Source organism: Phoenix dactylifera, unplaced genomic scaffold (genome assembly GCF_009389715.1).
Source record: "Phoenix dactylifera cultivar Barhee BC4 unplaced genomic scaffold, palm_55x_up_171113_PBpolish2nd_filt_p 000274F, whole genome shotgun sequence".
NCBI lineage: Eukaryota > Viridiplantae > Streptophyta > Magnoliopsida > Arecales > Arecaceae > Phoenix > Phoenix dactylifera.
This window is the reverse complement of record NW_024067759.1, coordinates 477,397-528,637: the sequence shown is the minus strand read 5'-3', so window position 1 is coordinate 528,637 and position 51,241 is coordinate 477,397. Positions and strand designations below refer to the sequence as shown.

At 42.6% G+C, this 51,241-nt stretch overlaps 3 protein-coding genes across 6 annotated transcripts; all 3 read right to left on the bottom strand.

Moving 5' to 3' along the window:
* Positions 1-346: 346 nt before the first annotated feature.
* LOC103699396 (putative disease resistance protein RGA3) lies at positions 347-4,622 on the bottom strand. 4 transcript variants are annotated; one of them, XR_003384079.2, is made up of 3 exons: positions 1,216-4,622; positions 733-808; positions 347-632 (listed from the first exon to the last, which is right to left on the bottom strand). XR_003384079.2 is itself a non-coding variant. In XM_026801845.2 (3 exons), exons 1-2 carry the CDS (start codon positions 3,608-3,610, stop codon positions 789-791), a joined length of 2,415 nt encoding a protein of 804 aa, XP_026657646.2. In that variant the 5' UTR covers positions 3,611-4,622; the 3' UTR covers positions 347-632; positions 751-788. The 4 variants fall into 4 exon arrangements, 2 of the variants coding, with proteins under 2 accessions (XP_026657646.2, XP_026657647.2); XR_003384080.2 differs by having other exon boundaries at positions 347-628; XM_026801845.2 differs by having other exon boundaries at positions 751-808.
* A 14,273-nt stretch (positions 4,623-18,895) lies between these two features.
* LOC120105385 (putative disease resistance protein RGA3) lies at positions 18,896-19,865 on the bottom strand. The gene has a single exon (XM_039117762.1). The coding sequence runs from the start codon at positions 19,857-19,859 to the stop codon at positions 19,014-19,016; it is 846 nt and encodes a 281-aa protein (XP_038973690.1). The 5' UTR covers positions 19,860-19,865; the 3' UTR covers positions 18,896-19,013.
* A 3,990-nt stretch (positions 19,866-23,855) lies between these two features.
* On the bottom strand, positions 23,856-35,305 carry LOC103718074 (putative disease resistance protein RGA3). Its single transcript, XM_039117761.1, has 3 exons — positions 32,328-35,305; positions 24,184-24,573; positions 23,856-23,920 (listed from the first exon to the last, which is right to left on the bottom strand). The coding sequence occupies exons 1-2, from the start codon at positions 34,705-34,707 to the stop codon at positions 24,308-24,310; spliced, it is 2,646 nt and encodes an 881-aa protein (XP_038973689.1). The 5' UTR covers positions 34,708-35,305; the 3' UTR covers positions 23,856-23,920; positions 24,184-24,307.
* Positions 35,306-51,241: the final 15,936 nt, after the last annotated feature.

Genomic DNA, 51,241 nt, shown 5'->3' with positions numbered 1-51,241 from the left:
AAGAAAGGAGCAATGCTAATGTAACATGTAAAGCTATTTAAAAAATGCTTTAAGAATGAATCAGAACAGTATAAGGTACTGCAGCGATTAAATGGGAGTCTACTTTCCAGTAATGGTTGTTGAACATTTTGGAGAAGCTTTGGTTCATGAACAGCAGTATTGTTCACATCCATCTGTCCATCTGTCCATCTGTCATATGTGGTAGAAATGTTGTACCTAGGGCTATCATTTGGTATGACTTATCTATTTTGGATTCTCTCAAAAACCTTATCCTTCACTCTTTTGAGGCAATTACTCTGGGTTTTGAGCCACAAGTACATAAAGAAGTTTTGAAACTGATCATGGGTTCATGACAAATCAAAGTACAGAGTATGGAACTTAGAATGTAACTGCATCAAAGTCCTCACAAGGAATACTGCAAGCACCAAAAGCCATGCTCCTGACACTTCCAAGATCTTGACTTATAAAGCGCGCGCGCGCGCGCGCACACACACACACAGAGAGAGAGAGAGAGAGAGAGAGCATCTGAAGCTATGCTCCTCATCATATGATACCCATCCGTGAGACTTTGCTGCTCCACATCACGATAGAAACATCAAACTATGAAATGAATTCATTGCCTTGATACCTGCCTTCATAACAAACCAATATGAAAAAAATACGTCAATCTAATGTAGCAAAGTAAAACATATGTTGTTTAATTGGCCTCAATAAGTATAACTTATTTGTTACCTTTATAGGATAGCATACCATGATAGAGGTGATGGCACCTTTGCAATCATTCCGATTTATTGCCCTGAGCTTTGCCCTGTAAAAAACCATGCGATATCATCAATTTTTTCCCCCTTTTTTTTGGGTGATGATGCGGTTTCGTCGATTTGGAACTAATTGAAAAAATATATATTGAATGAATCATTTAGAAATAAATTCGATATCAAGGAAGATATCATATATGGATTTCTAAAGGGGGAATCAATGGAGATATAACAAAATTTTCAGACTTTCGACTCTTACTATAAAACATATGAGAAATAAATTTTTTTGTGTAATTGTTCTTCTAAATTTAGAATCTCAAGCTTAACACTTGAAGATCAAATGTTGTATGGTATAGCTCAGAGAAATACAATCACAGAGTAACTAATTTTCGAAGCGGCTACGAGGCATATACCAAAACAAAAGAAGCGCGCTAGAAGAGCAACTAATTTGAGCTCGTACCTTCATACAGTGGGCGCGTGCTCTGATCTTCGTATTGAGGCTGAACTAGATGACCCACTAGTTGCTTATCAATCCATACCGAGAAGATGTGCTCAATCTTGGGCCAGTCTTCACCTTCCTCAACTTTGCACCGTCGCCCGAGCTCCGGACAGTTGTTGATGCTCAAGAACTGAAGTTTAGTTGGCAGACCATCATTTGGCAAGCATAAAAGCTGAGGACAGTCTGAAATCTCGAAACGCATGAGTGATGTCAGGTTCTTGAGCCCATCTGGTAGGTACTCTAGCTGCCCACAGTTCTGGATTTCCAAGTCTTCCAGCTTCCTTAGGTTCTGCAGTCCCCTTGGTAGTGCACGGATTTGAGAACAATGTTTGATCGCAAAATAGGTAAGGTCAGTGGGGAGCCAATTGTCTGGCAATGATACCAAGTGGTCACAGTAACTGATTTCCAAGCAGCGTATAGAAGCACGGCCAAGCTGGAGTTCTGAAGGCAAGCTTATTGTTGGCAACCCGCTGAGGGTCAGGGAGGAAAGAGAAGCGAGACTGGACCATGAGTCGAAAACCCAGTCGCCGCTGGCCTTCACCTCTAAAGATTGGAGCGATGGGAAGCTTCGCAAGCCAACTAATTTTGGGGATCCCTCAATCTCCAATTTTGACAGGGAAGGAAGATTATGAGTAAGTTGTCGAAGACCAGTGCAGTTCTTAAAAACCAGCTCTCGAAGCAAAGGAAGCAGGCAATTATCATATCCACACCAAACCTGCAAGCTGTGCATGCTCTCAAAATGTAGCTTTTGCAATGATGGGAAATTTCTTCTGTCATGACCACAAAATGAGCAATCCACAGTCTTCACTGAATCTATTCCTTTTACATAGAGTTCCTTCAGAAGTGGCAACTGTCCAAGCGGTGGGAGTTTTTCACATTTACCACAGTCGGAGAGCGACAAGATTACTAGATTGGAGAAGGAAGAATGCCATATCCAATCCGGAAATGAAGCACCTCCATAGCCTACTATCCTTAGCTCTTTGAGGTTAGTGTGAGGTTGGAGGCTATCCAGAACTTTCTCCTCATCCACACCGAGTGCATAGCTCCATCGTAGCTCTAACCTGTGAATGTATCGCTTTCCAGCTAAATTCGCCTCCTTGGCTTCTGCTGCTTTTGAAACAAAATGAAGGTTTGAAATTTGAAGCTCTCCATGGAGATTGTTCAAATCCTTCAGCTCTCTTAACCCACATCTATGCTGTGTACCTACAACAAATCTTGATAATGTTTGGAGATCAGTTAAAAGTCCAATTTTTGGTGGCATGGACCTCAGACTATTCCCTCTGGACATGGCAGCCTGTGCCATCACTGAATTTTCATCAAGATGCAGATCGAGATGGCGCAGTTTTCGGAGATTTCTTGTGCTCCAAGGCAACTCCAGAATATCACAATTTCTAAGACCCAATATCTGAAGATTGTAAAGGCAACCCACTGATTCAGGCAGCCTTCTAATATTTGTGTTGCGAAGCTGGAGGCACCGAAGGTGCTTCAAATCACCTATTGATTCAGGCAGCGTACTTATGCCACAGTTGCTCAGATCCAAGGTCCGTAGTCTTTCCAATCTCTTTGCAAGATTGCTGGGGACCCTTATCTCATGTGTTGTGGATCCACCAGCCAGCAGGAGCGTGTACAAGCCACTGTATCCATATAATGTCTTAAAAATATTCTTCCTTTGATTAGACAGAGGGGATTGCGTCGAGTTATCCCGCAGAAACCGGTCACAGATCAACGACAGATGCCGAGTCTTTGCAGAGAGATTGCATGGTTTGCCAAGCTCCGCTATACAACATTCCTCCCTTGATACATGTTGAGCAAAGTCATGAATAAGATTATGCATTTTGTACCTAGGTCGGCTGCTTTTATAGTCAAAGTGTGAGAACTGGAAGAATGACTTCTGCACAAGCGAATCAAAGTAGTAGCTGCCTATGTCTTCGATTCGTTCTCCCCCACTTGGCTGAATGAAATTTTGTGCTATCCACAGTTGGACTACGAACTCCTTCTCGAACTCGTAGCCTTTCGGAATTAAGGAACAATATGCAAAGCATGGCTTAAGATGTGCAGGCAATTGCTGGTAGCTCGAGCTAACCGCACGAGAGATGTCGCTGCTCCCACCAGAGAATTCCCACTTCTCGTCTTGGAGAATTGCTTCCCACTTGCTTCTGTCAGCTACCCTGCGCATCCTATGGCCCAAAGCAATCGCTGCCAGAGGCAAGCCCTTGCACTTGTTCACAATCCGTCTTCCGATATCATCTAGATCAGAAAATGCATTTGGATCTCGGGCAAATGCATACTGGCAGAACAAAGACCAGCAGTCATCATCTAATAAACCCTGCAAATAGTACGTAGTCGAGGTTCTCATAATATGCGCAGCTTCCTCACTCCTAGTGGTCACTAGTATCTTGCTCCCTTTGGCTCCATATAGCAAGGGGACTCTAAGCCTCTCCCATTCTTCCGTATCCTCATTCCATACATCATCTAAGACGAGCAAGTATTGTTGGAACAAGGTGTGAAGTTGATGGGATAGGATTAGGAATGAAGCAAGAGATATTTTTCATTCATAGTTTTTTTCTGCATCTTACAATCTTGCTAAAGCCATTCTTATATAGAATGACAATTTAAGTAACATTTAATGCCCTTGGAGTACTAAAATGACTCTTTGAAATACAAGTACTTCTGAGATTTCCAAGGTGACACTTTGGATTACAAAATGACTCTTTGGATTACAAAATGACTCTTTGGATTACAAAATAACTCTTTGGAATGCTAAGTTGTATCAACACCGAAGAGTCATGTGCATTGATTGCAAATTACTTCCTAATACTCCTCCTTAATTTGCAATTGATTCTTAACCTTTCTGAATTGTTCTATGGTGACAGCTTTGGTAAGAAAATCTGCAGCTTGCTCATTTGTGCCAACATACTTCAAAATGATTTCTTCTTTGTTTACCAAATTCCGAATGAAATGATGTCGAAGTTCAATATGCTTGGACCTTGCATGGAAGACTGGATTTTTAGACAAAGCAATTGCTGACATGCTGTCACAATAAATGATAGTTGGTTGAACTTGAGTTTGTTGTAGATCCAAGAGAACTCTTCTTAACCAAACTGCTTCACATGCAGCATCTGTAGCTGCGATGTACTCTGCTTCTGCTGAAGATAAAGCAATTGATTTTTGTTTCTTTGAACTCCATGAAATCATCTTTGAACCAAGACAAAAAATATAGCCAGACGTGCTTTTTCTATCATCAATTGAACCAGCCCAGTCACTATCGGAATAACCAACAAGATTGTTATTTTCTTCTTTAATATATTTTATGCCTTGCCTTTGACTTCCTTGAAGATATCTCAGAATGCGTTTTGCAGCAGCATAATGCAGTTTGCTTGGTTCTTGCATAAATCTTGAAACAACATTCACGGTGTGGAGTGATTGATTAAAACCCCGTTTGATTTTGATGAGCTCAAAGCATTTGAGTATATCGTGTGATTACTAATGAATTCAATTGAGTGTTTCAGTGAAAATCCTGCTCAAGTGTTTCTAGACATGGTTTACAGTATTTTGGATAAGTTAAGAAGTCTGCTGAACCAATGTCTGAGACTCGAGTCGACTCCCGAGTTTCACGAGTCGACTCCAAGCGTATCAAGGTCACTGGCACGAGCTCGAGTCGACTCCTAATCAGTATGAGTCGACTCCGACTGAAAACAGACAGAAGGATAGAAGAGCAGTCTTTCAGATCTGAGATTCGAGTCGACTCCAGTGGAACGCGAGTCGCCTCCCAGCGGTGCACAAAGAAAAAGTCAGAGAGTGTTTTATGGACTCTGAGATTCGAGTCGACTCCAGTGGAACGCGAGTCGACTCCCAGCGGTACACAAAGAAAGAGTCAGAGAGTATTTTATGGACTCTGAGATTCGAGTCGACTCCAGTGGAACGCGAGTCGACTCCCACCGGTGCACAAAGAAAAAGTCAGAGAGTGTTTTATGGACTCTGAGATTCGAGTCGACTCCCGCATTACGCGAGTCGACTCCAAGATTGTGCGACCATCAACAGAGAAAACCATGTTACTGCCACTGAGATTCGAGTCGACTCCCAGACAGCTCGAGTCGACACCAAGACAAGCTTCACGTCAAAAGGCAGAAGACCAACTTTCGGAAACTGAGAGCCGAGTCGACTCCAAGGAAGTTCGAGTCGACTCCAAGACTGGATGAGCCAAAAGACAGAGAATCGGGAGTTCGGGCTCTGAGATTCGAGTCGACTCCCAGGACAGTCGAGTCGACTCGAGAGGGCAAAATTCAAATTTGTATCCACGGTCTACAGAGGAAAAGCCGACTCCAAAATTGCCAGGTCAGCGCCAGAAGTTGGCGAGTCGACTCCGGGCCAAGACGAGTCGACTCCCAGTCGTGACGGCAACTTTAATTCAAACTTGGAACAGTTGCCGAGTCGACTCCTGAAAAGCTTGAGTCGACTCCCGCTACAGCCGAGTCGACTCCTGATCGCGCGAGTCGACTCCAACCCACCAACGGTCACATTGTCAGGCTGCGCAGAGTGTGCAGAACGGCCAGAAAAAGTGGAGTAACGGCTAGTTTCCGTGGGGGTTGGCTTAAATAGCCACAGAAGACTGTAGCAAAATAGAGAACATACATTCCACTCCAAGCATTCAAGTCTTCAAGCTTTGCAAGTGCTCTTCAACGAGAAAAAGGGGAGATCAGCATTTACTGCGCCACCAACTTCTCCCCAGCATTCAAAGCTTCCTCCTCCTACATTCAAGTCGATCACTCATCCAAGAGGAGACCAGAGTCAAGAAGCCATTCCTCTACTTAAGCTTAAAAGCGTTTGAGGGCTTCTAAACTCATCCTTGAATATATTGTTTCATACCTGCTTTTGAGAAGCTTATTTTCTGTTTTCTTTCTACTACGTGTATTTACTTGGTTCAATCGGGGGATTGAATCAAGGGGATAAAGGTTAGTTGGTGAGCCAGTTTTAAAACCAACGTGTGAAAGGGTTTGATTGTGAGCCCGGGAAAACAATCGGGGTTGGTTCTAGTCGGTGAGCCTGGGAAAACCGACCGAGTTCGTTGTTAGCTCGTAAAACAACAAGTTTGGTTGTGAGCTTGCAAAACAACCGGCTGTAATCCAAGGGGGTTATAGTGTATTCCCAAGAGAAACTTGGGGAGTGGACGTAGGAGCAAGGGATAGCTCCGAACCACTATAAAACTTGTGTTTGTGATTGATTGTCTCTTCCTCTTCTCATTTCATATTGCTCACAGCACATAGTAATTAATTAAATAACTTGGCATAGTTTTTAATTAATCATCCATAACGTTTTAAATTATCCAAATTGTTTTAAAACCCAATTCACCCCCCCCTCTTGGGTTGTCTATCTGGGCAACAGGTGGTATCAGAGCCAAAAACTCTTCCACTCAAGAGTTAAAAGATCAAAATGACAACCCCATTTGGATCTTCTCACATTGAGGGTCAGTCCACCCAAAGACCCCCTTTCTTCAATGGATCCGACTACTCATACTGGAAGGCTAGGATGAAAATATTCATCCAAGCCCAAGACTATGAGATGTGGACCATTGTTGTAAATGGCCCATACATCCCATCCATATATATAGATGGTGTCAAGGTACCCAAACTAGAAACGGATTGGGATGAACATGACATGAGGAAGGCACAATTAAACTCTAAAGCAATGAATGTCTTCTATTGTGCCTTAGACCGTAATGAATTCAATAGGATTTCAACTTGTAATTCAGCAAAAGAAATTTGGGACAGACTTGAAGTGACCCATGAGGGCACGAATCAAGTCAAGGAATCCAAAATAAACATCTTGGTTCATAAATATGAACTATTTAAAATGGATTCAAATGAAACTATCACATCCATGTTCACTAGGTTTACTGATATTGTCAATGGCCTAAAAAGCCTTGGCAAGAACTATACTAACAGTGAGCTTGTCAGGAAAATCCTTCGATGTCTACCGAGGTTGTGGGAAGCTAAAGTGACAGCGATCCAAGAAGCTAAAGACTTGAACAAGCTTCCACTTGAGGAGCTCCTTGGATCCCTGATGACTCACGAACTCACCATGAAACAACACGAGGAAGAGTCTTCCCATAAGAAAAAGGTAATAGCTTTAAAATCTACTTCTTCTAACAAGGACTTATCTTGCAGCAGCAGCAGTGAAGAAGAAGAAGATGAGGAAGATGGTGGTGAGGCTCTTCTTGTGCGCAAATTCAAGAAATTCATCAACCACAAGAAGTCCTATCATCAAAGGAGAGGGCCCTCAAATTTCTACCGGAAGGACAAAGGTAAGGAAAGAGAAAACGAGGGGATTGGATGTTACGAGTGCAAGAAGCCGGGTCACATAAGAGCTGAATGCCCCTTACTGAAGAAGGGGAGTAAGTACAAGAAGAAGAAAGCTCTTGTCACTACACTATCCGACTCCGACTCATCATCCTCCTCTTCTGACGAGGAACAAGAAGAAAAGGCCAATTTCTGCTTCATGGCCAACGAAGACGAGGTAACTTCCGATACGCATCCTGATTTTTCTTTTGATGAACTTTATGATGCGTTCAATGAATTAATGATTGAGTATAAGAATATAAATGTTAAAAACAGAGAACTAAAAGTAACTAATCAAACTTATATTCATAAGCATGATTCATTAATTAAGGATAAAGATAATCTTACCAAAGAAAATCTAGAACTTAAGACAAGCAATCAACTTTTAATTAAGAAGACTAACACCTTAACTAAAGATAATGAAAAACTAACTAAGGAACTTTCAAACCATAAACAAGTCTTAAACAAGGATCTAACAAAAGAACTAAATGATTTAAAAACAGAAAATCAAACATTAACTAAAGAACTTAACAAATACAAACCCTTAGTTGAAAAATTTACATATAGTTCAGAAAAGTTAAACATGATACTAAATAGTCAACGTGCAGTATTTAATAAAGCAGGCTTAGGGTACAAACCAAGGAATAAGCAAAAACTTCTTAGTAATTTCTTTGTTAAAGCTGGGGAAACAAAAACTAAGAAAATCACCTGTTTCTGTTGTGGAAATATAGGACATAAAGCAAATACATGTGACTATAGGAAAAGGAAAACTAAAAGAAAAATTAAAAGGGTATGGGTTCCAAAAGGAACCAACTTGACTAACCATGAAGGACCCAAGAAAACTTGGGTACCTAAGATGACATGATTTGCTTGTGTAGGAGTGTCTTGCAGCCAAGGTCAACAAAAATTGCTGGTATTTGGATAGTGGCTGCTCAAGGCACATGACGGGTGATAAAGACCAATTTTTCACCCTTGAAGCTAAGAAGGGAGGTGTTGTGACGTTTGGAGACAACAACCAAGGTCACATCATTGGCATTGGTAAAGTTCAAATCACCCCTTCTACTTTTATAGATAATGTTAGATATGTTGATGGTCTTAAACATAACTTGTTAAGCATTAGTCAATTATGTGATAAAGGATATGATGTTATGTTTAAACCATCACTATGTATTGTAACAAATCCTAATGATAATAGTTTGGTCTTTAAAGGGATTAGACGTGGAAATGTATATGTTGTAGACCTAGAAGATCTTGCAAAACATAACCAATGTCTAGTTGTAAATGAAACCAAAGAAAATGATGCTAGTTGGTTATGGCACCGTAAGTTAGGTCATGCAAGCATGGACACAATAACTAAACTAGTTAAAAGAGACTCCGTGATAGGTTTGCCAAAATTAAAATTTGAAAAGAACAAAATCTGTGAAGCATGTCAATTTGGCAAACAATCTAGGAATTCTTTTAAATCCATAAAATGTGTCTCTACCTCTAGGCCTCTAGAATTATTACATATGGACTTATTTGGTCCTACTAGAACAACAAGCCTAGGTGGAAATAAATATGGTCTAGTTATAGTAGATGATTACTCTAGGTACACATGGGTCATGTTTCTAGCGCATAAGGATCAAGCATTTTCTATGTTTAAGAAGTTCCACAAGGAAGTAACAAATGCTAGAGAATCCTCAGTTATAGCTATTAGAAGTGACCATGGTACCGAATTCGAAAATCAATTATTTGATGAATTTTGTAGCAAAAAGGGGATAACCCATAATTTCTCAGCACCTAGGACACCACAGCAAAATGGAGTTGTTGAAAGGAAAAATAGAACACTAGAGGAAATGGCTAGAACGATGTTATGTGAAAGTAACCTCCCTAAGTATTTTTGGGGAGAAGCCATTAATACTTCTTGCCATATATTAAATAGAGTTCTATTAAGACCCATCATAAAGAAAACACCATATGAACTGTGGAAAAACAGAAAACCAAAGGTTAACTATTTTCATGTTTTTGGATGTAGGTGTTTTGTACATAATAATGGGAAAGATAATCTAGGGAAATTTGACCCTAAATCTGATGAAGGAATATTCCTAGGTTATTCTACAACTAGTAAAGCCTATAGAATCTTTAATAAAAGAACTCTAGTTATAGAAGAATCCATACATGTTGTTTTTGATGACTCTAGTGACATCTCATCTAGTAAGAAGGTTAATTTTGATGATGATATTGAAATACTTGAAGAAAAGATAGATGAGATGGGATTACGAGATGATAATCAAAAGTTGATTGAAGGAGAATCATCAAACCAAGAGCCTATAGTGGATCATGGGCTAACTAAAGCTTGGAGGTATGCTCACGGGCATCCTAAGGAACTAATTCTAGATGATCCATCACAACCGGTTAGGACTAGAGCATCCCTTAGGAATATGAATAATCATCTAGCCTTTGTTTCACACTTTGAGCCCAAACATATAGAAGAAGCCGAAAATGATGTAAATTGGATAAATGCAATGCAAGAAGAACTAAACACATTGAGATAAGACATCACTTCATAAGAGATCATGTATTGAATGGTGATGTGTCACTCCACTTTGTGTATACTGATAATCAATTAGCAGATATTTTCACAAAACCCCTAAGTGAAGAGAGATTTAGTGTGCTTAGAAGGGGATTAGGAGTGATTGATCCATCCTAGTGGGAGTTACCACTAGATTAATTGATTTTGATGATGAGAATGAGGTTAAAAGAGAGTTTCTATTCAATGATCATCATATCAGTCCTTAATTAGGTGATTTTCCCTCATTTGGCGCGATTATAGCAAGAGTTTTAAGTGCGTGCCAAGGTTAGAGACGACTCGAGTAAGTTTCAGAGCCGGCTCCTAAGGGGGAGTCGACTCGCGCATTTGCGGGAGTCGACTCGCAAAGCTGGCAGCAAAAGGGGAGTCGACTCGCGCATATTCTGGAGTCGACTCGAGGTCGAGTCGACTCGCGACTCAGGGGAGTCGACTCGCAGTCGGGATCCGACTTTTTAACCCTAGGTTTGTCGTTTCGCAAACACTTTTCCTCAAGCCGCCACTGTTCACAAAGCCCTAGAGCCGACTCCTAGGTCATCCCCGATCGTCTCCAAGCCTTTTTCCCGTCGATTCTTCGCCGGACATTGAGTTTCCATCCGTTCCTAGGTCATTTCCGGTCCGTCCCGAGCTTCCTCTGTCCGTCCTTCATCGTCCTCAAGGTATTTTTATTCCCGTTTAGGTCAAGATGCCTCGTAAGGCCGTCGTTAGGAAGAGGTCCCGTCCCGCGGCCGTTCCCGAGCGGCGCTCCAAGGCGCGGCATGATCCCGCGAGGCAACCACCTCCGGATCGTTCCCCGCCTAGGGAGGTTCATGTTAGGCCATTGGCCGGGAAGGCCGTCTCCACCGGGAGGTATGTCGATTTTGACTTCCTCTCCCGGGAAGGGTTCACCATAGGCGATAGGCTTAGAGCCCAGGGTCTAGAGTACTTCCTCACCTTGGACCTTCCCACCTATCCTGGCCTAGTTCAAGAGTTCTATAGTACCGTCCATCGGGGAGATGGAGGTATTGAGGGCACGGTATTAGGTGTCCCATTACGTGTCACGGAGGATCTCGTTGCCCATATCCTCCACCTCCCACTGGTAGGGGTAGCTCCTGCACATCCTGAGGATAGATTTGAGGCCCTTACGATCGTCTTAGGGCAGCCACCTCAGTCCCCCCTAGATGAGGTATCTGCTAGCTCACTTCCTATTGAAGTGAGAATCCTCTTGAGCATTCTATCCAGGTCCATCTTCCCTAAGACAGGAAGATTTGATTTTGTGAATGAGAGGGACCTAGCTATTATGTCTTACATTCTTCAGGACACCCCGGTCAACTTCCCCAAGCTGATTTATAGGTATATGTGTGAGCCTTTAGATAGACCTAGGCTCTCCCTCCCATACGGGATGATATTCACTCTCCTGTTTAGGCAGTACGAAATTTCCATTCCTGAGAGGGAACCCTCTCGTGCCTTGCGATGGACTGATCGCTTGGGTACGGGGACCATGCACAGGATGGAATTTCGGAAGAAAGACGGGATCTGGGTTAGGAAGTCCACTCTCACTGCTCAGACCACCAGACCATCACCCAGTCCTGAGCCAGACTCTGATTACCCAGACTCTCCACATCATCCAGACCTTCCATCCACTCCTCCTGCTCCTACCACCTCTGCCGGACCTTCCTCCTCAGCTCCACCATCTATGGAGGTCCGTATTGATCCAGAGCAGCTCCGAGAGCTGCGGCAGGAGATCGTCCGAGATTTGAGGGACGAGCTGCTCCGGGAGCTCCGAGGTTCCGTGCCAGCTGCCACTCCTGCACCCACTCCTGCACCCACTCCATCCTCCGCATTGGTGCCATCCTTGACAGCCGTGACAGACATGACGGCTAAAGTGCGGGAAGAGATATATAATATCAGGGATTTGATGCAGGCCCAGTTCCGCAACATGAGGGAGATCAAGAGCACCACTCGACAGTTTCGAGAGGAGATAGGCCGTGACATGCACACCACTACCGAGGGGGCCGAGCGCTTGTCGAATGTGATTGTCGGCAAGCTGGACGCACTTCAGACCTCAGTGACTGGGCTTCAGACGTCGGTGACTGAGCTCTCCACTATGCACAGCAGAGCCACCTCGTCTATCATCACACAGCTTAGCCATGTCACAGAGGCAGTCGCCCTCCTCATGGAGCGGAGCAGATTGGGAGGAGGAGCCACATCCTCCAGAGGAGGAGACGCATCCTCGAGAGGAGGAGCTACATCCTCGAGAGGAGGAGCTACATCCTCGAGAGGGGGAGCTACATCCTCGAGGAGGACATAGATGATTTTGAGTTGTGTTTTATCTTCTTTTGTATTGTTTTTGCCTTACTTATAGTATGCTCAAATGTATTCACCTTCATATCAATACAATGAGTAGACATCTTATCTTTATTTCTGTGCCAATTGACTGTGCCATTTGATGTTTGATTGTGCCATTTGTGCCATTGATTGTGTGTGTGATTACCTCCTTTTTGATATGATGACAAAAAGGGGGAGAAATATGTATAAAATATGTAATAAGGGGAGAAATATGGTTAAAATATGTAAAAGAACTCTTAAAAACACACACAAATTTGTTCTAAGTGGATTCGGTACCTCGAGGCTCATTATCTCTCTTTTGGGGCTCCTAATGGAGTAATCTCCAGAATCTATTCAAGGGATATTCGGAGATTAGCTTAATCGTACTCAAGAACAAATTGACAGATTTTCCCTCTAAAAACAAAAAAATTCAGTTCAAAAATTTCAAAGCATTAAAAGGAAATTCAGAAAACTAAAACTAGTTGAATGCATATGTTGAGGGGGAGAATCTGAATTTTAATCAAGATAAATCATTGATAACATATAAGCCAAACAATTGATTGCATAATATGGAGGCTTATATAATTCCAAATGAAAGGGGGAGCTTTAACTCCGAAATTTAAATGTTTCACACCTTTCAAACTTGGATAAATTAAATTTTCAGACATTTGAATTCACTTGTGAATTTTATTTCATTATTTATTGAGCAATTCATTTTACGTATACTCAAAGTTTTGTCATCATCAAAAAGGGGGAGATTGTGGAGTGATTGATTAAAACCCCGTTTGATTTTGATGAGCTCAAAGCATTTGAGTATATCGTGTGATTACTAATGAATTCAATTGAGTGTTTCAGTGAAAATCCTGCTCAAGTGTTTCTAGACATGGTTTACAGTATTTTGGATAAGTTAAGAAGTCTGCTGAACCAATGTCTGAGACTCGAGTCGACTCCCGAGTTTCACGAGTCGACTCCAAGCGTATCAAGGTCACTGGCACGAGCTCGAGTCGACTCCTAATCAGTATGAGTCGACTCCGACTGAAAACAGACAGAAGGATAGAAGAGCAGTCTTTCAGATCTGAGATTCGAGTCGACTCCAGTGGAACGCGAGTCGACTCCCAGCGGTGCACAAAGAAAAAGTCAGAGAGTGTTTTATGGACTCTGAGATTCGAGTCGACTCCAGTGGAACGCGAGTCGACTCCCAGCGGTACACAAAGAAAGAGTCAGAGAGTATTTTATGGACTCTGAGATTCGAGTCGACTCCAGTGGAACGCGAGTCGACTCCCACCGGTGCACAAAGAAAAAGTCAGAGAGTGTTTTATGGACTCTGAGATTCGAGTCGACTCCCGCATTACGCGAGTCGACTCCAAGATTGTGCGACCATCAACAGAGAAAACCATGTTACTGCCACTGAGATTCGAGTCGACTCCCAGACAGCTCGAGTCGACACCAAGACAAGCTTCACGTCAAAAGGCAGAAGACCAACTTTCGGAAACTGAGAGCCGAGTCGACTCCAAGGAAGTTCGAGTCGACTCCAAGACTGGATGAGCCAAAAGACAGAGAATCGGGAGTTCGGGCTCTGAGATTCGAGTCGACTCCCAGGACAGTCGAGTCGACTCGAGAGGGCAAAATTCAAATTTGTATCCACGGTCTACAGAGGAAAAGCCGACTCCAAAATTGCCAGGTCAGCGCCAGAAGTTGGCGAGTCGACTCCGGGCCAAGACGAGTCGACTCCCAGTCGTGACGGCAACTTTAATTCAAACTTGGAACAGTTGCCGAGTCGACTCCTGAAAAGCTTGAGTCGACTCCCGCTACAGCCGAGTCGACTCCTGATCGCGCGAGTCGACTCCAACCCACCAACGGTCACATTGTCAGGCTGCGCAGAGTGTGCAGAACGGCCAGAAAAAGTGGAGTAACGGCTAGTTTCCGTGGGGGTTGGCTTAAATAGCCACAGAAGACTGTAGCAAAATAGAGAACATACATTCCACTCCAAGCATTCAAGTCTTCAAGCTTTGCAAGTGCTCTTCAACGAGAAAAAGGGGAGATCAGCATTTACTGCGCCACCAACTTCTCCCCAGCATTCAAAGCTTCCTCCTCCTACATTCAAGTCGATCACTCATCCAAGAGGAGACCAGAGTCAAGAAGCCATTCCTCTACTTAAGCTTAAAAGCGTTTGAGGGCTTCTAAACTCATCCTTGAATATATTGTTTCATACCTGCTTTTGAGAAGCTTATTTTCTGTTTTCTTTCTACTACGTGTATTTACTTGGTTCAATCGGGGGATTGAATCAAGGGGATAAAGGTTAGTTGGTGAGCCAGTTTTAAAACCAACGTGTGAAAGGGTTTGATTGTGAGCCCGGGAAAACAATCGGGGTTGGTTCTAGTCGGTGAGCCTGGGAAAACCGACCGAGTTCGTTGTTAGCTCGTAAAACAACAAGTTTGGTTGTGAGCTTGCAAAACAACCGGCTGTAATCCAAGGGGGTTATAGTGTATTCCCAAGAGAAACTTGGGGAGTGGACGTAGGAGCAAGGGATAGCTCCGAACCACTATAAAACTTGTGTTTGTGATTGATTGTCTCTTCCTCTTCTCATTTCATATTGCTCACAGCACATAGTAATTAATTAAATAACTTGGCATAGTTTTTAATTAATCATCCATAACGTTTTAAATTATCCAAATTGTTTTAAAACCCAATTCACCCCCCCCTCTTGGGTTGTCTATCTGGGCAACACACGGCATAAATAATGTCAGGCCGTGTGTTGGCTAGATATATTAATGAACCAACTAGACTTCGATAGAGCTGTGCATCAGCTTTTTCAGCATCATCATCTTGTTTTAACTTTTCATTCAATGCCATTGGAGTTGAAACTGGTTTGCTCTTGTCCATTTGAAATTTCCGTAACATGTCTTTAATGTATTTCTCCTGTGAGATAAAAATTTCTCCTTTGGCTTGCTTTACTTGGATTCCAAGAAAATACTTCATTAATCCGAGATCCGTCATCTCGAATTCCTTCATCATGCTTTGCTTGAATTCATCTACAACTTGCATGTTAGTACCCATGTAGATAAGATCATCAACATAGATACATGCAACAAGAAAGTTAGTAGCATCACATATCTTTACATAAAGAGATGGTTCACTTGGGCTTCTTTGGAATCCATTTGAACAAAAATATTTATCAATCCTGCTGTTCCAAGCTCGTGGAGCTTGCTTCAAGCCATATAGAGCTTTATGAAGTTTATAGACTTTGTGTTCCATACCTGCCACTTCATAGCCTTGAGGTTGTTTGACGTATACCTCCTCCTTCAGTTCGCCATTGAGGAAAGCAGATTTGACGTCAAGTTGGAGGACTTGAAGCTCAAGTTGTGCAGCAAGAGCAAGAACAATACGGATTGTCTCCATTCTTGCAACTGGTGCAAATGTTTCGGTAAAATCAATGCCAGGCTGCTGTGAGTATCCCTTGGCGACAAGTCGAGCTTTATGCTTTTGAATAGATCCATCTTCTTTATACTTGATTTTGTAGATCCATTTTAGCCCGATCACATCCTTCTCTTTTGGCAGGTTGACTAGCTCCCAAGTTTTATTCCTTTGAATTGTTGCAATCTCATCATCCATTGCCTTTTTCCATTCTTCCTTTACAACAGCTTCCTCAAAATTCTGAGGTTCATAACCAAAGAAAGCAAGGTGAGAAGTGTTATAAATATCTTGCATAGATCGAACTTTCTTTGGTAAAGAATCTGTATCCATGGTTTCTAAAAAAGAGGGAGAATGGATTGAACTTGATGAAGAAGAGGGAGTTTGTGACATAGATGGTGAAGTTTGTATTGGTGATGAAGGAGAAGAATGAATTGAACTTGGTGAAGAAATTGATGTTGGTGTAGAAGGAGTTTGTTGATGCTCTTCTTGTCTAGCTTGTGGCTCCATGAATTCATATGCGTTTGACATTTGAGATGAGTTCTGTGTCCAATTCCAGTTAGATGCTTCATCAAAAATTACATCTCTTGAGACGACAAGCTTCTTGGTTTTTGGATTGAACAACCTGTAACCTTTGGATTCATCACTGTAACCAATAAATATTAGTTTTTCTCCTTTTTCATCAAATTTCTCCCGGTATTGTGATGGAATGTGAGAATAGGCAATACAACCAAATACTTTAAGATGATGTACTGTTGGTTTTCTTTTGTGCCATGCTTCAAATGGAGTTTTGTTAAACACTGCTTTTGTAGGAGATATATTAAGAATGTAAATAGCAGTATGCACACCTTCAGCCCAAAAATTATTTGGTAAGCCTTTTCCTTTCAACATGCTTCGGGCCATTTCAACAATGGTGCGATTCCTTCTTTCAGCAACTCCGTTTTGTTGAGGACTCATACGAACTGTGAGTTGTCTTTGGATACCATTATGTTTGCAGTACTCCATAAATGGTTTGTAGATAAACTCTCCTCCTCGATCAGTTCGAAGAGTCTTGATTTGGAATCCACTTTGTTTCTCAACTAGTGCTTTGAATTGTAGAAACATAGAGAAGGCTTCGGACTTGGCATGCAAGAAGTAAACCCACATCATTCTAGTATAATCATCAACAAATAGAATGAAGTACCTTCGGTTGTTGTGTGATGGAGTTGCTGTGGGTCCACATATATCAGCATGAACAAGTTCAAGAGGTGCTTTGGATCTCCATGAAGACTTTGGAAATGGTAGCTTGTGCATTTTTCCATATATGCAGCCTTCACATACTTGACTTCTTCCTTCGATGAGAGGGAGACCAATCACCATATTTTTTTGCTTGAGTAGATGCAACCCCTTCATATTCAAATGTCCATATCGAAGATGCCATAAAGTTGACATATTAATAGCTTCACTTTTGAATACGACATCTTGTGATAACATGGTTAGAGGAAACACCTTGTTTGTGCTCATAGGAACAATAGCAACTAGACAGTTATTCTTTTTATCAAAAATTTTGCAGCTACTGTTATTGAAGTTGATAGCATATCCTTTTTGAGTAAGTTGCCCAACGCTTAGGAGGTTATGAGATAAATTTGGCACATAAAGAACATCATTAATAAGCCTTTTGTTACCTCCTTTGGTGAGAACTTCAATAGATCCTTTGCCTTCAATAGTTTGGAGTTTGCCGTCTCCGAGCATGACTTGAGAAGAATAATTTTTGTCAAGTTGGATGAAGATCTTTTGGTTCCCCGTCATGTGGTTGCTACACCCACTATCCAAATACCATACATTTTGAGAATCTTCTTGAACATTCATGCAAGAGAAGAGTTGTTGAGTTTCTGCTTCATTTTTAGTGAAGTTGGCTTCTTCATTTCCATTCTTCTTTTGGTACCAACAGTCCCTTTGTGAATGGTTGGGAATCTTGCACTTATTGCATCTGTATCGACAATCTTTTGAGTCATGGTTGTTCCTCTTGCAAACTCGGCATCGAGGATTGAAACCACCTGATTGTTGTTGGTTTGCTCCTCCTTGATAGTTGCCTCTTTCCTTCTTTTGGAATAGTCCTCCTTTGTATTTCTGTTTAAAATTCTTTTTCTCTGAGGTGTTGAGCTTAGTTTGAAAAGCTTGCTCAAGAGGTTGAGTAGAAAACCTATTCATTCTTTCCTCATGAACTTGTAAAGAACTCATTAGTTCATTAAAACTGTAGGTAAAGAGATCTTTTGATTCTTCTATTGCAGTGACAACATGATCATAATTTGTAGGAAGACTTCTAAGAACCTTTTGAACAACTTTTCTATCTTCAATAGTATCTCCAAGACTTCTAATTTGATTAACAACTTCAGTAACTTTGGTCAGAAAACTTTGCATACCTTGGCCTTCTTTCATTTGCATGTTGTCAAAATCTCTCCACAGTGATTGTAACTTTAATGAGATAACTTTCTCATTACCTTGGAAACCTTCTTTGAGTATTTCCCATGCTTGCTTTGCTTTTCTTGCTCCAAAAATTCTGGGATAGATGGTTTTGCTTATTCCTTGTTGAATGTATCGAAGAGCACATGCATCTTTCTTCACATTCTCCTTGTACTCTCCTTGTTGTTCTGCTGTCCAATTTTTTGTAACTTCTTGTGGTTGAGGTGGCTCTGCATATGAACCTTCGACTATGTCCCAAAGGTCTTGGGATATGAATATGGTTTGCATTTGACTACTCCAATAGTCATAATGCTCACCATCAAAGATGGGAACTTGGTTTGAAGTGTAGGAGAACATGGTAGTTGATGAAGATGCCATCTTGACAAGTATTTTTTTCCAGGCTCTGATACCAAATTTGTTGGAACAAGGTGTGAAGTTGATGGGATAGGATTAGGAATGAAGCAAGAGATATTTTTCATTCATAGTTTTTTTTCTGCATCTTACAATCTTGCTAAAGCCATTCTTATATAGAATGACAATTTAAGTAACATTTAATGCTCTTGGAGTACTAAAATGACTCTTTGAAATACAAGTACTTCTGAGATTTCCAAGGTGACACTTTGGATTACAAAATGACTCTTTGGATTACAAAATGACTCTTTGGATTACAAAATAACTCTTTGGAATGCTAAGTTGTATCAACACCGAAGAGTCATGTGCATTGATTGCAAATTACTTCCTAATAAGTATCTCTTTCCAGCCAGCTTCTCCTTGAGGTGTTTCTGAAGATTGTCGAGATTGCTGAGGTCATATGCACAGCTATCTACGGATTCTATCATGGCTCTCGTGAGTCTTTTTACATTGAAATCATAGGATACATGAACCCACAGCTTGAGCTCAAAATATCTCTCTACCGCGGCCTCATCGTTATAGACTACCTGAGCAACGGTGGTCTTTCCAATTCCACACATTCCATGAATGGAAACAACAGAAATGTTTCCACTGTCCTCCATCTGCGATGATACCAAGAGTTCTACTATCCTTTGCTTATCGCTTTCCCTGCCAAGAGGTGATGAAGGATTAAGTGAGCTGGTCTGACGAAGGTCGCCGCGCTCTTCTTGATTTCTCATTCCATTCCCCACTCTCAAGCCAAAGGAATTCCTTCTCCTTCCGATGGCATCTAGTTTATCGGCTATCTCTTTCATTCTATGGGACATTTTGAACCAGAACAAGCCACGCTTAGGATTGATGACAGACAAGGAGTTGCGTACCTGTGCGTATGGGATCAGACGCCGGCGTTGAGCTTCGGTAGCACACTCATCCAACACGTCGTTTGCATCATAGGCGACGACCCTGAGCTCGTTAAGCCACAATCCCACTGCGTGGTCAGTGCGCTGCCTCTCCTCTGCATCACGAAGGACAGCTTGAATCATGGAGAGATTGTCCCTGAGATTTCTCAGTTCGTCCTCCGCTCCCAAGACCAATCTCCACTCCTCTGATAGAAGAGTGAACAAGTTCTCAAACAAGACCTGCAGAAAAGCCATGTGCTTCGTTGCTTGCTTCTCAGAGCCCCTGCGTCCACAAAAAGAGACGAAGAGGTAGCGAAAGAGGTAGGGAGAGATCTGGGGAGAGAGATTGTCTGAGAACGCTCGTGTCCACAGAAAAGAGACGAATGGGGAAGCCCAAGGAGTCGTCCTGGTCATTTTGCAGAATGTAGATGACCACGTGATTGGGGAACGACATGTTGGAGTCATCTAGAACTCCAACACAGTTCTCTCTCTGTTTTTATGCGATGATACAAATTAGCTTAGAATGAGCCTCAGGCTCAATAAATCCGACTGGTTTATCCTGACCCACCCATTTGCATCCCCAAGTCAACGGGATGTAAGAAAGCATGGATAGAGTACATGAGGGTTGGGTTTCAACTTTAACAAAATTACCTCTACTTTTTCATTCATTTTATATTTATATATTATTTTACTTTAACTGTACTATTAAATTCACTATTTTTTCAGTTAACTATTTATATAAAATTAATTAATAATTTAAATTAAATTATAAATTATATAATTAATATATATATAAATTTATATGCAATTAATTTAAAAATATTTATTAAATTAAGTTAAATTTAAATTAAATATTTATTTAATTTTTTATATTATCATAAATTATAAAGATTATAAGTTTATATTGCCTTCTTTTTTTTAATATAAATAAGTGTTTTAAATTCATAATAGTAATATTTTAATGAAAGAATGGTTTAGTTTAAAATATTATATAAATATCATCCATCCTCCATTTTATTCCTCTTATATCCAATAGAAGAGGGAATCATTCTTATCTATCAATCCATATTTCACCAAATACATGGGAGGATAGATGGACAATCCATCCATCATTCCTCTCATCCATTCTTCCTTCTCTATTCATCGTTCCTCCAATCCATCGTTCATACGAAACAGAGTGGGAGTTATAAGAAAAGATAGAGGAGCGTGACATGAGGCATTTTTGGGCATACCATGATAGAGAGAGAAAGAGAGAGAGAGAGAGTTTTGTTTATTTATGAGAGAGCGGGTTTCAATCTGGGCTTATAATTCTTTTTAAAATAAAAATTTTTCTCCTCTCTTTTAGACTTTTTCTTCCAACATCTCTTCATTATTATTTGTTTTTTTTGGTATTTTTTCTGAAACCTAAAGTTGTACAGTCGATCTACTCCGAATAGTATGCCGCTATAAAGACATAAAAGGTATAACTATTGAACCAAACAGAAATTTTCTTTTAAATCTAATAGAGCCAGGCAGGGATTGTTGCCGATGAAGACCAGAAAGCTTTTCCTAAAGTTTATCTGCAGGCCAGACACAAACTGATATCCAAGAAGGAGCAACTTGAGAAGTTAATTTGAGCGGGACGCAAAGATTATAGTATTACTAGCAAACTAATAATATCATGTTCTTTTTGGGTGCCTTAGGGCCAGTCAGATATGGAGACGTGCTTCAGCTCAGTTTGACCAGAGGCAGATGTGGGCGTCCACTGAGGAGTTCCTACGACATTTGGAGGCCTCCATCCGGGGGTCTGTATGACAGGAGAGGGGGACTCGTGATGCCTACCTGGCCTATCACTGCTGGCTGGAGAGGAATACACGGGTTTTCGACGGCGAGAGCCGCCATCCGAGGATGGTGGTGGACCGAGCTCTACGGCATGCGGCGGAGATCACCGACATTATTGAGGCTTCACCTACTGGGTTGGTCAGGGACATCTGGGGCCCCCATTCTACTCTTGCAGCGTCCAGGACGATACTAGTATCCTGGGTGCCCCCATCCCCTGGCTTTCTCAAGGTGAACTTTGATGGTAGCGTATTTGCGGACGGGAGCTACGGAGGTGTGGGATTTATTATTAGGGATCATGATGCCAGACTTGTGGCGGTAGGTGAATGGCGGATGTTTGACTCATCGGTGGTGACCGCGGAGCTTCGGGCGGCCTGGAAGGGTGTCTCCTATGCGAGGCAGGTTCTAGGTGCGGGTCGCATCCTTCTCGAGGGGGACTCGACCACGGTGATCGGGTGGATCCGGAAAGGGGGGTGCTTAGTTGAGGACCGGCCGCTGCTCCACGATATCCGCAGAGCTCTGGAGGAAGTTGTCTCCTACCAAGCCTCGCACGTATATCGGGAGGCGAACGATGCGGCAGATTGGGTTGCTTCCTTCGCGGCTCATCACTCGGGAGGCTTTTTTTGGATAGACCACGAGGCTGTGCCTACGCCTCTGCGCAGCATTTTGTTTTCTGATTTTGTTGGCCATCTTCACACTCGTCATGTGTGAGTCGCCGATGTACCAAAAAAAAAAAAATAATATCATTTGACCGCAGGATCTTTTGTGCTATTTGAACCATCTTATTAGGCTAACTTAAGTCTCCTTTATTCTTTTTCATCTTTTACTTCTTAGTGTGTTACCATCTTTTTTTTGTTTTCGTGACTACTGATCTATAATTTTTACTGGATCTCCCCCTTTCTTCTTTCTCTTGTATATTTTCTCTTCGGCCATTCTGGATGTATATGAAATTTTTCTTCCTTCTTAATAAAAGCTCCAGTGACTAATGCCCATTAGTCTCATTTATTCTCAAAAACAAAAACAAAAAAAGTAGTATTATCAGCAAACTGCAAGAAGAAGAACACCATATGAAGAACGACCAAGTCCTAGACCCTTTAGAATCCCTGTTTGTCTGACCAGTTGAGGTTATCACACACTATATTGAGTAGAATAAAAAAAGGAGATATGCGGTCTCTTTGGTTCAGCCTTATTTTATATTGTATCCAATTTCCCAGCTTCCAGAGTAGAGAGTGTTTGAAATCCGGATAGATATACATTGCCAAAAGATAAAAAAAAAAAAAGCAGTGGGAATTTCAGTCTCTACTCATGAGGGAATCAGCAGAACTTCCATGCAGTGGTTGAACATTTCGGTGAAGCGTTGCATCATGGGAAGCAGTAATACTTTCTGCTGCCATCTTGTTATTCCTTGTTGGAATGCTGTAATTAGTACAATCGTTCGAAAATAGGTTAAGAATTTTGTTTGCTGGAGGCTGCTACTTTGTTGCTTTCAGATGTAATCGGATAGTATTCAAAATGCAGCCGATCATGAGCCAAACTTGAGCCAAACTTGGGCACAGAAAAAGCCAAATTTTAAGTAGGCCCGGTCCGAAACCCGATTAAAAATGAATAGAGTGTAGCCCCGAGGCCCGGCCTTGATCAGCTCTAATTCAAAGGTACTTTAAAAATTAGAGCAAGTGCATCAAAATCCTCCTAAGGAATTCTACAAGCACCAAATTCTAGGCTCCCGACTCATCAGAAGCAATTTTAACCAATACAGTATGCCAAACCTTATTTTTCTCATCACGAAGGAAAAACGATATTGCTGTGTATCACGATACAAGCATCAACACTATGATGCATATCTCGATACAAACATCAACATTACGAAGTTAATAACTCATCTCTTTGTTTGTGTGTGTTCAGAAGCAAGATGTAGAGGCCCATCAGATTCACTTCATAATTGCATGAAATGAAGAAGAGCAAATTTCACATACAAATACGAATCAAGACTAGAATTGGAAGCTAGTAAGATCTTGAAGAGAATTTGAAGTTTTGGTCCAATCTCCTTGAAGCTAGTAAGGTCCAAAACGTCAAATGCTGCTCAACTTCCATTTAAAGGGTGACCTCTGTCAACCAGAAATTCGAAAACCCCTTTCTCTTCGACCGGATACTCCACCATATGGCCATGAATAATAGATCCCAATGAGATCTAAGCTCCTCCTTAGGTCTCTTCTATGTCCAAAATCCCACAAAGGAGCCAAGGAATTCTGATCATACCATAATCCAGTTGACAATAATACACTGAAGTTGCAATACTTTCTCCAGATACGTGGCTTTTAACAAGTGGAGAAAAGCACATAGACAGGAGTTATCAACCCTATGTAGAGAACAGAACACACTTGGGCTGATGGAACTCAAAAAATAATACTCATTTTTGTAATTTACAGGATAGCTGCTTACCATAATAAAGTGAAGGGGTGCTTCTGTAATCATTTGCATCTACTTCCCTGAGCTTTCCCCTGCAAAAACCATATGACATAAGCAGTTTGGAACTCACAAAATGAAAAACGTTAATCTGATCTTCTAAAAAATGAGTTTAAAGTCAAGGAACTTGTAGCAAATCCTTCGAACTTGAATCTTTTGTGCAACATATTAAGTGAAACTCATTTGTTTTAAAGCTCGGTGAGACAAACACATAGTGATTCCAATGATCATGATTCCCATGGAGTATCTCTAACAAGTAACAACAGAACAGAAGTGAGCTACACCAGCAGTGGCATACCTTGGTGTAGTGGCTGTGAGCCATGGCTGCTGTATTGGGCTGAATGGAAGAAACTAATAGTTCCTTATCAATCCATACGGAGAAGATGTGCTCAATCTTGGGCCGGTCTTCACCTGCCTCAACTTCACACCGTCGCCTGAGCTCTGGACAATTGTTGATGCTCAAGAACTGTAAGTTTAGTTGGCAGACCATCATTTGGCAAGCATAAAAGCTGAGGACAGTCTGAAATCTCAAAACGCATGAGTGATGTCAGGTTCTTGAGCCCATCTGGTAGGTACTCTAGATGCCCACAACTCTGGATTTCCAAGTCTTCCAGCTTCCTTAGGTTCTGCAGTCCCCTTGGTAGTGCCCGGAGTTGAGAACAATGTTTGATTGCAAAATAGGTAAGGCCAGAGTGTCACGCCCCGAGCCCGAGGCGCAGCAGACGCCGCACGCCCGCACGGCGGGCCGCACGCCCGCACGGCGGGCCGCACAGGCGTGCAAGGCATCGGATCATATCAAAGCAAATACAGATATTCAAAACTGACATAATTATTTAAATTTATTCAAAAGCAGTCTTACAAAATTTCAAATAACATATGCTTACGTAAGTCAAATACTTTAATCAATCTAACTAAAGGACCAATAACTGAAGGAATCGTCGGAAAATCTAACGCACTCCTCAATCCCGTGAGATCAAGCCTCTGGATCTGAAAAAATGGAGAAAATAGAATAATGAGCTACACTAGCCCAGTAAGCAACAAAATACCCCAGAGTGGGGTCAGAGCATATCAGATCAAAATACAGGATAATGTCTGGAATAAATCATAAATAACATCGTTTTGTTGTTTTCAAAACTTATTATCATTTTTCCAAAAACTCTTATACCAGAATCTCAACATAATAGGCTACGGCCACGTAACCCAGTGGCATGGGTTGCACAAGGTGCCAAACACCACTATTATTAAGCACCGGTGGTACGGTGTCCAAATACCACTATTCTAATCACCGGTGGTACGGTGTCGAAACCGGTTCCTCACAGATTACAAGTCGACAGGGCCAACGTATAATCCCCATTGGCGGGGCCAGAACAGAACAGATCATAGCCATGCTGAGAATACATATATATAAAAACAGATTTCATAAATTTTCCAATCATAGTTTACGGATTTCAAAGCATAATTTTCAGAAATTTAACATGCCAGACCCATTTTACTAAATACAAAACATATTTCAGAATTTAATCTATTTATCAAATAATTTAGAAATCACACTCGAAGTATTAAGTTACTTACCTCTTCTCGCTTGATTCCTATTTCAGGTAGACGGATCAGGTTCACCTGTTAAAGTTTAATTAATTTCTTGTTAATTTCAGACTAAGCAAAATTCAAAAATAATACTATTGGACATGGCCCAACAGAGCCCAAAGTTGGCCCATAATGGGCACGGCCTGATAGGGCCCATATCGGACTCGGCCCAATGGGCCCGCATAGACTCGGCTAAATAGGGCCCCCAAGGTTGGCTTCTAATTTGTTCATTTATACAATAAGATTTTTTTGCAGGGACTAATACTTAATTACAGGGTACTATTCTATAATAAAACTTGAGTGAGGGGACTAAATAAATATAGTTGGGGGTCTTTATGTAATAAATCTTTCCTATAGGGATCAAATACAAATTACAGGAGTCCCTATTTCTGAAATAGCATACTGCCAAGGGCTTAACTGCAAAAAATCTGTTTATTGGTCAAATGGGTTTGGGTTTCGGATCCCGGGTTTCGGGATCGGGTTCCAGTTCAGGTTCAGGTTCAGGTTTGGGTTCGGGTTCGGGTTCGGGTTCGGATTCTCGGGTTTGATCTGGATCCAAGTTGGGCCCATGGGGGTATTGCCCAACTGGGCCCAACCGGACTGGACTGGGCCCAAGTTGGGACTGCAATGGACTGGGCCCAACGGCCCAATTTGGCCCGTGATGGGCCTCCTCCTTCCCCAAACTCCCCCCCACGAATAGGGGGAGAAGAAGAGACGGAGGAGAGAGGGAGGTGGCCGGCGGGGGTGGCCGGCTTGGGTGGCCAGGGGCCACCCCTCGATCGACTGCCAGCCAGCCGCCATGGCGGCCGGCGGCGTTGCAGGGACTGACGGGGAGGAGAAGCAACCAAGATGATGATCTCGGCTGCTTGGGCTGAAACAGAGGAGAGGAGGATCTCGACGGAGGAGGGCTTACCGGCGGTCGACGGAGGTGGCAAATCCCGGCCGAGGGAGGCTCGGTCCGGCGTCAAGCGACGGCGGCGATGTTTGAAGCCGAGGGGTTGGATCTCGGAGCAGTGGAAGCTCGCGGAGGGGATCCGGGCGGCGCTCGGTCGGGAAGACACACCGATCGGAGAGGAGGAGGAGGGAAGGAGGAAAGAGAAGGAGGAAGAGGGCTCGGTTTGCCCTAGGGAGGAGGATTTGGGGGGTTTTTATCACCCCCCTCGTGATGGCTCTCCGCCGCGAAGATCGCGGCGGCCGAGCGAGATCCGCGGCCGCGGTTCGGCCGCGGATGAGCTGGAGGGGGGGGGGGTGCCGCGGGACTAGCGACATCCCCGCCCCGATCATCCCCGGAAGAGCCGGAGAGGATCGCAAATCGCGATCCTCTGTTCCGGCCTTCCAAAAAGAGAACGGGACTGAAGTCGGCAAGGGCTGCCGACTTCAGCCCGTGTCTCACATTCTCTCCCCCTTAGAAAAATTTCGTCCTCGAAATTTAACATACCTTAGCTTGCAAAAAGGTCCGGATATTTTTCCTTCATCTTGTCCTCCAGCTCCCACGTGGCTTCACGTTCTGAGTGATTGCTCCACTGGATCTTAACATAAGGAATCGTGTGCCTCCTCAATACTTGCTCTTTTCTATCAACCACACGTACAGGCTGCTCAGGATATGTCAAATCTTCTCTAAGCTGCAAAGGAGCCACTTCTACCACATGGCTCATATCTGGAATATACTTTCTTAACATAGAAACATGAAAAACGTTGTGGACTCCAGACAGTGAAGGTGGGAGTGTCAATTTGTATGCCACAGCTCCTACTCTTTCCAGAATCTCAAAAGGGGCCCACATAGCGTGGACTAAGTTTTCCGCGTATTCTAAATCGCATCACCCCTTTAACTGATCAAATAAGTCATCAATTTTTGGTAGAGGATACTTGTTCTTTATTGTTACTTTATTTATCTCTCGATAATCAATACATAATCTCATACTACCATCCTTCTTCTTTACAAATAAGACTGGGGCTCCCCAAGGTGAAACACTAGGTCTGATGAAACCCTTATCAAGAAGATCCTGCAACTGCTCCTTTAATTCTTTCATTTCAACTGGAGCCATTTTATAGGGGGTCTTAGAGATTGGTGTGGTACCAGGAATCAAATCAATTGCAAAATCAATTTCTCTATCTGGTGGCAAGCTAGGGAGGTCTTCCGGAAAGACATCGGGGTATTCATTTACTACTGGGATATCTTCAAATCTTTGATCTGACTGTCTAGTGTCAACCACTGTGGCAATATATGCCATACTCCCCTTTCTAAGTAGTCGCTTAATTTGCATAGCAGAAATAATTCGAGGGGAGGTATATGCACCACTGTCAATGAAGCTGAATTCAGTATCTCGAGGGATCTAAAATTTTATCCGCTTTTCATGACAGTTAATGGTAGCAAAGTGTGATGCTAAGTAGCCCATACCGAGAATTATGCCAAAGTCATGCGTATCTATAACTATCAAATCAGCAGGCAAGTCTTTACCTACTATCTGAACCGGACAAGTCTTGCAGACCTGATTACCCATCATCCCACTTCCAGCAGGGGTGTTAACATGCAAATCATACTCTAACAGCATGCAAGGTAGATCATGTTTTCGCACAAATATCGATGACATAATGAATGTGCAGCACCAGTATCAAATAGTATATAAGCATAAACAGAAGCAACCGGTAGTGTGCTGATCCCTCAAAGGATAATGACTAACCTTAGAGTCAAATTATTATGTTGCTAAGAATATGATTCACAAAATGAACATGTACTGATAATCATTAGATAGCAACGATTTATCTCAAAAATGATTTGTATCAAATCGCAAAAGTAGGTCTAAGAAGGCAAAGTATTGATACCATGATTCAATATGCCACAAAGCCTTTAACTTAAACTTATAAATCATAAGATGAGAGCAAATAATGCATGGTTTATTCAGATATTTAACAAATTAGACCATATTTGGTCATCAATCAACTAACCCGAGTCATGATACGTTCAAATTATCATTATTATTATTATTTTCTTAGCATACCCAAAAATAGCAAAGTCTATCCAAGAAATAACATAATCATATCAGGATTGACCTGAGAATCAATAGTGTTCACCTTCCCTTATTAACAAAATCTTTCATTATTGAATAACATAGTCTTTCATCATAACATGTTACCAAAACACAGTCAATATTTTTGACCAGTTTAAATTTACTCAGTTAATCAAATTTCTGCTGCACAACTCAGATCAATATTTTCCAAACTTTCTTATTAATCCCACATCATCAGCAAATTTTTTTTTTTTTAATATCCAAACAAAATTTTATCCTTGCTTCCCAAGTACACTAGATCATGATTAACCCTTGAGATAGTTATCGTATTTGTACCATCATATAATCAAGCAATCATATTCTAGATCCAAATTTGAACTAAGCCAATTCTAGTTTTCCTTAACAATTCTATTATACAAGTTGATATTTATTCGAAGCTTCGATAATTAAAAGATTCTCGATCGATTAACTTACTCAGGAGCTTATTTAATCATCCCGAATCTTTTCTTTTAGGCTAAACTTATTTTGGCCTCTCATGAAATCCCCCTTGCATTTCTCATACGGTGATACAAAATCCATAATCAACTCATAGCCTTGATTTATAAATATTTAACTAACAAGAATCTAATAATCTGGTTCAAAGATTTACAAGAAATTCCACAAAGATATAAACTCTATGATTTTACATTGAGATCAACTCCTCAAATAAGTAAAATATTTTTATTTGTAATACTGCAAACATTTCAGGATCTTGTAAATCTACTGGACTTTAGAGAATTTACTAATAACACAATGATATCCATATCGATCAAAATCAAAAATACTATACTTTTCAATGATTTTTATTTTTATTTTTATTTTTTATTTTCTTTCAAGCATCAAGAACTTTTCTAAATCAAGCAAGTCCTATTTTCGACCAACCCAAAAAAAATATTTAAATCCACCAATATTCTCAAGATTACTAATTGACTTTCCATCAAAATATCAATCTTAATTGTTTTAAGTCTCAAGTAGAGCCAAATAAGAATTATTAAGTCTCATCCCAGAGTGTATTTTCCTTCTATATACGAGCTCCATGCATGATCCACATACAGATTTCAATAAATATTTTCTAGTCCAAGCTTTAAACATCTTTTTATAGATGAATCTTAAATTGCTACCAAAATAATTAACTTCAACTAGAAGCAATATTCACAGTGCCTGATATCAAGTTAAACTTCCCAAATAATTACATTGCACGATAATAACTCATGATTAATATTCCTTCACTTAATTTAGTCAAAATCTAATTAATCATAACTTGAAATACAAGTTGCTCTACCAAGAAAACTCTTAGAGTAGCTCATTCACACTTTGGTTACGACCATAATTAGGTTGCAGTCTAATTTTAGCATTTCAAAATTATGATAAAATAACTCAAATTTATCAATAACAAAAGCAAATAAATGCCTTCATCTAATGGCCTAATGTCTACCCATCTCTCAAACTTTCTGACGAATCCTAAAGATCCTAAAACTTAAGCTCCATCTGACTATTTCAAATACAATCCCTAGGAATCTGAAACCTGGCTCTGATACCACCAAATCTGTCACGCCCCGAGCCCGAGGCGCAGCAGACGCCGCACGCCCGCACGGCGGGCCGCACAGGCGTGCAAGGCATCGGATCATATCAAAGCAAATACAGATATTCAAAACTGACATAATTATTTAAATTTATTCAAAAGCAGTCTTACAAAATTTCAAATAACATATGCTTACGTAAGTCAAATACTTTAATCAATCTAACTAAAGGACCAATAACTGAAGGAATCGTCGGAAAATCTAACGCACTCCTCAATTCCGTGAGATCAAGCCTCTGGATCTGAAAAAATGGAGAAAATAGAATAATGAGCTACACTAGCCCAGTAAGCAACAAAATACCCCAGAGTGGGGTCAGAGCATATCAGATCAAAATACAGGATAATGTCTGGAATAAATCATAAATAACATCGTTTTGTTGTTTTCAAAACTTATTATCATTTTTCCAAAAACTCTTATACCAGAATCTCAACATAATAGGCTACGGCCACGTAACCCAGTGGCATGGGTTGCACAAGGTGCCAAACACCACTATTATTAAGCACCGGTGGTACGGTGTCCAAATACCACTATTCTAATCACCGGTGGTACGGTGTCGAAACCGGTTCCTCACAGATTACAAGTCGACAGGGCCAACGTATAATCCCCATTGGCGGGGCCAGAACAGAACAGAACAGATCATAGCCATGCTGAGAATACATATATATAAAAACAGATTTCATAAATTTTCCAATCATAGTTTACGGATTTCAAAGCATAATTTTCAGAAATTTAACATGCCAGACCCATTTTACTAAATACAAAACATATTTCAGAATTTAATCTATTTATCAAATAATTTAGAAATCACACTCGAAGTATTAAGTTACTTACCTCTTCTCGCTTGATTCCTATTTCAGGTAGACGGATCAGGTTCACCTGTTAAAGTTTAATTAATTTCTTGTTAATTTCAGACTAAGCAAAATTCAAAAATAATACTATTGGACATGGCCCAACAGAGCCCAAAGTTGGCCCATAATGGGCACGGCCTGATAGGGCCCATATCGGACTCGGCCCAATGGGCCCGCATAGACTCGGCTAAATAGGGCCCCCAAGGTTGGCTTCTAATTTGTTCATTTATACAATAAGATTTTTTTGCAGGGACTAATACTTAATTACAGGGTACTATTCTATAATAAAACTTGAGTGAGGGGACTAAATAAATATAGTTGGGGGTCTTTATGTAATAAATCTTTCCTATAGGGATCAAATACAAATTACAGGAGTCCCTATTTCTGAAATAGCATACTGCCAAGGGCTTAACTGCAAAAAATCTGTTTATTGGTCAAATGGGTTTGGGTTTCGGATCCCGGGTTTCGGGTTCGGGTTCCAGTTCAGGTTCAGGTTCAGGTTTGGGTTCGGGTTCGGGTTCGGGTTCGGATTCTCGGGTTTGATCTGGATCCAAGTTGGGCCCATGGGGGTATTGCCCAACTGGGCCCAACCGGACTGGACTGGGCCCAAGTTGGGCCTGCAATGGACTGGGCCCAACGGCCCAATTTGGCCCGTGATGGGCCTCCTCCTTCCCCAAACTCCCCCCCACGAATAGGGGGAGAAGAAGAGACGGAGGAGAGAGGGAGGTGGCCGGCGGGGGTGGCCAGGGGCCACCCCTCGATCGACTGCCAGCCAGCCGCCATGGCGGCCGGCGGCGTTGCAGGGACCGACGGGGAGGAGAAGCAACCAAGATGATGATCTCGGCTGCTTGGGCTGAAACAGAGGAGAGGAGGATCTCGACGGAGGAGGGCTTACCGGCGGTCGACGGAGGTGGCAAATCCCGGCCGAGGGAGGCTCGGTCCGGCGTCAAGCGACGGCGGCGATGTTTGAAGCCGAGGGGTTGGATCTCGGAGCAGGGGAAGCTCGCGGAGGGGATCCGGGCGGCGCTCGGTCGGGAAGACACACCGATCGGAGAGGAGGAGGAGGGAAGGAGGAAAGAGAAGGAGGAAGAGGGCTCGGTTTGCCCTAGGGAGGAGGATTTGGGGGGTTTTTATCACCCCCCTCGTGATGGCTCTCCGCCGCGAAGATCGCGGCGGCCGAGCGAGATCCGCGGCCGCGGTTCGGCCGCGGATGAGCTGGAGGGGGGGGGGGGGGGGGGTGCCGCGGGACTAGCGACATCCCCGCCCCGATCATCCCCGGAAGAGCCGGAGAGGATCGCAAATCGCGATCCTCTGTTCCGGCCTTCCAAAAAGAGAACGGGACTGAAGTCGGCAAGGGCTGCCGACTTCAGCCCGTGTCTCACACAGAGGGGAGCCAATTGTCAGGCAATGATATCAAGTGGTCGCAGTGACTGATTTCCAAGCAGCGTATAGAGGCATGGCCAAGTTGGAGTTTTGAAGGCAAGCTTATTGTTGGCAACCGGCTGAGGGTCAGGGAGGAAAGAGAAGTGAGACTGGACCATGAGTCGAAAACCCACTCACCGCTGGCCTTCACCTCTAAAGATTGGAGCGATGGGAAGCTTCGCAAGCCGACTAATTTTGGGGATCCCTCAATCTCCAACTTTGTCAGGGAAGGAAGATTATGAGTAAGTTGTCGAAGACCACTGCAGTTCTTAAAAACCAGCTCTCGAAGCGAAGGAAGCAGGCAATTATCTTTTCCACACCAAACCTGCAAGCTGTGCATGCTCTCAAAATGTAGCTTTTGCAATGATGGGAAATTTCTTGCGTCATGACCACAAAATGAGCAATCCACAATCTTGACACCATCGATTTCTTTTATGTAGAGATCTTTCAGTGCAGGCAACTGTCCGAGCGGAGGGAGGATCTCACATTTCTTACAATTGGAGAGCGACAGGGCTACTAGTTTGGAGAAGGAAGAATGACCTATCCAAGATGGAAATGTTGCACCTTCATAGCCTACTACAATGAGCTCTTTGAGATTGGTGTGAGGTTGGAGGTTTGCTAGAACTTTCTCTTCAAGTTCCTGGACATGTCTACTTGATGCAAATTTATGATGGTGGCTCCACTGCAGCTCTAATCTATGAATGTATTGTTTTCTGGATAAATTTGCCTCCGAAGCTTCTGCTGCTTTTGAAACAAAATGAAGGTTTGAAATTTGAAGCTCTCCATGGAGATTGTTCAACTCCTTCAGCTCTCTTAACCCACATCTATGCTTTGTACCTACAACAAATCTTGATAATGTTTGGAGATCAGTTAAAAGTCCAATTTCTGGAGGCATGGACCTCAGACTATGCCCTCTAGACTTGGCACCCTGTGCCATCACTGAAATTTCGTCAAGATGCAGATCGAGATGATGCAGTCTTTGGAGACTTCTTGTGTTCCAGGGCAACTCCTGAATATCACAATTTCTAAGACCCAATATCTGAAGATTATAAAGGCAACCCACTGATTCAGGCAGCCTTCTAATAGTTGTGTTTGGAAGCTGGAGGCACCGTAGGTGCTTCAAATCACCTATCGATTCAGGCAGCATACTTATGCCACAGTTGCTCAGATCCAAGGTCCGTAGGCTTCCCAATCTCTCTGCAAGATTGTTAGGGACCCTTATCTCATATGTTGTGGATCCACCGGCCAGCAGGAATGTGTACAAGCCTCCGTATGCATAAAATGTCTTAAATATGTTCTTCCTTCGGTTAGACAAAGGTGATTGCGTCGGGTTATCCTGCACAAACTGGTCACAGATCAACGACAAATGCCGTGTCTTTGCGGAGAGATTGCATGGTTTGCCAAGCTCCACTATACGACATTCCTCCATTGATACATGTTGAGCATAGTCATGAATAAGATCATGCATTTTGTACCTAGGTTGGCTGCGTTTATAGTCAAAGTGTGAGATCTGGAAGAATGACTTCTGCACAAGCGAATCAAAGTAGTAGCTACCGATGTCTTCGATACGTTCTCCCCCACCAGGCTGAATGAAATTTTGTGCTATCCACAGTTGGACTATGAACTCCTTCTCAAACTCGTAGCCTTTCGGAATTAAGGAACAATATGCAAAACATGGCTTAAGATGTGCAGGCAATTGCTGGTAGCTCAAGCTAACCGCACGAGAAATATCGCCGTCCCCACCGGAGAATTCCCAGCTCTCGTCTTGGAGAATTGCTTCCCACTTGCTTCTGTCAGCTACCCTGCGCAGCCTATGGCCCAAAGCAATCGCTGCCAGAGGCAAGCCCTTGCACTTGTTCACAATCTGTCTTCCGATATCATCTAGATCAGAAAATGCATCTGGATCTCGGGAAAATGCATACTGGCAGAACAAAGACCAGCAATCATCATCTAATAAACCCCCCAAACTGTATGGTGATGAGGTGCTCATAATGTTTGCGACTTCCTCGCTCCTGGTAGTCACCAATATCTTACTCCCTCTGGCTCCACACAGCAAGGGGACTCTAAGCCTCTCCCACTGTTCTGTTTCCTCATTCCATACGTCATCCAAGACGAGCAAGTATCTCTTTCCAGCCAACTTCTTCTTGAGGTGTTTCTGAAGATTGTCGAGGTTGATGGGTTCGTACACATGACTATCTATGGATTCTATGATCGCTCTCGTGAGCCCGTAGACATTAAAATCATAGGACACGTGGACCCAAAGCCTGAGCTCGAAATGCTTCTCCACAGTTTCATCATTGTAGACTAGTTGAGCGAGGGTCGTCTTCCCCAGTCCACCCATCCCGAGGATGGAAATCACAGAAATGTTGTGCTCGACCTCACCATGCAACGGTACCAACAGTTCTACGATCCTCCGCTTATCGCTCTCCGGCCAAGAGCTGACGAAGGATTCAGCGAGGTGCTCTGATGATGATTCTCACGGCGCCTTTCTCGACTCCTTGATTCATCCCCCAATCTCAAGCTAAAAGCATGATGTCTGTTTCCGATGAGAGCGAGTCTATCGGCTATCTCTTCCATTCTATGGGACATTTTGAGCCAGAACAAGGCACGCTTAGGATTGAGGAAGGACAGGGAGCTGCGTACCCGTGCATATGGGATCAGACGCCGGCGTTAAGCTTCGGTAGCACACTCATCCAACACGTCGTTTGCATCATAGGCGACGACCCTGAGCTCGTTGAGCCACAGCCTCACCGCATTCTCGGCGCACTGCCTCTCCTCTGCGTCATGAAGCACAGATTGAATCATGGAGAGACTGTCCCTGAGATTTCTCAGCTGGTCCTCCGCTCCCAAGACCAACCTAAGCTCGTCCAGCAGCAGAGTCGCCAAATTCTCAAACAGGACCTGTAGAAAGGCAGAGGAAACCTCTCCAACCATGTCTATTTGTGTGTGCGTGTGTGAGAGAGAGATTAATCCTAGGCTGGAGTTAGCCGGAAAAAGACGGAAGAGGTAGGGGAGATCATGGGGTTCATATCTAGTGCGGAGATTGCCAATGCGTTGATTAGCGATCATTCATTACAAAGACAGTTATCGGACAGACGTTGAATTTCTGGTTTGTTTAATTGTTTTCAGTTCACTTGCGTCTGTCATACGCCTCCAAAGTTTGCTTTCTAGTTTTTGTGTCATTCTCAACCAAAATTTCGTTTGTTATAAAGCCAATCTTAGGTAAAGTATTCTGGCAACTCACTGCAAATCAAAGCAAAATAAGAAACGCTAGCTTGATCTCTTATGGAAGTCTAGGTCTTCATCCTCCGCCCGCCAGCCTACCTAGGCTGTAGAAAATTCCCCACACAATTTGACCAGCCCCAGGCGACGCAATTGTGTGTTAATGGTCCAGTATAGAAAGTCATGTTTGATAAAGAAGGGATTGCCAAATTTCTTGCAGCTGGTCCTTCTCTTCTTATTATTCTTCTATGACTTGAATTTACCAAAAAAAAAAAAAAAAGACAAAAGAAAAAGAGTACTTATGTTGACGAAGAAACAGAGTAATAATATAAAATACAGGATTTGACCAATCTTCACCAAGAATCTTCAATAACGCAGAGGAAATCAGGGTGCTAGCCTGCTGTAATTCAAACGTTTCAATTGCAGACCTCAATATCAGTGATACGAATTTGTAGAATTGCATGTAAGAACAATATTGTTCATGGAAAAAAAAAGGTAAATTTTACTAATCTCCTACGGGGTTTGGAAACACTACAGATTTCCATTCAGCATTTTAGAAATATGCAATGTCCTCCCTAAACCCGTTAAAGCAGACGACGATGTTATCTTTTTCATTTGCCTGAGAGTGTTTCCGTTTGCCTTGGGACTTCAATTCTCATTAACAATAAAAATACAACAAATAATATGAAGGAAATACAAAATGAAAATTAGTACTTTATTTTTGTTGTTCAAAAACCACAATCTAATAGTCTAACTTTAATCCTCAAAGACCACAATGTACTCAAGGTAGTCAAGTGACCCCAGTAACGATAAATTTCAGCATCGTTCATGGTAACATTAGCTTCTTTATATCATTGTAGACAACACTACAATGATGCTGAGACTAGTCTGATTTGAGATCATCATGAATTCTCGTAAACAAACTTCATACTTTGGAGAAACAAATTAATGCTCAAAGGGTTGTAGGAAGTTGTGTTATGCGAATAGTACAAGTGGTGAAATGTATATTCCGAAACAATAGGTGGCAATCTGTAATTCCCCCCAAATCTCAAGAAGGGTCAAGGTAATTTACTCAAAAAAATGTATTTAGTAGTCAATTTATTGATCCATAATATTCTATCAATAAATATCAATTAATTGTTTTGGAACCAGATTGTTAAGAGATCGTATGATCTTACTCTAGTTGTAAGCATCCCAAATATCTCTCAAGGACAAGGTTGTCAGTCGTCCTGATTTACTTCAATGAGCCAAACAAGTTTAAGGAGCAGGTCACTGCTGTTCGATCCAATATTTTTTCTGATCTATATTGCATGGATATAAGAATTGTAAGGTGGCAGAGAAATGGAATGGAACGAATTGGGGAATATGATTCAGAAAACTTCAACCACCTATGTGAATAAGAATCCCCGACATACAAACACCGGCATGAACAACTAGATAATAGATTTTACCAATTATTCTGTAATAATTATAACTATTGAAATAATATAGAAAAATACAGTTATCATGAATTCATATGCCAGCTAATCATGTTTTTATATAATCAATCTCTTATCATCACAATAGTAGCTCCACCAAAATAGCAAATACATTCAACAGTGATCTCAAATAAATTATTTACCATTTTCTGAATAACATGGGTCAGATTCGACAGCTTTGGACTAGTCATGGTTTCGTGTTAGTCCATGACTAGAGAACTATAACCTCATGTTTTAGCCCGCAGATGGCACACCAGAGTCACACTTTGTGAAAGCCCATGTAGGGTTGGGCCGGCCTCTGAGAAAGGGCGGCCCAACACATGAAAAGGGGGAGGGAGTTTCTCCCTCCCCTGTTCCGGAAAATCCTCCCTCTCCTCCCGAATCCACCGGAGAGGAGGATCCTAGGGTGATAAAAACCCTAGCAATCTCGGGCCGAGACCTCCTCCTCTTTCTAGGGCTTCCGTCGAGAGCCGTCCACACACACACACAAAAAAAAAAAAAGGATTGGGTTTTACCTTGCCGCGGGAGGAATCGGAGCAGTCGCCGTCGATCCGGCCGGAGGCAAGGTGAGCACCCTCTCCTCCTTCTCCTCCATCTTTGGATGCTATTTCCTTGGGAAATGGCCGGGAAGTCGCCGGATTGAGAAGAACCGAACCCGCCTCGGCGGCTCGGTTCCTTCTTCCGTTCCGGCAGGCCATCGCCGGGCGTGGCACCACCGGCACCGCCACAGGCCGACGACCAGGGGGCGTCGCCGGCCGTGGGCCACCGGCGGCCGAACCTCCTTCTCCCCTTTCCGTCGGGAAGAAGGAAGAAGAGAGAAAGAGAGAGGGTCTTTCCCCTCCCTTTCTCTTAGCATATATTTCCTCTTATTATATTATTTGTTGTTGGGTTCCCTTCTTACACTTGGATCCAGGGAGATCAGGGCTTTGAGGACTCTAGATAGTCTTGGGATGCTAGATTTTAGAGGACCCTTTAGAGGATTAAACTGGGGTCCTAGAACATCATATATCTTTGATAAATTTTAATGATGATTTGGTTCTGTAGGGGAACAATCTATTGGACGAGAGGACGCTGAGCAGAGTCCTGCGCATTCCGGTTCATAGATCGCCGTGAGGGCAGGTGATTAGTTGTCTGAGTTTTCAATAAAGTGTAAGAATCCTTGTACGCCAATCCTGCATGATATAAATATTTTTACACCATATATGTTTGATTTGCTATGATCCAGACAAAGCAAAAATAAATTTATATTAAATTATACTTTGATTATATTGGTTTATGATTGGTACTATGATGGATGTATGTATGTGCATAACCTATACCAGCATAAATGGAAAAAATAAATGTGGTTCTTATAATATGATGGAAATAAATCGTATTTTGATTATATTTGTTGTAATTGATAGTGTGATGGATACAAGCCTGAGCATAGCTTACATTTACATAATTGGACTAATGGAGATGGTGGATAGACTAACCATATTATATTGATTGCCCTGTCACGGGCCGGAAACGTGACCTTGGTTAGTCTAGGCCGGATATAAGATGGAAAAAGGAATTAATGTGTGTATGTGAATTGATTAAATGAACTGGGACTTTGGGCTTATCTCGTTATTATTGATTGCCCCATCACAGGCTGGAAATGTGATATTATCGATTGCCCCGTCACAGGCTGGAAATGTGATACTATCGATTGCCTCGTCACAGGCTGGAAATGTGATACTATCGATTGCCCCGTCACAGGCAGGAAATGTGATACTATCTGTTGCTGGTGGTCCAAACCGAGAACGATTGGCACAGTGGTGTGAACGGGATTCCGTCTGAGCTGCCTTGGTTGATGTTGATTGTGCTCCACCTTCCACCGGGGAACCTGCAAGCAAGCCTCGCACCACCACTGGGGTAGTGGGGGCCCTCCGACGATCAAGTCAGAGGAGATTGGAGGAGGAGGAGAGATGATAATAGCAAGCAAGAGAGTGCTCTGGAAGATATTGCTTACCCCCCCTTCTCCCCCCAGCCGCATATATACCTGGCTGGGGGGTCTCTCAGGGGGGTTTGTCATCGTGGGGCGCGATGGAGTGGCCACTGACATGGCCGTTACAGGGCGTCGTGGAGCAGCGCTGGGTACGGCCATGACAGGGCGTAGTGGAGTTCCGCTTTGTACGGCTGATACAGGAGATCGTGGAACAGCATCGGATACAGCCGTTGCAGGGAGTAGTGGAGCAGGAGGCCTCGGCGTGCCTCTGGGAAGCAGCCTGTCGTTATCAAGAGATCTCCGACTCGGGGTCGGAGTGCTGGATCAGGGGGCAGCCGACTCGGGGTCGGGCTGCGGTGCTGAGGATATCCGACTTGGGGTCGGATTGCTAGATCAAGGGGCAGCCGACTCGGGGTCGGGCTGCGAAGCCGGAGATATCCGACTCGGGGTCGGATTGCTGGATCAAGGGGCAGCCGACTCGGGGTCGGGCTGCAAAGCCGGAGATATCCGACTCGGGGTCGGATTGCTGGATCAAGGGGCAGCCGACTCGGGGTCGGGCTGCGAAGCCGAAGATATCCGACTCGGGGTCGGGTTACTGGATCAAGGGGCAGCTGAGTCTTCTTGGGCGCGCGTGTCGGTCACGTGGGGCATGGTGGCTGAGTTCCCCCGTAACAGTAGCCCCCCACTTCCGAGCCTGGAACTAGGAGGGAAACGGGTGAAGGAAGTGATGCTTCGAGATTGCCGCCATCCCTCGGAGAGGCGCGCGCGCTTCGAGCTCCCCGTCTTCTTTATGGCGTATGGCGGTTGTTGCTGACCTGGCAGTCTGAGGATTTCGGCGGACATCCCTCCTTAATGGCGTCGATTCGCCTTTGGGGCGCGAGCGACCCTTCGGCAGCCAGGCGTCCTCTGGCGTTACCGGGGCGTCACCCACCTTTCCGCCTATTTAACCGGGGGTCCTCCTCCGTCCGCCTTTCTCCTTACAGACATCTTCGAGTTTCTCCTTTGCGCTGCCGTCATCGCCGTCGAACTGTTCGCTTGCTCCTCCTTTGACGCTCTCGGAGCTGTTCTTCCTTCTCTTCCGGTGAGTTGCTCCATTCTTTAATTTAGGGCTCTCCATACTCTCCTTTTGTATTAGTGTACTCCAGTCGTTCCGGTCTTTTCCCCCTTTTCGACCCTGTCCTGACCGTAGATTCACTGGCCATTAGGGATGGGCGAAGTGAGAGCAGACCGCATTAAGTCGGAGTTGGCCGCCGAAGACCTAGATAGGTTCGTGGCTCGATACCACCTTCCCGAGGCCTGCAATGTTACACTCCCGGGGCCTGAGGAGAGGATGTCCCATCCTCCTCCAGGGAAGGTTGCCATCAATGAGGGCATTCTTCAGGCCGGGTTCCGCTTTCCCCCCTCGGACTTAGTCGTTCAGGTGCTTCGGGGTTTAAGAGTGGCGCCGACGCAGCTGGTGCCGAACTCATGGCGCGCCCTGACAGCCTTTCAGGTTCTCTGCCGCATGCACGAGGTTCCGGCCACCCTGAATGTCTTTTGGGAATGCTACGGCCTGAGTGGCCACCCCCAGGATAAGGGGTGGTGGTGCTTTGCGGCGCGGCGAGGGTGCGGCCTCGTCAAGGAGGCTCCCACCTCCATTCACGGCTGGAAGGAGCGCTTCTTTTTCGTTGACGCAGATCCCTCTTGGGGAATCAGGGCAACCTGGGAGACGCCGATGAAGTCCCCGATTGGCCTATCGAGGTTGTCGAGGGAGGAATCCGACGGCGTCGCCGTCTTGAAGGAGTTGGTTGCCGAGGGTCGGCTCCCCCCGGTGTGTCGCCTTATTTCCGAGGATACCTTGGTGAACGTCGGTCTGAGCTCGGTCCCCACTGACCGTGAGCCCGCCACCATTTCTTTTTTAGCTCTTTTCTCCTCTTTCGTTTCGTTCTTTCCTTCAGTTTCTCAACCTCCGACCACCTCGTCCTTTTTGCAGAGATCGACGATGTCATGCGGTCGGACAAGGCAACGGCTGTTGGTAGGACGTCCCTACTGGAAGCAGTCCGGAGGAAGAAATGAGCTCCTCCGAGCGGGGCTCCACCGGCGAAGAAGTCCCGCCGGCAGGCGACTCCGACGCCGACAGACGGGTCCGGACCCACCAATCAGGGGGACGTCGCGGGCGCGGACCGGGAGTTGACGTTGTATCAGCCCTCCGATGCCGAGACTACCGTTTCTCCGGAGGCATCACCCGGGCGCGCCCAAGATGGACGGGTCGGACGTGATCAGTCTCCAGCCCAGCCTTCGACTCGGTCGGCTCCGGATGATACGAGGAGGGACGCGCCGAGGCCCCGGCCGAGCAGGACCCTGTCAATTCCAGGGGCGACCCCCGCCCCGAGCGTGGTCAGCATGACTCTTCCCCAGGCGATGGGTAAGGGTAAGGCTGCGGAACCACCGTCCGACTCCGGGAAGAAGTCGGGGTCGGCCTTCACTTTCGCCGGCGCCCGAAACCTCATCGAGACGGTACTGCTGGAGAAGGACCGCAGGCACGGGTGAAGGAAGTGATGCTTCGAGATTGCCGCCATCCCTCGGAGAGGCGCGCGCGCTTCGAGCTCCCCGTCTTCTTTATGGCGTATGGCGGTTGTTGCTGACCTGGCAGTCTGAGGATTTCGGCGGACATCCCTCCTTAATGGCGTCGATTCGCCTTTGGGGCGCGAGCGACCCTTCGGCAGCCAGGCGTCCTCTGGAGTTCCCCCGTAACACTATCGATTGCCCCATCACAGGCCGGAAATGTGATACTATTGATTGCCCTGTCACGGGCCGGAAACGTGACCGGGATGTAGCCCAAAGTCGGAAAGATAATTGATCCGGATCAAGTTAACATGGAATGGAAAGAAAAAGCATTGAAAACAGTCATAGTGATTTATAAGCTATATATACTATATCATTCTTATGTGGCTGGACTTTCATTGATGCTTGATGTGCATACTTATATTGATTATTTGAGCCTTTTGATAGCCGGTTTATGATTTCATGAAATGTGCATCGATTTGTCGTGGCTTTCAAATTCATATTATTATTGTGTTGGTATGGATGTGTAGGGAATTCTTACTGGGCTGTAAAGCTCACCCCCCTCTTCTTCTTTTTCTTTACCAGAGTTGCAGGATGCATAGATTTGGATGGGATGGGCGCAGAGTGCGAGTACCAGAGTTATTAGTTAGTTAGTTTGTTTATCCTTCTTTGATGTCGATGAACATTTAAAGATTTTGTAATTGAACCAATTTGTTTATTTGGACATGTCGGATTTATCTATTTGAATTATTAAATTAGTTGTGGATTTATTGGAATTTTTGTTAATCATAGGCCTTGCATGATCTTTAGGGCACTGCTCTAGGGCTCATGCGGCCGGTCGCGTACCGGACCCGGGTGATGGGTTCGGGGCGTGACAGAGTGGTATCAGAGCTTAAGGTTATGGTATCCTAGAGTTTAGGTTTAGATGAGAGTGAGTGGGGGAAGAATATTAAATAACTTACTAAAGTACCCCATAGATACATTTTCTTTGCAATCTTAAAATGCTAAAAGTAACTTGTGTAGGTTGATATGGCACGAGGGAGTGGACGTGGGCGTAATAGGAGGCCGACTCACTTTGCCGATGGCTCCGCTGCTTGGACGCCCTCCGAACAACAAGAAGGTGCTCCACCCTCGCCGGCCAGGAGTATGCACCGGCAGGAACAGCACGTCAACCCTATTGGTAGTGCTCTGAAAGTGGGAACCCCGGAAACTCCAAGGACAGGAACCTCGGGTGAGCCTGGAATTCAGCCTAATGAACCACTGAGTGCTTCCCAGATGATGCAAACAATGATGCAACAACAAGCTACTTCCCGTTCAGACATGATGAGAATGATCGAGATGCAACAACGCTTCATGGAACAGCAGCAACAATTTATGCAGCAACAGTTACAACATCAGCAGCAGCAGGTGACTCCTCAGTACCTACAGGGGGCTACAAGTCGGCAAGTCGGCAGGAGCATCATGTCAGTTTGGCAGAATTCAAAAAGTTTGCACCTTCAGCTTTTAAAGGCACTTCTGACCCTTTAGAGGCTGAGACTTGGCTGAACAAAATGGAAAAGGTTTTCAATGCTCTAAGATGCCCTGATGAGGATAGGGTTACTTTTGCTACATTTATGCTGCTGGGAGAAGCGGATATTTGGTGGAATGTGGAAAGAGGAAAGATGGGACAGAACGCTACACCTTTGACTTGGGAAGGATTTAAGGAGCTTTTCCGTGACAAGTATATTCCCCAAAGCGTGAGACGGCAGAAATTTCGAGAGTTTACCCGATTATAGCAGGGGAATATGACGGTCGCAGAGTATGCTGCAAGGTTTGAGGAACTGGCCAGGTATGCCCCAGGACAGGTGGAGAATGAAAGAGAACGAGCTGAAAAGTTTGAAGGCGGACTTAGAGCCCGAATAAGACAATAGGTGTCTACCTTCGAGCTTTCTTCCTACAAGGATATGGTTAACAAAGCTTTGGTAGTTGAAAGGGGCTTGAATGAAACTCAAGAAGAGAGGGAAAGAACTCTGAAAAAGAGGAACAGACAAGCTGAGTTACAAATTAAGCATGGCAAAGATATTGAATCGAGGCCCAAGAAGCAAACTACTGTGAATGATGAAACTCAGCGCAAGAATACTGTAAAATGCTATAGATGTGGCGGCCCCCACTATCGAAGAGACTGTCACTGGTTTAATGGGAATTGTTTTTCATGTGGCCAACAGGGCTATAGGGCCGACACTTGTCCTAATCGCAGAGAGCAACAAACTCGATGTTGCAAAAATAAAATTGTTCTCCCAAGTGCAGGAGAATCGCACAAGTAGTAAAATCTCGGGAGTACGAAGTCGAATCCTCAGGGAACGATCTATAGATTATTAGTGTAATTTTTAGATGTAATTTTCAGTTAAATAAATTTGTGGATTAAAATGATGCTTTGGTTTTCAGAAATTAAATGCAAAGAATAATAAACAAAATTCAATGAAATAAAGATGGTAGGGATCTGGAATCCCCCTTGATGATATTGCATCCAAGGAATAAACTCTATGGTTCTTGATTAAAGATTAAATGTAGGATAGATCTAATCATAGTATATATTTCATGAACATATGAACTCAATTTCTAAGCATCCGTCGTGCTTTCTACGTCTACGACGAATCAAATACTAAAGCAATCCATATATCAATAATCATAATCCATTAAAGATCTATCTATGAAATAACTACGCATGAATCAAGAACATATCAATAAATATAAACCATTGAAAGCAAAAGTTTAGAGTTTACTTCAAAGAGCAATACATCAAAGGTTCCTCCATCACCCTCCCTAAGAAATTAGCCACTCATTGAAAACATTAATCCCCGTTCATTTTCTTCCTTTTTTTTCTTTTTCGGAAACAGGGGCTCCCCTGTTTCTTCAATGGGACTCTCCTCTGGTTTTTTTTTCAATGGGAAAGGATAAGCCCCCCTTTCCCCCACCGAGAGAGACCTTATATATCCCCCTTGATGGATCTCTCATGCCAGCTGCAAGATACCTGGATGCGGAATCATGGAAGCTCGGACGTGGACGGCTGGATGAGGGATCGACGCTCGGATGAGAGCTGATCGCGGAAATCCTGGGATGCTGATCATCTTCGGACGCGGAGGGACGGCTGGATGAGGCTGTGATTGCGGGTGAATCGCCACGGACGGCTGCGGGATCTGGGGAAGAGATGCGGAAGAGGCTCGCGGGATGTGCTGTGAACGCGGACGCTGGGATCGCGGACGCTGAGATCACGGACGCGGAGAATTTGCACGCAGACGGCCGGAAACTTAGCTGGGATGCGGGATCTTCAAACGCGGACGGCTGCAGGATGTCGGGAAGTTGGGTAGCGAACGGATGAGCTTGAGATGGAGCTGGGACACGGAGACTGCGAGGAAGACGGAAGGCTGGGAGCTGATGTGGCTGGAACTCCGAAGAAGCTGGATCGTTGCACGCGGAGAAGACGGGAAGGAAGGGGGGTGCATGCGGACGCTGGGAGGTGCGTGGACGGCTGCATCGCGGGAACTGGCGCTTGGATGGATGGGATGCGGACGTGGAAGCTTCACGGGTGGATCACGATCACGGAGCTGGGAGGCAGACGTGTGGACCGGAGGTTGCTTGGACTGATCTCGGATGCTGGATGGGGGATTCGCGGATGAGGCAAACTGGGATGAAGTCGGGACTTGGATGGTGTGCTGGAGCTTGAAGCTTTGTTGCCCAGTAGATACAACCCAAGAGGGGGGGTGAATTGGGTCTTTTTAAACTTTTAGACTACTTCTAAAACTTTTCAATTAATTATGCTAAGTTATATAGATGCACAGTGAAATTTAAACTTAGCAACAGTTTGATGTATAGAATGTGACTAGATTGAATATGCTTGCAACTAAAGGATGCGCGGATAAAAGTTAAGCAAGCAATTTATCTAAGTAAGTAAGTGAGTAAGTTAGATAATGACAAGAATCATTACAAACACAACAAACATATAGTGGTTCGGTGCACCCCAGCACCTACATCCACTCCCCAAGACCTCTTGAAAATTTCACTATAATCCTACAGATTACAGCCGGTTGTTTTACAAGCTCACAACCCAACTTGTTGTTTTGCGAGATAACAACGAACTCGGTCGGTTTTCACAGGCTCACCGACTAGAACCAACCGATTGTTTTCCCGGGTTCACAATCAAACCCAGTTGGTTTTTTCCACAGGCTCACCAACCACAACCTTACAACGATTGTTTTCCGGGTTCACAATCAACCCAGTTGGTTTTCCCAAAGGCTCACCAACCACAACCTAACACCGTTGGTTTTCTCTTTGGCTCACCAACTAACCTTAACCCCTTGATTCAATCCCTTGATTGAATCAAGTTACAAGATATTAAAACTAAGGTTTAAAGACAAATACAAGCTTCTCACTTAAGCAGATATAGCAAATATAAATAAGTAAGGTAAAGAGAAGAAGCCCTCAAACTAATTCGTAGATGGAGGAACTCGGCTTCTTCTTCACTTGACCCTCTTCTGATTTTGCACGAAGTAGAGGATCACCGAGGCAGCACACAGTTGAAGAGAAAGCTTTGGGATTCACTCGGATGCTCTTCTTCTCTCTATTTGCTTTGAATGGCCCTTTTGTGCTTTTGGGAGATTTTTCTTTGAGATCTCTTTTCTAAATGTTTTCTCCCACTTCCATACCTTCTCCCCTAGCTCTCCTCTTGATTTTATAGCTTTTGATGGCGTGGAAACAAAAAACTAGCCGCTAGAGACAAAAATAGAGCCGTTATGCATATTCTGCAACTTCTGACAATGTTTCCGTTGGGATCGGAGTCGACTCGCGCGATCTGGAGTCGACTCGACTGTTGCAGGAGTCGACTCATGCTTTTCTGGAGACGGCTCGGCAACTGTTCAAAATTCGAATTAAAATGCTGTCTCGACTGGGAGTCGACTCGACTTATCCTGGAGTCGACTCGACTTATCCCGGAGTCGACTCCCCAAAGTCTGGAGCTGACCTGGCACTCTTGGAGTCGGCTCATCCCAAGAAATCCATGGATGTATTTTTCAACTTTGCTCACTCGAGTCGACTCGGAAATTCTGGGAGTCGACTCGGCGCTGAGAGTCCGACCTCCCGAGCTTCTGTCTTTTGGCTCGTGCTGTCTCGGAGTCGACTCGAACTGTCTCGGAGTCGACTCGGCCCTCAGTATCCAAAAACAGTCTTCTGTCTTTTGGGGTCGCGCTGCCTTGGAGTCGACTCGAACTGTCTTGGAGTCGACTCGCCTCTCAGAGACGAAAATACCGTCTTCTGTCTTTGGGGTTGCGCTGCCTCGGAGTCGACTCGGATTTTGCGGGAGTCGACTCGGCTCTCAGTGTCTGAAATTGGCTCTCTGACTTTTTTGCTTGTTTTCCTCTGGGAGTCGACTCTAGCTTCCTTAGGAGTCGACCTGCCAGCCATCGGAGTTGACTCGAGTTCTTCAGGAGTCGACTCGGCTCTCAGAGTCCAAAATAGCCTCTCTGTGTTTCTGTCTTGTTACTCCCTGGAGTCGACTCGTACTATCCAGGAGTCGACTCGAGGACTATTCTTTTGGATTTTTCTTTGAATTTGCTCGTCCAACTTGAGTCCTTTGAACTTGAAACTTGGGCCAATAAATTGTAGCTTTCTTCCAACTTTTCTTGAGAGCTTTGGAGGCCTTCTTGTGTTCTTCCAACTTACTATATTCCTTGCAAAATAACTATCTTTCTCCTTACAACACAAACGTTAGTATTTATACTTCAAGGTTTTGTGATCATCAAAATCAATCTTTAAATCAATCTTTGGGTCATCAGTCTCCCCCTTTTTGATGATGACAAAACTTGGAGTATATGCAATATAAAATATATTGTGTTCTAGAAGTAGTGCATAGCTAAGTTGCATGAAGTAGAAAACATATATATTTAAAACATACTTCATGATAATGCTTTAGATTTAATCAGCTTAACATAATCAACATATCTAAATTTAAGCTGGTTTGTATTCAATTCAAAACATAAAGCATTGTGAACATATATTTAGATATTTCTTCCCCTTTTTGACAACATCAAAAAGATAGTGAAACATTAAGCACAAAGATAAGACTACTCAAATATTTCTTTTTCTTATTGTACTCTGATTTGCATGTCAAATTATTGCAGGGATATGAATCATATAACTCAAGGCAATAATATTAGAATAAGATTAATGAGCATAGATCAGAGCCAATTAAGATAATTTCAGAGCAGAACACATCGAATGTGATTCCAAGGATAGTTTTCAACTCAAGTGTAGATGGAATCTTTCTTAAGTTAATTCAAGAAGTACCACGAATGATATTCAAAGAAAGCACGAATGGAAATCTAACCTCTCTTCAATAATAAGTATGAAAGCTTGTTCATTTAAGATCTTTTGCCCAATATATTAAGTATTTTATCAACATGAGAGCAATTTAATTAATTTTCAGAGTATAAGTGCAGTATATTAAGTATGATTGCAAAGTTCTTTTATGGTGTAAAAATATTGTGGCATAAATGCCAAAAACATGAATTCATGCAATTTATGATATATCTTAGAGCATACATAAAATTCAAAGCTTTGAAGGTTCTTATAAAAACTTTAATCCTTACAAAAAATTTTGGTACATATAATAATGAATTAGCACAAAAATTGAAGTTCTAAAGAACAAGCCAATGAGACCTCATCAGTAAATTTCAAAAATAGGTTTTCTAAGAGATACTCAAGAAAATTCAACACATAATTCTTTCCCTTTTTCATTAAGTTAGAGGCTCTTAAGATCAACTGTTTGAATTGCAATTTGGTTCATGATTTATGCATAAGATATGTTAACCAAATAACAAGCCTCAAGGTGTATCATAAAGATTTGTATATTTAAATTTCAGATGATACATTTTGAAGAGCATTAGGATCACTTTTCATTTAGTATGCTTTCTCTCTCCTTTAGTTATAGATTTATGCGATTAAGTTTCAGCTTATTTTCATAAGACTCAATGTTTGAGATAAGACAACCTTTATAGAACTCATCTCAAGGTATAAACTCATTATATGATTAAAGCAAGTCTTGCACTATAAAGAGGTTCATTAAAATCAATCCATAAAAAGATACTGAATATCTAAAGCTCCCCCTCAAAAGATGCATTCTTCTTTAATCATTCTTTTCTATTGTTGAATTTCAGATTTTAATGATAAACGTGAATAAGACTGAAATTCTATGATATCGAGAATGTAGAGTAATCTAGTATTATTCAAAATTTGTGGCAATTACTCTTTCTAATCCTTCAAGAACAAGTTATGCTTTCTCTTAATCTTAGAGAAAATGTATAGAAATATTAAACAGAAAATGATTCATTTTAAGCTCAGTTTCTTTCAAAAGCATTTACATTTTCTTTCTTTTAGAATCATTTGAGTGAGCTGAAATATTTCTAGCTTTAAGATCATTCACTCTATATATATTCTGATGGAAGTCTTGAAGAATGTAGGAGAGAAAAACATATAGATGATCATTGAGGTATATATATTTATAGAATTCTATTTCTTAATCATAGTTTTTCAGCAATATATACATGAAACACAATAAATCTTTTTAATATCAAAATAAAATCATATATTTAGAAATTTTTGTTTTCAATCAAGATCATCGAAAGACACATCATTTGGACCAATATTAGTATACTTTAAAGATAAGAAATGATATGTTTCGGATGCGTATCGGAGCAATCAACCAAGGCATCAAAATTAATTTTGTTTTTCTTACATTAAGATTTTATTTAGAGATCATATTGAGTTTAAGCTTTTATACAAAATCAGATTCTGAATTTCATAAAGATTTTCAATAGAGTCTTTCAAATCATAATTTGAGATATGTATCTTCCACATTGTAGCTCATCTTAAATCATTATGACTGAAAACACATATTTCAATAACATTAGAGCACTTTCAGAATCTTTATATTTAATATTGAGTTTCGATACACAATGGAGGATATTTTAACAAGTATTAGGACATTATGTATCAAAGTTAGGCAAGTAGAAGGATAGATCAAGATCAATTCAAAATAGAAATATCCTTCTCTTCCTTTTTTTTTGCAAATCTATTTAACTTTCAAAGATAATCGTGAATGACAAATCTGAAATTTCTTTTCAATAGTACCAGAATAAAACATTCAATCAAATTATTTAAGCATGGAGCATTACAAAATATTGAGAACCCATAATTTCAGACATCATGCCACATGCAAAATATATTATGTGTTAAGTCATGCATTAAAATAACAAGCATGTCAATGATCAATTCTTTTCAAATAAACTCTCCCTATTTAAACATACTTTTGCACTGATTTCATCCTTAAGGTGTGTTTCTAAGTGACTAAAACTTGACTCGATTCTTCTTATATACTTTCATTTACTTTGTCATTCATTTTTTTTTGAATTTCTTTTCTTAATCAATTAACAAACATTTTGTTATTGTTTTTCGTTTTTACTTTCTTATGCTTTATACTCTATTTGCTCCCTATCCGGTGGAGTTGGAAGGGGCACGAGGTACTACCACTAGCCTCCCTCTTGTGCCGTCCCTAATATACCCTACACCGAATAGTTGGGTCAAATAGTGTCGGGTACTACCACTAGCCTCCCCATTGGCACCATCCCTATGATGAGCAATATAGAAAGGTTAAAATGTTCACTTCAAACTCTCCCTGTTTAAGTGTAATTAATTATGGATTTTATCCCATCCAAATGTGCCGAATATATTATGCTTGTTTTGCTTTTCCTTAAGATTGAAGTATTTGCCTTTGCTTAAATTTTACATCTCTTGAATAATATCCATTTTTTTTTCTTTATCTCTCTCTCTTTTTGTTATTCTCAAGTAATTTACATGAAAGAGTAGAATAAAGAAATAATCTTATGTATCATCTAGATGTATATCATGCAAACAATATTTTCATTGTGCTCAAGGATTCATAATTTCTCACAAGTTATTTTAAATCAAAATTTTAAGCATAAACTTGTGTATTTCATGGTTATGACATAGGCAAAGATATATTTTAGTTTGGGCAAACCATGAAACAATTTCTAAAAGTATAAGTCAATCAATATATATATATATAGACATGATATCAAAAATTTATAATTAAAGACTTTAATCATGCCATAATAAGATTTAAGTTATTGACTTTGCTCAATTAATTTATGAGAGAAGTATCTAGAATTACCAATTCATTCTGCATTCTTCAGTCAAATACCTACTAGATTTCTTATGTATGAACTTTTGGCTGAAGAAGGTCCTCTCTCTTGTTTGCATGTGAATGTTTATTGTATCTTACATGGAGATATCCTTCAAGTTGAGATCTCTCATTTTCTTGCTCAAGGATCCTGCATTATTAACAAACTCCTTTTCTTTCTTGAAAGAAAGTCATTAGTTTCTTCAAGATACAAAACATTCATCCAACATATTTTTTTTAACTAGATGACTCAATATAAGATATGACAATAGTTGCATGTTGAGTCACTTTATTCAAGAGATTGCCTAAATATAAGCAAGCACATATCACTTGAACTAAAGAGATAGTTTCATTAACCAAGATGGTTCAAGGACAAGCATGTGAGGCAATAGAAAGATTTATCAAGGTCAAATCAATTTTTTTATTTTCAGAA

Excerpts from the sequence above, each read along its gene's own strand:
- LOC120105385 (XM_039117762.1), bottom strand. The coding sequence starts at position 19,859 with ATGGCTTTTCTGCAGGTCTTGTTTGAGAACTTGTTCACTCTTCTATCA.
- LOC103718074 (XM_039117761.1), bottom strand. The coding sequence starts at position 34,707 with ATGGGTGGACTGGGGAAGACGACCCTCGCTCAACTAGTCTACAATGAT. Across the intron at positions 24,574-32,327 it reads TGACAATTGGCTCCCCTCTG|GCCTTACCTATTTTGCAATC; the intron begins TGTGAGACACGG and ends CGTGACACTCTG.
- LOC103699396 (XM_026801845.2), bottom strand. The coding sequence starts at position 3,610 with ATGAGAACCTCGACTACGTACTATTTGCAGGGTTTATTAGATGATGAC. Across the intron at positions 809-1,215 it reads CACGCGCCCACTGTATGAAG|GGCAAAGCTCAGGGCAATAA; the intron begins GTACGAGCTCAA and ends GGTTTTTTACAG.